The 72,089-nt window shown below is 38.6% G+C and overlaps 2 protein-coding genes, 2 non-coding genes and 1 pseudogene across 4 annotated transcripts; all 5 read right to left on the bottom strand.

The window, feature by feature from the left end:
• Positions 1–26,845: 26,845 nt before the first annotated feature.
• LOC148213157 (small nucleolar RNA R71) lies at positions 26,846–26,952 on the bottom strand. The gene has a single exon (XR_015793064.1). It is a non-coding gene; the product is annotated as a small nucleolar RNA R71 (small nucleolar RNA).
• Positions 26,953–40,080: 13,128 nt separating this feature from the next.
• Positions 40,081–40,617, bottom strand: LOC148213156 (uncharacterized; annotated as a pseudogene).
• Positions 40,618–42,735: 2,118 nt separating this feature from the next.
• LOC148213155 (small nucleolar RNA R71) lies at positions 42,736–42,842 on the bottom strand. The gene has a single exon (XR_015793051.1). It is a non-coding gene; the product is annotated as a small nucleolar RNA R71 (small nucleolar RNA).
• Positions 42,843–48,471: 5,629 nt separating this feature from the next.
• Positions 48,472–49,119, bottom strand: LOC111020109 (uncharacterized). Its single transcript, XM_022296673.1, has one exon. It carries the CDS (start codon positions 49,117–49,119, stop codon positions 48,472–48,474), a length of 648 nt encoding a protein of 215 aa, XP_022152365.1.
• A 14,476-nt stretch (positions 49,120–63,595) lies between these two features.
• Positions 63,596–67,128, bottom strand: LOC148213154 (uncharacterized). The gene is made up of 3 exons (XM_088123333.1): positions 67,115–67,128; positions 64,560–64,806; positions 63,596–64,456 (listed from the first exon to the last, which is right to left on the bottom strand). Exons 1-3 carry the CDS (start codon positions 67,126–67,128, stop codon positions 63,596–63,598), a joined length of 1,122 nt encoding a protein of 373 aa, XP_087979459.1.
• Positions 67,129–72,089: the final 4,961 nt, after the last annotated feature.

Genomic DNA, 72,089 nt, shown 5'->3' with positions numbered 1-72,089 from the left:
GTAATTATGTGTAATTGATAATTACACGTACCATTATTGTATGTTTTGCATTAACCGGTGTAATTCATGTGAAATGTAGAAAGACAAGCTTGGCTTGGAGATCGGTCCCATCCAAATGTTTAAAGCGACGAGATATAATCCTGAAAAAGGATGGGTAAAGCCCCATGCCGAAACAACACATGTAAGTTTTAGTTTGTTAATTATATATTACGAGTATATGAAATTAGAGTATTGTTACACACTGCATGACCCATTTTTGTAGAAAGCGTTAGAGGACATGAGGATGCATCAGTACCAGAAAGGATCAATCCCCCAACAAAAGCAGATTATTGTCGAACTATATTTGATCCTCGATCCGGATTCGTCATAAGCATGGGGTTGGGCCCAACACTAGGAGTGAGAAGAGGAAGTTCATCCAACGATCCAACAGTCATGGAGGAACTAAACCAGACAAAAGAAGAATTAAAGGCGACTAAAGGCAAATTGAGGTTGACTAAAGAACGGTTGGACAATATCGAAGATCGCTTAAGCCGAACTAAAGAAGTTTTAGCCAACAATCTACGAAGTTCAGTAACTTCAAAAACTACTTCGAAAGTTTCATGAGTCAATCCTCAGACGAATCATGCCCTTTTTCTAGATAGGCATAAAACCTCTACTTAGGTTTTTGTAGCTTTTGAAAGATTTTAAACATGTAAATTCAATAACTTTTGAAACATGTGATCCTGGATGATATTTTGGTATTTGACCTTCAAATGAGGTCTCTCAAGAATATCGAGCTTGAAATTAGCCCATTTTATTTAAAAAAAAATTAAATAAATATTGCCAATATTTTTGGTAAAAACGTCAGTAAAACTATAAATATACTGACGTTTGCAAAACGTTGGCAAAATAGTAGATCTGCCAACACTTTTTGAAACCCTGACAAAATAGTAGATATGCCGACATTATTGAAACGTTGGTAGAATAGTACATTTGCCAACGCTTTTCAAAATATTGGCATAATAGTAGATCTGTTAACGCTTTTCGAAACGTCAGCAAATCTTTTCAGAACGTCGGCAAAATAGTAGATCTGCCGACGTTTTGAAAAGTGTCGGAAAATGGAAACTTTTGCCAACATTTTGAAAAATGTTGGCAGATGAAAACTTCTGCCAACGTTTTCAGAACTTCGACAACTCTGCCAACGTTTCTCTAAAACATTGGTAGATATGACGACGTTTAGGAAACGTTGGTAGAAAGTTAGCTCTACCAATGTTTTTTTGAAGGTCGGCAAAAGTATTGTTCTGCCAACGTTGGCAATATGCTTTCCCAACGCACTTTTGCCGACTTTTTTGCCAACGAATATTTATCGTTGGGAGAAACTACTCTCAACATTTTTTTGGTCTTTTCCAAATATTTTATAGCGTTGGGAAAAATTCTCATTTGCATTATGGGTTAGAGGGCCTATGTCTAGGATCATGTTTTATGCGCTTATGTCTAAGTCACATCCCATATTGGTTTCCTATTATTTTACCTAACCCAACCTTCTCAAAGTTGGACTTTAGTGTCTAAATCAAAATCTCATTGGCCAAATGGAAAAAAGACGTAAAGAGAAGTTTTTAGAAACCAACCCAAAAAAGTGCCAAGCGCAATCTGGGCAAATTCCCGAGCGTGTTGAAAATCAAATCATTTTGACTAAGGCATTCCACAAAGAGGTTGATAACTAATTTAGTACATAATTAAAGGAAAGAAAACACAAAAACATAAAAGAAGTAATTTTCATGGAATTAAAACGAATAAGTAAGTCGTACAAGGAGTTCTAGCTTGACCCTCTTCTCTTTCGAGCGTGAGGGGAGTGTAAACTCGCTTAAGAACTAAAGAAGAACAGAATAAATGAAGAACAAAAGGTAGAACTTGAATTAAAAGTAATACGATAAGCAAAAGAATGAAAATGCAAGGAAATAACAACTAAAAGTTAAATCTAAAGCATATGAACGAGTTCTACAACTAAGAAGGAATGAAATGAAGCTGAAAATGAGCTTGAATAGATGATTTGCTTCTAGAGGAGAGGCTTCCTTTTATAGGCCCTTGAGTTGGTTGAACTCCCCATCATTTTAAGTGGAAATGGGTTGAGATTCACCTAACAACCCCTTATTGACTTGGACTCACAGTTGTAGCTTGATTCAAACATGTTGGAAATGTCCCCCTTGCCCTTCATTAAGTGAAACACACGTTTTGGTCAATGTTGACTTGAAAATTGCACCAGGCGCAATTTCCCTGCAAAATGGATTCTGTGATTTTCTTCGAACTTTGACCATATTTTTCTCATTTTTTTCTTAAAGTACCATATATTTCAATTTATCCATAAATGTTCTATGCATGTTCTACTTTAAGAATATATAATTCTTTTTGGCTAATAATGATTGGAAAGGGTTCAAATTTGTGGTCAAACAGGCATACAGACACATATTTATGCAGTAAAAAGTCAACCCTAACAGGTACCTTATCTTGGTAATACTATGGATATAACCTGCTTTGTAATAGTTACAAATGACTATATTCAGATCGTTCATATGATGACACACAAGTGGGGGTATCATATACAATGAGTTTGTATAAGACCGAACCGCAAAATAATTAAGCTTTAGTTATAACATCGTAAACTAACTAGATTAATATCTCATAGGATGACTAAGTAACTCGATCTTAATCCTGAGCGAGTTATGGACTCCTGCCATTAAGGGATCGTTCTTTGATTTATATGGGTGAGAGTAGTTCGGGTTGCCGACTCAATAATCCGACTGATAAGATGAAAAAGATACCCATATTTTATATATTTATTTTACTTTTTATTAAATTATTATGTTTAAATATTTGAATTAAATTATAATTTATCATTTTGTGGCAGATTGAAGATATTCAAGAATAATAATTTAAAAACACAATTTTACAGGATAATGTGGACTTCACCAAATTGGGGAGAGCTCAACGGATAAATACAGACACAATTGTTATGGCGGGACGCTTCAATTATGAATTTTTAGGATATTTTGTAAATAAACAGATATAATCAAAGTAGAAAACATAATCCTAAATTGATTAAGAACTCTTTTATTAAGTTGTTTTATTTTAAAAATGATCTTCCCAATTAGTTAGGAATTCCTTATTAGATATAATTCCTCCTTAAAAGAGGATAAAATTAATCTTTATAAATAGAGAAGTCTTATTGGGAGATCCAAGATCCAAGTTCCAACGAAAAGCTCTCTTCTCCAAAATTTAAGTTCTCTCTCTACCATGAGTAGCTAGGCTTTAATTCTTCCAATTCAAGGGTGATTCAAGTCCGATTGTAAGCTTGGGAGGCTCAAGTTAGATAGAGATTTCTTCTTTTTCAAGTATTCTTTGTTTCTTATTTTTATTATTTATGAATAATTTATATTAATTAAATTGATGCCTTAATTCATATTAATTGTTCTACTGCTATCCATGAGTTTGTGATCTGTAATTGTCATGACTGATTGAAATAAGTAGCAAGGGGTTGGTTTATGTGTGTGTATTTATGGCTTTTCCATGTTTACATAGCTTGCATAATAGACTCTAAGGAAACAAAGGGACAAAATTAATTAACTTGCAGCTATCTCAAATTAATTGATTTTGATTTAGTCATTCTCATCATCCTTAATGCTATTCTTTGATTAATATGGAATGGTATCGTGCCCAGTTGATTAATTAATAAGATTTAATTTTGATGCTTGGTCTAAATTAATTAAATTAGGAGAATTAAAACTTATCACGGCTGTTCCGAGTAAGTAGACTAAGTTCTTGAATCAAGAGTCGATTTTTTTTTTATATAAAGCGTATGATCAAGATTACAATTGGATGAAAATCACACTTTTGGATTGGAAGCTTGATAAGATTAACTTTTGTTTTCCTTTTAGTTTATCTTTTTAAATTTCAAAATTTAAATACAAAACCCCCTATTTTTTTTTTAACTTTGAGAAATTAATTTCACTGGTTCACTTGGGATTCGACCTGGTCTCACTACTTCTACAAGTTAGATTTAGTAAAATCAGTAATTATTTTGGAAGCCCTCGACAACCCTTACCACCTACTATTTTGGGGACGAGACCGAGTGGGGAGCTGGAAACATAACTACGAAAGATTGAATTCACTCCTTCCCGACTTTAGGGTAAGCAGGTGAGTGTTCCCTTAAATGTTGACTCTGGGACTTGAACAAGGAGGCCTCACCCTCTCACTGGCCCGAGATAAACTTCTGTTTAATGGTCGGACCATAAACAAGTTGTTCATTATAGGAGTAGTGGTATTTAAGGTACATACGTAACTTAGAGGTAAAAACGGTAATTTGACTCAACTGTAGTTACAAATACTCGTGAAGGATTGACTTGCCGTCAATGGTCAATTTCTGTGGACACGAAATATTCTGCAGTGAGAACAGTGCAGTTGTGGATCTTTGTTGGAATGATTTGCAGTTAACGAATGTTGGTTCATTTGGTTTATGAGTTTAATCAATTAACCTCATATTGTTGGAGCTTCTGATCTGTAGGTCCATTAGGTCCCCTTCCTAGCTCAAAACGGGTAAAACGAGAATCAAGAATTTGAAATAGCTAAATTATATAAATAAGGGAATATATAAAATGATACACTATATATATATATATATATATATATATTATTTTGAATAAAGATTAAAAAATTAAACTATATATTTTGAGAGAATTATTTGAATATGATTGAAACAATAATTAACATGAATTTGATTCGTATTAAAGCTATAGTTTATAACAAGATAAGTTGTTTTTTAATATGATTCAAATATATAGTTTTTTAATTAAATATGTGATATTTGTTAAAGGTTAAATAATTAATTGTTAATTAAATAATTTAATTAATTATTCTTATTTATTAATGTTATGGGTGAAACCCGAACAGGATATGCGTCCACTTCTCTACAGGCTGGGGACCACTGATGGTCACCTTCCTAAGGCGGACAGTGCCGAGTAGAGCACATGTTCGCCTTAGAGGGAACGGGGGACCATAGTTGGTTAGGCCCCGTACATAGTTGTAGTTGGGAACGTATGCTGTCGGTATCACGGGCACATTTCACAGCCGTGGGTGACATGCCCAGAGCCGCAGGTGGCGGTGCCACTCTGCACCTACTGGAAGCGCGTTCCTTTCTGACCGAATGTACAGCGCGCGACATCCCTGCCACCCCTAACCATCGTCGTTCCTGGTTGGCTTTTGAGGCTATAAAAGAAGGGACCTTCATCTTCACTAAGTAAGTCAAAAATCTGTCACTAATACCTCTAGTGTCTTTTTCCTATTTCTTTTCCGATTACTGACTTGATTATCGGAGTGTTTTAGGTGGGACACCGCATTCGCGTCAAGTATTATTGTTTTAGGTCTGTTGGGTTTCAAGTCGGACTGCTCGTCCATGTACTACGTGGCCCTCTATCAAAATTTGCCGTCAACCGTTGGCGTCGTTTGTGGGGACGACGTTTTCAAGCCAAAAAAATGAAAACTAGTTTTCCGCACTAAGATATAATCGGGATGGTCTCCGATAAGAAGTCGTCCTACAAAAACACCGTTGATAAAGAGCGTCAACATGACAAGACCTTAGACAAGCCTGCTCCGACTCTCCCAACACTGCAAAAGATGATGGGGACTTGAGTCATTGTCAACACACTCCGCTAGGTGGGACACCTCAGTAAGAGGAAGGTGGGACATCCCCACCGGAAGAGTTCTGATTTCGTAGCGAGATGACGGCGGCTCGCGCCCACATGACTTTTTAGGTGGGAAAGCTAATCGAGATTTTGAGTGACCGAACCTGTGAAACTTTCCCCCTTCCAAACGGAAGTGCAATGGAAGGAGGAATTACTGAGGGGGATACCCAGGCCCTGATGCATGGGGGACTTAGAAACAAGGACCGAGACGTCGAGCAGACCAAGTAACTCCCAAATCGAGATCGTTCAGGAAGATATGGATCTGGTCAAGGAGGAGATTTTCAACCGAGTGAAGACTGAGCTGAGGGCTGGGGGCGTCGACCCCACCATCAAGTATGAGCCATCAAAGATCGCTCAAAAACCCTTCACGGCCAACATCCTGGCCGCAGAGCTACCCAAAGAGTTCAAAGGACCCCACTTAGACAAGTACGACGGGTTAGCAGACCCAGTGGACCACGCTAATTGTACCATGACGTGATGCGCCAAGTAGGATATAGCGATACCGAGCAGTGTCGGGGCTTCTCAGGAACCCTCATGAGGCCTGATCGACAATGGTTCCAGGACCTCCCCTGCACTCAGTCAGGAGCTACCAAAATTTGGCCAATAAGTTCGTAGACCAGTTCCATTACTTTTGCATCAACAGGCATACAAAAGCCCATATCTTGTGGGTCAAGCAAAAGCTCGGTGAGGACCTTAAGGGGTATGTCGCCAGCTTTTCCAATGAACGACTTTGGGTGCCTAATTCAATGAAAGCGTGGCCCTATGGGCACTCTCCCAAGGAATCAAAGAGAGGAAGCTCGTCTGCTCGCTCGACGAGTACCCTGCCAAGTCCATGACCGAACTCACGGATAGGATAAACGTACACATAGTGGAGGAGGAAATGCTTGCGGCCCAATCATTGGATAAGAAGCTGACTGATGCCTACTGGGGTAATTGGATCTACTTCGTTGGCAACGGATGAGTATGTCACACCGATGGCCACTCTACCAGGGGTAAGGGATGCTCACACTATTTCTTCTAATGCAGTTAACCCGCTTGGGTGTGATACAAGTAGATCCAAGGTTGGGGAGAATAGTACTCAAGAACCTACCAGCGAAGAAGATCCTGAGGACACACAGACGATAAGGGAAATATTCCAATACAAGAGGCGGGAGAAAAAGAGTTCAAAACGTCGTGCAGTTCAGGCTAAGAAGCCGACAGTGCCCATAAATGAACGTAAAACGAGAGCTGCAAAAGCTAAAGCAGCTGCAGCCAAGAATAAGGTAGTGGCACCTGGGCCAGTTGATACAATCGAACTGGACTTGTCTGAGGGCGAGGAGGTCGAAACGAAATGGAACGTGGCAAATTTTGCCACTCGAACTTCATTAATGAAATCCCGTATGATTATGACAGAATTGGGATTCGATCTCACTCTAGGAGATGTGCCTGATGATTGGAGGGAGACCGCTAGAGACAAAGAATGGAGACCACTCATTCAGCCCATACAATGTGAGGCTTTGAAGTTAGTCAGAGAGTTCTAGGCTTTGAAGTTAGCCATAGTGCGTGGGAATGAAATAAGGTTTGATGCCACTCAGATCAACTACACCTTCAACATTGAGAATATCAGAGATGCTGTGGGAAATAAGATGTTAGTGACTCCGACTCTAGAACAGCATGATGAGGCTCTAGAATGTGTTGGGAAGCCCTCTGCCACTTGGGATTTGACTACTCATGGCAAGGTACGACTAAAACCCGAGGATGTTTCACTAGCTGCTGCAGGATGGTTATACATAGTCAAAAACAGAATTCTGCCAACGGAGCAGGATGAACATGTCACTCAGGATAGGGCCCTGCTGGTTTCTGCCATGCTAAAGGGCATAGATGTGAATTATGGAGAATTGATCAATACCAGTATCCATGAGTGTGCCCACCGGACACGTGGTAAGCTTTATCACCCACGCTTGGTCACTTCTTTATGCTTGCGACAAGGTGTACAGCTCCCCGAGGATCAAATTAAGAGAGATGCCCCAATTGTGGAAGAGAAGAATATTCGGAGAATTATTGCCCATGCGCTATAAAGAAGGGAAGGTACTGGGACGTCTCCTACATCGGAGATCCGTCGTCTTCGAGAGGAGAACCAATAGCTGCGAGATCAGGTTCGCGAAGTCGTGCAACATATCTACAACTTGAGGGCTTCATTGGATTTTGCGGTTTTACCTTCATGGCCTCCAACGCTAGCTGCTATCCTTGGTCATCCATCTTCCAGTACCGACACTGATCCTAGTCCACAACCTCCGACTTCATGAAGGGGAGGTTCCTTCTTTGCTATTTTTTGTGTTTTATTCTTTTGGTTAATGATGTCGTTTACATATTCTAGCCTTACTACACATGTTTTTTGTATTGATTATGTTTCGAGCTCAGTTGAAGGATGTATAAATTAGTATCGTTTATCTTCTGATCACTTAAAAGTACGCCTTCACTAAACCTTAGTTTAGCTTTTCACATGCCTACTTTGAAGCATCTGTGCTGTGCATGTGATTTCATGTCAATGATGATTCTAAGAGATTGTTGAGTTTTCTGTTCTATGCCTGACTAAGCTTTGAGCTATTTCCTTCGTTTATGCGATAAACTCATTTTCTTTTATGTCTTTTTGATCTTTACAAACTTTAAGCTTTTTCTTTGCCCCTATATAGGAAGTCCTTGTCCTTTTACTGTTAAGCCTTTTTCATCAGATGCAAAAGTCTTTTCCCAGTGAGGACACTGTCTCTCTTAAGTTTGGGGGGGACAGTCGTTGTGTCAGTCATTGTTTCAGAAAGATAAAGTGTTATTTATATTTGAAAAATCATGCTATTTACTTTTCAAAAAGAGTCAGTTGGAAAGAAAGAAAGTGTTGAAAAGCACTTAGCTTAAAAAAAAAAAAAAAAAGACAAAAGTTGCAACAGAGTAAAAAGAGTCTTGTTGAGAGAAAATAAGAGTGGGGAAAATACTTGTGTTAGAAAGAAAAGAGTGGTAAAAACAATGAGAGTTAAAGAAAATTTATTTATGATTTATGAGTCCTACTGTAGACACCCATTTAGTTTTAGGTTGGGTGTTGACTTTGAAAATAACAGTAAGGATGGTGATAAGTGACTTCGTGTTTCTCATTGTCGTCGTTTTATGACCTAGCTGTTAGTTCAAAGTCTTTCTACGAGTAGCTGTTGTTGAAACCGATGTTAGTGTGTGGAAACCTCAGGGGCTAGTAGCCGATCTTTCAGATGTAAAAGTCTCAATGTAAATAGGGAGCGTGCAGATTCCTTAGGGGTATTTGAAAACGTTTTATGTTTTTGAATGGAAAAAGGATGTTGAAAGAGAGTTTTTATCATTTCAAACTTGGTTAATAGTGAGTAAGCTTACAAAGGCAATAAAATGGTAGGCTTTGACGTCTTTTCCCTGAGACAATTTATGATTGAACATCTCGGTTGCTTTTGCTTTACCATCCATGTGTTAGGAAGCTGATCAAAGTTGCTAAGTTTTGCTTGAGGACAAGCAAAAAGTTAAGTTTGGGGGTGTGATTACGCTTGTTTACATGCGTAAAAAGAAGGTTTTAGATGTTGTTTTTACTATGTTTTCACTTTGTTTCGGACTTTTTCACGGTCGTTTGAGTTCCAATTCATGCAAAATTCATATATGATGGTTTGTGGTTGGCTTATATTTTATTTATGACATTTTAGGACCATTTGGGAGTGCAAATTAATCAAAAGAAGCAAAAAGTCGGAAACACCATCATTGAAGGCGCCAGGCGCCTGGGAAGGCTGCAGAAAACTGTTTTGGTGGTTCCAACTTTGCCCTTAATGAAACGCGTCTTCCAATGCGTTTTGGTGGTTCCAACCGATGCATACGTGTAGAAGAAGTGTTCCACTATCAGTTTGAGCACGATTCAGTCAGTCAAAGGAGTTGGAAATGGGTGATCCACCATCGTTTTAGGACCTATCTAACCAATTCTGCACAGCTATAAATTCCAGCAGCTTCTCCACCAAGCTCATCAAGCCTTGCTTCCTTCTCTTGATCATTTTTAGTGTTTCTTTGTTGCTTTCTAAGTACTTTTGAGTTGCTTTCATTAGTTGCTTTTAGTTTTTAAATCTCGAGCACTTTACATTCCTTTATTGAGCTTTGTTTTGTTTCCGTTGTTACTTAGTTATTTTCTACTTATTCAAATATATAAAAATCCAGCACTTTGCTTATCTTCCCTTTGCCTTTACTTTATTTTTAATTAAGAGAGTTGTGTTTTTGGAGGAAAGAGCACGTGACACTCCCCCTTGCTTGAAAGAGAAGGGCGAAGCTCTCAATCCCGAGAAAAACTCTCCGTTAGTTAACTTTTGTTTTTCACACATGCATTTCACATTCAACCATTTTACTTGCTGTATTTTCTTCAATATGTATTTCTAAATTCCCGTCTCTAGCCCGGTTATGGATTGTTAGCCTTTTATTTCTAAAAAGGGTTGCTAAGAAGTAGTGTTTTTGCTTTCCATTCATTGCTCAACATGTTTTCCCAAAAAGTTAGGAGTTAGAGAAGGCCACTGTAAGTCTGAACAAGTCAATACTGAAAAGGTTGCTTATTTGCACTGTTGAGTGATTAAACCGAGGAGAGGAGCGTCTTAGACATAAGGGTTCCGGTTAAGTAGCCTAGACATAGGACCTTAACCCGAGGTTGCGACTATTTCCATCCTAAAACTAAGATATCTCTCATAATAGTCATATTAGGGAATGTCTTAGGACTTTGAACTTGCTTAGACATAAGTCAAGTGAAAAGCGTAGTCGTTGGTTCCTAAAGTAAAATGCATATCGTCCTTAGCGAATCCTTGATTCTTTGTTGGCTAACTTGAAGTAATTCGGGCTAGGTTTTACCATTATAAGACCAAATCCCAAATCCAAAACCATTATTTGTGACCACTTCCCATTTTACCAGAATCACTCATTTCAACGTTCACTATTCATTAAAACTTTAGAGTTTGGAAATTATTTAGAAGTCCTTGAGGATCGATACTTGGATACACCATCCATTTTATATTACTCTGATAGGTGTGCGCTTGCATCTATAGAATTGTTACCACGCTTAGTGCGTGCGTTAAGCATAACCACCAGTAAGCCGCCACAACACATGTGGGGATACAAAAAAAGAGACAGAGATGGAGTAGCGTCCGATCAGCGCACAAAGGTGTTTCGCAGCATCCTCCACTCTAGGCGCCTCACCTTGCTGACAAAAGATTGGTAGGCCTGCTCTTTCTCCTCCATCCCTAGGAGGACTTCTCGAACCATCTCGACGGCGAAACAGCTGTTGTTCTCGGCATCAACGAACTCCTCCTGCATTTTGCCGAGGTATCGCTCCAATTCACAGACCCGTGTAATGAGTTCATCCCTACTCAGTTGCAGAAGGTTCGGAGGAGCCCAGGAGGGAGGGACTCCATATTTCAAAAGACCCACAACGACGTTCGAAGGTCCGCCCTCCCCACCTTCGTCGGGCCTGTATTTTGCCCTAACCTCTTATGCATTGTCCTCCTCCTCTATGATATTCGCCATTGGAGAGAACATAATATTCTTCCTCTTAAAAAGCCTCCTCCTCATTAGAGAGAAGGTAATCCTCATTGCCGTCGAAGGATGCCCTGGCGGAACACTTTACGTTCCATGGCTGCCCCCGAGTCCGGATACCCCACGTGGCACCACTAGGCCACGAGAAAGCCTTTGTATAAATGATGTTATAAGGCATTTTCCTAAGTGGAAGATCCGAATAGGGTTCCCACTCGGACGTATTCCTGCCTTTTCAAGACCACTCTATGTTCAAACGCTGCCCCCGAGTCCGAATAGCCCACGTGGCTCCACTCGGCCGCAAGCTGATGTCCTGAGGCATTTTCCCGAGTGGAAGATTCGAACAACGTTTTCATTCGGACGTATTCCTGCCTTTTCAGGAACACTCTAAGTTCCAAGGCTGCTGTTAGGGTTGACTTTTTACTGCAGAAATATGTGTCAGCCTACCGACAGATAAGGCCTGTTTGACTACGATTTTGACCCGTTTCCCATCATTATTTGCCAAAAAAGATTTCATATTCTGAAAGTAGAACATGCATATAACATTTCTGGATAAATTGCAATATATGGTAGTTTATGGAAAAAATGAGAAAAACATGGTCAAAGTTCGAAGAAAATAACAGTTTTATGTTTTTGCAAGAATTGCACCTGGCACATTTTGAAGTCCAATTTTGCCAGAACGTACGTTTTGATTAATGAGGGGCAAGAAGGATATTTCCTATGTGTTTGAATCAAGCTACAACTGTGAGTCTAAGTCAAATGGAGGTGATTAGCTGAATCTCAACTCATTTCCACCTAAAGTGGTGGAAAGTTCAACCAACTCAAGGGCCTATATAAGAAAGTTATTCCTCCAGCAGAAAATCATCCCTTCAAAGCTCGTTTTTAGCTTCATTTACTTCTTCCTTCGTTTTAGAACTCGTTCTTAGGCTTTAGATTTATACTTTAGTTGTTATTTCCTTGTATTTTCATACTTTTGCTTACCATATTTATTTTAATTCATGTTCTACCTTTTGTTCTTCATTTATTCTGTTCTTCTTAAGTTCTTTAGCGAGTCTACACTCCCTTCATGCTCGAAAGAGAAGAGGGTAAAGCTAGATCTCTTTGTATGGCTCATTTATTCGTTTTAATTCAATGAAAAATACTTCCTTTATGTTTTCGTGCATTTTCTTTCCTTTAATAATGTTCTAAATTAGTTATCAGCCTCTTTGTGGAATGCCTTAGTTAAAATGATTTGATTTTCATCACGCTCGAGATTTTGCCCATATTGCACCTGGCACTTTTTTGGGTTGGTTTCTAAAAACTTCTCTTTACATCTTTTTTCGATTTAACCAGTGGGATTTTGATTTATACACTAAAGCCCAACTTTGAGAATGGTGGGTTACGTGAAATAATAGGAAACCAATATGGGATGTGACTTAGACATAAGCGCATAAAATATGGTCCTAAACATAGGCTTTCTGACCCATAATGCAAATGAGTTGATAATTATTCTCTAGGATTGTAATCACACATAGACATATGATTATAGCTTACCCTAGCCTCTACAGAAACCAAAAGCGGTAGTGAAAGAGTATAACTCAGTTTCCAAGAAAAACTAGAATTGCACTTGGCGCAATTTCCCAACAAAGTGTATTTTCCATGTTTGGCATCAAAACTTGGTTTAGAATTATAACAAAGAAGAGACATAAGCATGAGTAAAAGGAAGTTAGTGATACATACCTTTGAAGACACCTCTTCTATGTACACACCAATGCCATCAAAAAGTTTTCCTTGCTATTCTCTAGATTTTGAGAACTCGGTTTGTGTGAACCATCATATAATTGAAAGGGAAACCGAGAGATCGAGAGAAATGATTTCTTGTTGGAGTTTTGGAAACTCAACCAACCGACGTTCAGGCGACCGAAAAGAAATGGGAGAACCTCCCTTTTATAGGGAAGGAGGAGTGAGAGGGAAGTCACTAGTTCCTCACTCACTTCCGCGCTTCCAACCACTAAAGGTGGGAAGTGTGGTGGGAAGCGGGAATTTCCCTTTTTTATTATTTTTATTTTTTCTTTTATTTTAATTAAAACAATTTTAATTAAAATAGTAATTAATTAAATCTAATTTAATTAATTACAAAAAAGAATTATTAATTTAATTAAATTAAATCTAATTTAATATAACCAAATTAATATATCACATTAATCTAATTAAATCATATTTACTCAAATTAAACTTAAATTAATGAACCATATTAGAATCAAATTCTAATATCCATCACTCTCATAATTTTGAATCCAATTCAAAATTAACTTTATATTATAATGTATCAATATACATTAAACTAATTGCATCTCATACAATTAACCTTAATCCCCTTTAACTAATTTGAACAATTCAAATTCTTTTCAAGACTAACAGTTCTTAACTATCCTTTACGAGCTAGCAAGGGGACCTAATGGACCTACAGATCAGAAGCTTCAACGATACGAGATTAATTGATTAAACTCATTAGCCAAATTAATCAACATTTGTTAACTGTCGATCACTCCACTAAAGACCCACAAGTGCACTCTTCTCACTGTAGAATATTTTGCGTCCACTAATTTTTACCATTAACGGTAAGTCAATCCTTTACGAGTGTTTCAAAACCACAACTGGATCAAATTACCGTTTTACCCGTGTGTTAGATCTTGTACCTTAAGTACCCCTGATCATCTAATAAACAATCCAGTTATAGTCCAACCAATAACCGGAAGTCCCTCTCGGGCCAGTGAGAGGGTGGGGCCCCTTGTTCAAGTCCCGAAGTTAGAACTTAAGAGAACACTCATCTACTTCCCCTAAAATCGGGAAGGAGTGAATTCCATATTGTGTAGTTATGTTCCCAGCTCCCTACTCGGTCTCGTCCCCAAAATGGTAGGCATATTGAGTCGGCGACTCGGGCCACTCTCACCCATACAAATCAAACGATGAGCCCTAACAGGCAGAAGTCCATAACTCACTCAGGATTGAGATCAAGTTACCTGGTTATCTATTGAAATATTAATTTATTAGCTAACGGTGTTACAGCTAAAGATTGATTATTTCGTGGTCCGATCTTATACAAACTCATTGTATAGGATACCCTCACTCGCATGTCTCCACACGAACGACCTAGATCAAGTCATTTGTAACTATTACAAAGTGGTCCGTATCCATAGTATTACCGAGATAAGGTACCTAACCTTATCCATATACTATAGACCCTTTAGGTTACTACTGGAACATTATCCACCTGTATATCGAATATATAATGTATAATATATACACTGTATATCAAATATATATGGTGTATATTAAATATATACTATATATTTGTTATATACTGTTCCAGTTACATGACATAACCTCGGATGTTAGATTATTTGATTTGAGTTAATGCAATTATATTAATAACAACTTTATTGAATGAATGTTTGTTTTATGTTTTCAAACCACGAGTTTAGGGCATAAAACCCAACAACTTGTCCTTAGCTTCTTCAATGCATATTTTCTAAACTCCCAACATGTTCATCTTTTTAATGAAATGCTTTCCTTTGTTCTTTGTCTTTGTATCATGTCGATGAGGATAATTAAGGGCATGAATAAGTTAGATTTTCTAGTTTTATGATCAAGGCATAAGTCATTTTCCACTTTTTGTTTTGGTTCTAAAATTGTGTTATGCTTCTTTTTGTTTTGAAACCTCAACTTTTTCACTGCTTTGGAAGTCCTTGTCTTTTTGTGCAAAAAATTTGCATCTCTTAAAATTTCTTTTCCCAGTGAAGACACTATTTCCCTTAAGTTTGGGGGGCACAGTGTGTGTCTTTTTGTTTTAAGAAAGAAAATGTTTTTTACGTTTCGAAAAAGAGTCTTATGCAAAAAAAAGTCATATGAAGATTTTTTTTTTCGAAAAAAAAGAGTTCAAAAGAAGAAAAAAATAAGTAAAAAAGAGTCTTGAGAAAAAATAAGAGTGGGGGAAAGAAAAGAAAAATAAAAGTGAGAGAAAGACAAGAATGGTAAAAAACATGAGCAGTAAGAAAACGCAGTTACTTTTTCGCAAGTCCCCACTATAGACATTTATTTTCTTTAAATGGGTGGCGGTAGCATCTTGAAGAGTAGTAGCCTACATATTAAGGTGACTTCGTGAAACCTTTGTCGACATCATTTTATGTCGAGTTGCTCCCTAAAGAATTTCTATGAGTGGCTGTGGTTGAAAACTGATGTTAGTGTGTGGAAAACCTCAGGGGCTAGTAGCCCATCCAATTGTCTTCTTGATGTAAGACTTTTTGAAGCAAAACGAAAGTGTGCATATTCCATGGTTTAGTAAAAAAGTTTTGTCTTTTAGGAAAGAAGGAAATTTAGAATCATTTTTATTTTCAAACCAAAGGATGGTTTATGGTTCGTTGGCTTGAGACTAAAGTTATGAGGTTTAGCTTGTGCAGTCATTCTTGAGACGTATATGATTCATTTACTTAGAATCTTTGGATTGTTGCTCATTCCTCTTTCTAGCATGTTGATTGTTTTAGATTTGTTGTTGTTGTTTTTGCTTGAGGAATGGCAAATGGCTAAGTTTGAGGGTGTGTTAGGGTTGACTTTTTACTACAGAAATATATGTCGGTAGGCCTGTTTGACCATGATTTTTACCCCGTTCCCATCATTATTTGCAAAAAAGAATTACATATTCTTCAAGTAGAACATGCATAGAACATTTCTAGAAAAATTGCAATATATGGTACTTTAGGAAAAAAAAAAGAGAAAAACATGGTCAAAGTTTGAAGAAAATAATAGTTTTCTATTTTTGCAGGAATTGCAGCCGGCGCAATTTTGAAGTCCAGTTTTGCCAAAACGTGCGTTTTGATTAATGAGATGCAAGGATAACATTTCCTATGTGTTTGAATCAAGCTACTGATGGGATGTGAATCCCGCAGCGGAAGCGATGATCTCCGTTCATAAATTTTGAGAACAAACTTCATACGGTGAAAAGGAAATACAGAGAAAAGAAATGTTTCCCTTACCTTTGAAGAACGTTTCTTCAATGGATTAACCCAGACCCCACCAATAGAACTTTCTCACTACCCTCTGGGTACCGAGATCGTGTTTGTGGGAGGGATCGGTTTGGAACAAGAGGGATCGAAGAAGAGAGAGTACGTAAGAGAATTTCTTCGTTGGGCAATTGTTATCTTGTAGAACTCTTATGCAACAACTACATATGACGTGGGGTTAACTCCCCACGGCATAACTGTCCCCCTACTCCCCTGCAATTAAGCACGGGAGTGTTAATATTAATATTCAATTAATATTAATAATTAATATATATATATAATATATATATATATATAATAATTAATATATATATATATATATAATTAATTAATAATTAATCATATTAATTAATAAATTTTAATTTATTATTAATCTAATTAATATTCAATTAATATATATAAATATATATATATATATATGTGTGTATATATAAATCAAATAAATAATAAATAATTATTTATTTATCACATAAATAGAATCATATTGTATAATAGTTCTCTCGTATAATCTATAGTCGTAATGTACATCTTATGCACATTACTTGACCGAATCTTATTCATATTAATTTTATTTGAATCTTCATTCAAATAATATCTCTCGTAATATATACTTTTAATTTATAATTAACTATATATTATAATGTATCAATATACATATAATCCCATGAGCAATTTGAACATTTCAAATTTTTTCAAAAACTTGATCCTCATTTTACCCTTTAAGACACAGCAAGGGGACCTAATGGACCTACATATCAGAAGCTCCAACGATACGAGATTAATCGGTCAAACTCATTGACCAAGTTAATCAACATTTGTTAACTACGGGTCACTCCACTAAAGACCCCCAGTTGTACTCCTTTCACTACAGAATGTTTTCGTTTCCATGGATATACGACCACTAATGACAAGTTAATCCTTCACGAGTGCTCGTAACTCAAGCTGAGTCAAATTACCGTTTTTCCTCTGAGTTACATCTTACTCCTTAAATACCACTGCTCCTCTAACGAACAACCCGGTTATGGTCCGACCAATAACCGGAAGTCCCTCTCGGGCCAGTGAGAGGGTGGGGCCCCTTGTTCAAGTCCCAGAGTCAGCATTTAAGAGAACACTCATCTACTCCCTCAAGCCAGGGAGGAATGAATTCCATCTTGCGAAGTTATGTTCCCAGCTCCCCACTTGGTCTCGTCCCCAGAATGGTAGGAATATTGAGTCGGCGACTCGGGCCACTCTCACCCATACAGATCAAAGGACGAGCCCTCATGGGCAGGAGTCCATAACTCACTCAAGATTGAGAATGAGTTGTTTAGTCATCCAATGAAATAACAATCTGTTAATCAACGGTGTTACATCTAAAGATTGGCTATCTTGCAGTCCGGTCTTATACAAACTCATTGTATAGGATACCTCTACTCGAATTTTGCACACGAACGACCTGGATCAAGTCGTATTTGTTGAGTGTGTTGCCCTAAACTCATAGTTTGTGTTTTGTAAAAACAAATGTATATTCAATAAAGTTTTATTCAATAAATTTGTTGTTGAATTCATAGCATTGCATTGTCCAAAATCCAATAAACTAAACATCCGAGGTTATTTTAGTGTAACCGGGACAGTATATGTACTGAATATATATTTGATATACCCATTTGATATACCCCTGATATACGAGGTATATATTTGATATACCCTGATATTCAAGTGGATAATGTCCCGTGAATAACCTAAAGGGTTTATAATATATGGATAAGGCTGGGTACCTTATCCTGGCAACACTATGGATACGGCCCACTCTGTAAAGGTTACAGACGACTCGATCCAGGTCGTTCGTGTGGAGACATGCGAGTGGGGGTATCCTATACAATGAGTTTGTATAAGACCGGACCACGAAATAACCAATCTTTAGATGTAACACTGTTAACTAATAGATTGCTGTTTCTTAGGATGACCAGACAACTCATTCTCAATCCTGAGCGAGTTATGGACTCCTGCCCGTGAGGGCTCGTCCTTTGATCTATATGGGTGAGAGTGGCCCGAGATGCCGACTCAATATTGTTGAGTGTGTTGCCATAAACTCGTAGTTTGTATTATGTAAAAATAAATGTATATTCAATAAAGTTTTATTCAATAAATTTGTTGTTGAAACATAGCATTGGATTGTCCAAATCCAATAAACTAAACATCCAAGGTTATTTTAATGTAATCCCGATGGCTGGTGATTTATGCTGAACGCACGCACTAAGCGTGGTAACAATTCTATAGATGCAAGAGCACACCTGTCAGAGTAATATAAAATGGATGGAGTATCCAAGTATCGATCCTCAAGGACTTCTAAATAATTTCCAAACTCTAAAGTTTTAAAGAATAGTGAATGTTGATATGAGTGATTCTTGTAAAATGGGAAGTGGTCACAAATAATGGTTTTGGATTTGGGATTTGGACTTATAATGGTAAAACCTAGCCCGAATTACTTCAAGTTAGCCAACAAAGAATCAAGGATATGCTAAGGACGATATGCATTTTACATTAGGAACCAACGACAACGCTCTTCACTTGACTTATGTCTAAGCAAGTTCAAAGTCCTAAGACATTCTCTAATATGTCTATTACGAGAGATATCTTAGTTTTAGGATGGAAATAGTTGCAACCTCGGGTTAAGGTCCTATGTCTAGGCTACTTAAGCGGAACCCTTATGTCTAAGGCGCTCCTCTTCTCGGTTTAACCACTCAACAATGCAAATAAGCAACCTTTTCAGTATTGACTTGTTAAGACTTACAGTGGCCTTCTCTAAATCCTAACTTTTTGGGAAAACATGTTGAGCAATGAATGGAAAGCAAAAACACTACTTCTTAGCAACTTTTTTTAGAAATAAAAGGCTAACTATCCATAATCGGGCTAGAGACGGGAATTTAGAAAGACATATTGAAGAAAATACAGCAAGTAAAATGGTTGAATGTGGAATGCATGTGTGAAAAACAAAAAGTTAACTAATGGAGTGTTTTTCTCGGGATGGAGAGCTTCGCCCTTCTCTTTCAAGCAAGGGGGAGTATCACGTGCTCTTTCCTCCAAAAACACAACTCTCTTAACTAAAAATAAAGTAAAGGCAAAGGGAAGATAAGCAAAGTGCTGGATTTTTATAAATTTGAATAGGTAGAAAATAACTAAGTATAAATGGAAACAAAACAAAGCTCAATAATGGAATGTAAAGTGCTCGAGATTTAAAAACCAAAAGCAACTAATGAAAGCAACTAAAAATTACTTAGAAAGCAACAAAGAAACACTAAAAGTGATCAAGAGAAGGAAGCAAGGCTTGATGAATTTGGTGGAGAAGCTGCTGGAATTTATAGCTGTGCAGAATTGGTTAGGTAGGTCCTAAAACGATGGTGAATCACCCATTTCCAACTACTTTGACTGACTAAATCGTGCTTAAACTAATAGTGGAACACTTCTTCTACACGTATGCATCGGTTGGAACCACCAAAACGCATTGGAAGACGCGTTTCATTAAGGGCAAAGTTGGAAGAAAACCAGTTTTTCTACAGCCACGTAGGCGCCTGACACCTCCCATGTAGGTTTTTCCGACTTTTTGCTTCTTTTGATTAATTTGCACTCCCAAATGGCCCTAAAATGTCATAAATACAATATAAGCCAACCACAAACCATCATATATGAATTTTGCATGAATTGGAACTCAAACGACCGAGAAAAAGTCCGACACAAAGTTAAAACATAGTAAAAACAGTATCTAAAACCTTCTTTTTACGCATGTAAACAAGCGTAATCACATGACAGTATATATACTGGGTATATATTTGATATACGGGGTATATATTTGATATACCCCTGATATATGAATGGATAATGTCCCGTAAATAACCTAAAGGGTCTATAGTATATGGATAAGGCTGGGTACCTTATCCTGGCAACACTATGCATACGGCCCACTTTGTAAATGTTACAGACGACTTGATCCAGGTCGTTCATGTGGAGACATGCTAGTGGGGGTATCTTGTACAATGAGTTTGTATAAGACCAGACCACGAAATAGGCAATCTTTAGATGTAACACCGTTAACTAATAGGTTGCTATTTCTTAGGATAACCACACAACTCATTCTCAATCCTAAGTGAGTTATGGACTCCTGCCCGTGAGGGCTCGTCCTTTGATCTGTATGGGTGAGAGTGGCACAAGTCGTCGACTCAACATTCCTACCATTTTGGGGACGAGACCGAGTGGGGAGCTGGGAACATAACTTCACAAGATGAAATTCACTCCTCCCCGACTTTAGGGAAGTAGATGAGTGTTCCCTTAAATGCTAACTCCGGGACTTGAACAAGAGGCCTCACCCTCTCATTGGCCGAGAGGGACTTCTTGTTATTGGTTGGACCATAGCCGGGTTGTTCATTAGAGGAGCAGTGGTGTTTAAGGAGTAAGATGTAACTCAGGGGTAAAACGGTAATTTGACCCAACTTGAGTCACGAACACTTGTGAAGAATTGACTCGTCATTAATGGTCGTATATCCATGGACACGAAAACATTCTGCAGTGAGAAGAGTAGAACTGCGGGTCTTTAGTGAAATGACTCGTAGTTAACGAATCTAGATTAACTCGGTCAATGAGTTTGACCGATTAATCTTGCATCGTTGGAGCTTTGGATTTGTAGGTCCATTAGGTCCCCTTGCTGGCTCATAACGGGTAAAACGAGGATCAAGTTTTTGGAAGAATTTGAATTGTTCAACTTACTTAAGGGATTATATGTATATTGATACATTATAATATATATAGTTAATTGTAAATTAAAAGTATATATTATGAGAGATATTATTTGAATGAGATTCAAATAAAATTAATATGAATAAGATTCATATTAAAACTATAGGTTAAAAATAATGTGCATAAGATGTACATTAAAACTATAGGTTATACGAGAGAAATGTTTTAGAATATGATTCTAATTTTATAATCAATAATTAAGTGTTAATTATTTATTTATGTATATATATATTTATTAATTATTAACTGGATTAATAATTAATTATATTTATTAATTTGATTAATAATTAATTATATTTATTACTTAATTTGATTAATTAATTATATATTTTTATTAATTAAAATTATTATTTATTAATAATAATAATAATAATAATAATATTAACTCCCCTGCAATATTGCAGGTGAGTGGGAGGTTTCGTGACGTGGGGAGTTACCCCACGTCACCCTTCTTCTTCTTCAAGTGTTGGAGAATGGGAAGTGCAGGGGTTATAGAACAGAGAAAAAAAAACTCCTACCAATTCTCTCAAGAGCTCTCTCGATCTCTCCCTCTCGTTCCAAAGAAATTCTCCCACAAGAACGATCTCGTTCCCAGAGGATAGCAAGGAAGGCTCGGTGGTGGTGTTCGCCGAAAATTTGTTGAAGAAACGTTCTTCAAAGGTATTGAGTTTCCTCTGTATTTTCCTTCTTTCAATTTCGATTTTGTATACCGAAAATCAGCAACGAAGATCCGCTTCCGCTCCGGGATTCACATCCCTTCAAATATTCCTACCATTTTGGGGACGAGATCGAGTGGGGAGCTGGGAACATAACTTCACAAGATGAAATTCACTCCTCTCCGACTTTAGGGGAGTAGATGAATGTTCCCTAAAATGCTGACTCCGGGACTTGAACAAGGGGCCCCACCCTCTCATTAGCCCGAGAGGGACTTCTGGTTATTGGTCGGACCATAACCGGGTTGTTGATTAGAGGAGCAGTGGTATTTAAGGAGTAAGATGTAACTCAGGGGTAAAACGGTAAGTTGACCCAACTTGAGTTACGAGCAGTCGTGAAGGATTGACTCGTCATTAATGGTCGTATATCCATGAACACGAAAACATTCTGCAGTGAGAAGAGTGCAACTGCGGGTCTTTAGTGAAATGACCCGTAGTTAACGAATCTTGATTAACTCGGTCAATGAGTTTGACCGATTAATCTTGCATCGTTGGAGCTTCTGATCTGTAGGTCCATCAGGTCCCCTTGCTAGCTTATAATGGGTAAAACGAGGATCGAGTTTTTGGAAGAATTTGAACTGTTCAAATTACTTAAGGGATTATATGTATATTGATGCATTATAATATATAGTTAATTCTAAATTAAAACTATATATTATGAGAGAAATTATTTGAATCAGATTCAAATAAAATTAATATGATTAAGATTCATATTAAGACCATCCGTTAAAAAATAATGTGCATAAGATGTACATTAGAACTATAGGTTATACGAGACAAATGCAATAGAATATGATTCTATTTATGCGATAAATAATTAACGGTTAATTATTTATTTGATATATATACAGATTAATTAATATAATTAATTAATTATATATATTAGTTATTATATATATATTAGTTATTATATATATATATTAATTGTTAATATTAATATTAATAATAATATTAATATTAACACTCCATTGCTTAATTGCAGGAGAGTGGGGGCAGTTATGACGTGGGGAGTTATCCCCACGTCATATGAGGTTATTTTGCAGAAGTGTTCTGCAACAAAAAACGGCCCCAACGAAGAACTTCCTGCAATTCTCTCAATCAAGCTCTCTCCCTCAACTCTCCCTCACATTCCAAATCAGTGCTTCTACAAGCACGCTCTCGAGACCCAAGAGGGTAGCAAGGAAGACACGGTGGTGGTGTTCGGGTGGAAACCGTTGAAGAAAAGTTCTTCAAAGGTATGGTTTTCCTCTGTTTTTCCATCTTTAACAGTTTTGATTTTGTTTCCCAAATGTCACGAACAACGGTCCGCTTCCGCTCTGGGATTCACATCCCTTCAGTCTGTAACATTTATAGAGTGGGCCGTATCCATAGTGTTGCCAGGATAAGGTACCCATACTTATCCATATACTATTGACCCTTTAGGTTATTCACGGAACATTATCTACTTGTATATCAGGGGTATATCAAATATATACCCAATAGATATTTTGTCCCGGTTACATGATAATAACCTTGGATGTTTAGTTTATTGGATTTTGGACAATGCAATACTATGAATTCAACAGCAAATTGATTGAATAAAACTTTATTGAATATACATTTGTTTTTACAATTAATACAAAATACGAGTTTAGGGCAACACACCCAACAAACTAACACTTGAACTAAACTCGAGTGGGGTGTACATTATCATAAAGCAAAGGAAAAATACAATAAACTAGGGCATACACTATACCCATTACATTTCTCCCACTTGCCCTAGACTAATCGTACAATGCTCGTAGACCCAGATTTTCTTGATGGCTCTCAAATACTTTAGTCGTGAGCGCCTTCGTAAAAGGATAAAAAATATTTGTTCTCCGAAGCGATCTTTGTGACGATCACATCTCCTTGTTGCACTATCTCCTGTATAAGGTGGTACTTCCTTTCGATGTGTTTGCCTCTTTTGTGGGTTCGAGGTTCTTTAGAATTTGTCATAGACCACTGTTATCACAATAAAGTGTGATGGGCAAGTTAATTTTTGGAACGACTTCCAAATCTGTTAGGAACTTCCTTAGCGAAACCGCTTCTTTTACTATTTCACAAGCTGCAACATACTCAGCCTCCATGGTGGAGTCTGCGATGCATCCTTGTTTGATGCTTCTCCAAACTACCGATCCTCCGTTGAGAGTGAATACTGACCCCGATGTGGATTTCCTTGAATCCTTGTCTGTTTGGAAGTCAGAGTCAGTGTATCCTATAATGATCAAATCCTTAGCGCCAGACACGAGCTTGTAGTCCCTCGTTCTCCTTAGATAGGTGAGGATTCCCTTAACAACAACCCAGTGATCATATCATTGGTTGGATTGATACCTACTGACCATCCCTACTGCATAGCAAATGTCAGGCCTAGTACATAGCATAGTGAACATCAGGCTGCCCACTGTTGAAGCATAGGGTATACGTCTCATATCATCAAACTTCTTGAGGTGTTTTAGGACATTGGTCCTGAGACAGATGCATTCCATGCCTGAAGGGCAATAGGCCTTTCTTGGAATTCTGCATCGAATATCGAACAAGCTTCTTGTCGATATAAGTTGCTTGAGACAAGGCTAGTGTTTTGTTCTTGCGATCCCTTAGAATTTGGATGCCAGAACATACTGAGCTTCTCCCAAATCCTTCATTTGGAACTCAGTAGCTAACCATTTTCTTTATGTGAGTGAGGTGATTACGCTTGTTTACATGCGTAAAAAGAAGGTTTTAGATGCTGTTTTTACTATGTTTCAGCTTTGTTTCGGATTTTTCTCAGTCGTTTGAGTTCCAATTCATGCAAAATTCATATATTATGGTTTGTGGTTGGCTTATATTGTATTTATGACATTTTAGGACCATTTGGGAGTGCAAATTAATCAAAAGAAACAAAAAGTCGGAAATACCTATATGGGAGGCGTCAGGCGCCTGGGAAGGCTGTAGAAAACAGTTTTTCTTCCAACTTTGCCCTTAATGAAACGCGTCTTCCCATGCGTTTTGGTGGTTCCAACCGATGCATACGTGTAGAAGAAGTGTTCCACTATCAGTTTGAGCACGATTTGGTCAGTCAAAAGAGTTGGAAATGGGTGATTCACCATCGTTTTAGGACCTACCTAACCAATTCTGCACAGCTATAAATTCCAGCAGCTTCTCCACCAAATTCATCAAGCCTTGCTTCCTTCTCTTGATCATTTTTAGTGTTTCTTTGTTGCTTTCTAAGTACTTTTGAGTTGCTTTCATTAGTTGCTTTTGATTTTTAAATCCCGAGAACTTTACATTCCTTTATTGAGCTTTGTTTTGTTTCCATTTGTACTTAGTTATTTTCTACTTATTCAAATTTATAAAAATCCAGCACTTTGCTTATCTTCCCTTTGCCTTTACTTTATTTTTAGTTAAGAGAGTTGTGTTTTTGGAGGAAAGAGCACGTGACACTCCCCCTTGCTTGAAAGAGAAGGGCGAAGCTCTCAATCCCGATAAAAACTCTCCGTTAGTTAACTTTTGTTTTTCACACATGCATTCCACATTCAACCATTTTACTTGCTGTATTTTCTTCAATATGTCTTTCTAAATTCCCGTCTCTAGCCCGGTTATGGATAGTTAGCCTTTTATTTCTAATAAGGGTTGCTAAGAAGTAGTGTTTTTGCTTCCCATTCATGGCTCAACATGTTTTCCCAAAAAGTTAGGATTTAGAGAAGACCACTGTACGTCTTAACAAGTCAATACTGAAAAGGTTGCTTATTGCATTGTTGAGTGGTTAAACCGAGGAGAGGAGCGCCTTAGACATAAGGGTTCCGCTTAAGTAGCCTAGACATAGGACCTTAACCTGAGGTTGCGACTATTTCCATCCTAAAACTAAGATATCTCTCATAATAGACATATTAGGGAATGTCTTAGGACTTTGAACTTGCTTAGACATAAGTCAAGTGAGAAGCGTAGTCGTTGGATTCTAAAGTAAAATGCATATTGTCCTTAGCATGTCATTGATTCTTTGTTGGCTAACTTGAAGTAATTCGGGCTAGGTTTTATCATTATAAGTCCAAATCCCAAATCCAAAACCATTATTTGTGACCACTTCCCATTTTACAAGAATCACTCATTTCAACATTCACTATTCTTTAAAACTTTAGAGTTTGGAAATTATTTAGAAGACCTTGAGGATCGATACTGGGATACTCCATCCATTTTATATTACTCTGACAGGTGTGCGCTTGCATCTATATAATTGTTACCACGCTTAGTGCGTGCGTTCAGCATAACCACCAGTCAAGTTTTTGGCGCCGTTGCTGGGGAGTTTAATTTTAAAATTATTTTCAAATTCTTTTAGTTTTTATTTTTGTGAATTGTTGTTGGGTGTAATTTCCATCCACCGTTTTTGTTCTATATTTTTGGTCGTTTATCTCACAGGGGTAAGTTAAAGTGCATGTGCACAAGATATTTTCTTCTACCCCTTGACCCTGAGATACAGCGGACCCTTCGAAAAACTCGAAAAGAGCAAAGACTTCGAAAACAACTAGAAAAGCAAAAAGAGAGAGAAGGTGAAATCAGTCCTGAAAGTGAGGTAGAGAGTACGAGCACATCAATGGCAGATATTCCACCTCGTGATCCGGTTGATCCACCTGCTGTTAACGGTAATATGAGGGATCATGCGAGAAATGATGAATTCAACCATATTCAGATGGCGGACAACAGAGACGTGGCAATGCAAGAATATGCTGCCACGGCTTTTCAGAACTTTGATTCAGGGATAGTCAACCCTATTCCAGCCCACGCAAACTTTGAGCTTAAACCAATGATGTTCCAAATGTTGCAGACAATTGGACATTTTGGAGGGCAGGAACATGAGGATCCACATGATCATCTGAAATCATTCATTCAAATTGCAAATGCATTTCGATTACCTGGTATAACAGACGATGCTCTGAGACTAACACTTTTTCCATTTTCTTTGAAGGACCAAACTAGACCATGGCTCAATGCATTTCCACCGGGATCCATCACCACATGGGGGTCGTTAGTGGAGAAGTTCTTAACAAAATTCTTCCCACCTACTCGCCACGCTGATATCAGAGAGGAGATCATCTCCTTTAGATAGTATGATCGTGAACCTGTTCACGAGGCGTGGGAAAGATTTAAAGAACTAATCAGGAAATGTCCGAACCATGGCTTGCCGGCATGCATCCAGATAGAACATTTCTTTAGAGGTTTAGATCATCCTACTAAGATGATGCTAAACAGTGCTGCCAACGGAGCCTTTACAAAGAAGACATTCAACAAGATAGTTGACATCCTAAATGACTTAGCTTCACACAACGAACTATGGTGTTCGCAAAGATCTAGGGCAGCACCAAAGAAGCAAGATCCAGCTGGAGTTTTGGCTCTGGACATTGCGACCTCGATGCAAAATGAGATGGTTACAATGAACCAGAGGCTGAAAGAGATGACATTGGGAATAAAAAATTCATTAGCTACACCGATACAACCTGTGCAGTCGGATTTTTGCACTCCTGCCCCGTTTGCCAAGTCAACGATCTCATTTGTTCATTTTGCAGTGAAAACCATATTTAGGATAATTGTCCACATAACACTGCTTCTGTTTTTTATGTACGACATGGGAACAATAGGAACTCTAACCCATATTCGAACACCTACAACCCAGGTTGGAGGCACCACCCTAATTTCTCATGGGGAGGTCAAGGAGGTTCGAGCGGTTTTAATCAAGGGCAGAGCCAGCAGAATAAGCAGCCCTATGTTCCACCTACACAGCAATTCATCCCGCCGCCGCAACAGCAGTACAATAAGAGAACACAGACTCCACCAGTTCAAAATAACAGCTCAAATCTTGAGAATATGATGAAGGAGTACATGGCCCGAACCGACGCAGTGATACAATCCCAAGCGGCATCAATGAGGAATTTCGAGACCCAATTGGTACAGCTCGCCAATGAATTGAAGAATAGACCACAAGGTTCTTTTCCAGGCCATACTGAATTACCAAAACGAGAAGGGAAAGAACAGTGCAAAGCTGTCACCCTTAGGAGTGGACTAGCATATGATGGACCAACAATGCCAACAACAGATGTACAGATTCCATCCACTGAACCAACTGTAAAGATACTAGAAAATTCAACAACACCAGAAAAAGAAAATACTAGAAAAGGTAATGAGGACACCCCGAGTGTTCCTCCACAGGTACAGCCTTCTTTTACCCCTACTCCCCCGTTTTCACAAAGATTAGTTAAGAAAAATAATGATTCCCAGTTTAGAAAATTTTTAGATATTTTAAACAATTGCATATAAATATACCATTAGTGGATGCTCTAGAACAGATGCCAAATTATGCTAAGTTTTTGAAAGATATAGTTTCTAGGAAGAAAAAAATAGGAGAGCATGAACTGGTAGCCATGACAAAATGTAGTAGTGAAGCTGTAGGCAGCCCGCTACCCATGAAGTGTAATGATCCTGGCAATTTTACCATTCCATGTTCCATAGGAGGAAAAAACTTAGGCAGGGCATTATGTGATCTAGGCGCTAGCATTAATCTTATGCCATTATCAGTTTTTAAATCCTTAGGCATAGGCGAAGCTAGACCTACTACGGTTACCCTCCAACTAGCAGATAGATCTATCATAAGACCTGAGGGAAAGATAGAAGATGTTTTAGTCCAGGTGGACAAATTCATTTTCCCTGCAGACTTTATCATTCTAGATTGCGAGGCAGACTTAGACGTTCCCATTATTTTAGGAAGACCATTCTAGCCACTGGGGATACAGTTTTTAATGTGAGGAAGAGAGAAATTACAATGAGGGTAAATAATGAAGAAGTTAAATTTAACGTTCTAGACGCCATGAAATTACCAGGAGATTTTGAAGAATGCTCTGCTATAACTAACTTGAATCCTGTTATGTTTGATGAGTTTTATGACTTGTTAGTTACAAAGATTGAAGAAGAGCTTGATAAGATGGCAGAAGGACCATAGGATGTGACTAATCCTATTGAAAAAATACAAAAAGAAGAATGCAAGTTGTTAGTTCCGTCCATAGTGGAACCACCCACGTTGGAGCAGAAGCCATTGCCGTCGCATTTGAAATATGCGTATCTAGGGGATAACGACACTTTACCAGTTATTATAGCCTCCAATTTATCACCTACTAATGAATATTCTTTATTGCAGATTTTGGAGAAACACAAAAAGGCCATTGGATGGACGATAGCAGATATCCGAGGGATAAGCCCGACCTTTTGCATGCACAAAATTTTATTGGAAGAAGATGCTAAGAACTCTGTTGAGAGTCAAAGGCGGTTGAACTCGAAGATGAAAGAGTTTGTAAGGAAAGAAATTCTTAAATGGCTTGACGCCAGTGTTATATACCCAATATCCGACAGCAGCTGGGTAAGCCCAGTACAGTGTGTACCAAAGAAAGGGGGTATAACCGTGGTGGCCAACGAGGAGAATGAGCTCATCTCAACCCGAACTGTGAGCGGGTGGAGAGTTTGCATTGACTATCGCAAACTCAACAAGGTAACAAAGAAAGACCATTTTCCTCTCCCATTTATTGACCAGATGCTCGACCGTCTGGCAGGTAAGGATTTCTATTGTTTTTAAGATGGATATTCGGGTTATAATCAAATTACTATTGCTCCAGAAAACCAGGAGAAGACAACATTTACGTGTCTGTATGGTACGTTCGCTTTCAGGCGAATGCCCTTTGGACTATGCAATGCACCCGCGACTTTTCAGAGGTGTATGATGGCCATCTTCTCTGACATGGTAGAAAATATTCTAGAAGTTTTTATGGATGACTTTTCTGTTTTTGGGAATTCTTTTGACGCATGTTTATTTAATTTGGAGAGAGTATTAGAGAGATGTGAAAAAACAAACCTAGTCCTAAATTGGGAGAAGTGTCATTTCATGGTAGAAGAGGGTATTGTTTTGGGTCATAAAATTTCAAAGCAAGGAATAGAGGTAGACCACGCTAAGATAGACATCATTTCAAAGCTACCTCCTCCTACAAATGTCAAAGGGATTAGAAGTTTTTTAAGGAATGGGGGATTTTACCGCCGCTTTATAAAAGACTTTGCTAAAATTTCTAAACCCTTGTGTCAATTGTTAGAACATGATAGACCATTTGTTTTTTATGATGACTGTTTAAAATCATTTGAAATGTTGAATGTTGCTCTAAGTTCAGCCCCTATAATTATCGAACCTAATTGGGATTTACCTTTTGAGCTCATGTGTGATGCCAGTGATAATGCAATAGGAGCTGTGTTAGGACAACGTAAAAACAAGATCTTGCATCCTGTGTATTATGCTAGTAAGACTCTGACCAGTGCACAACTCAATTACACTACTACTGAAAAGGAACTGTTAGCAGTTGTGTTCGCCTTTCATAAGTTTAGGTCTTACTTGGTAGGCACAAAAGTCATTGTTTTTACTGACCATTCTGCTTTAAAATATTTATTTGCTAAAAAAGATGCTAAACCACGTTTGATACGGTGGATTTTGTTACTTCAAGAGTTTGATATTGAAGTTAGGGACAGGAAGGGTACTGAAAACCAAGTTGCTGATCACCTGTCTTGATTGGAATCCCCGCTCTGTGATGATGAAACTGTTATACGTGAACAGTTTATTGACGAGCAACTCTTGCGAGTTGATTCAGTTCCGTGGTATGCCGATATAGCAAATTATTTGGTTAGTCGAATAGTTCCTTATGAGCTCAACAAGCAACAGGTAAAGAAATTTCTAAATGACGTTCGATTTTATCGTTGGGATGAGCCTTTTTTATATAAGCTAGGACCTGACAATATCTTACGCAGGTGTGTCGCAGAAGAAGAGCACGAGGCGATATTAGACGCTTGTCATATGTCTCCATATGGAGGACATTTTGCAGGACACAAAACCGCAGCCAATGTTTTGCAAAGTGGGTTCTTTTGGCCCACTCTGTTCAAAGATGCACATAAGTTTGCGCATGTTTGTGATAAATGCCAACGGACAGGTAATATATCTAAACGCCACGAAATGCCTCAAACCCCGATCCTAGAGATTGAAACATTTGATGTGTGGGGTATAGATTTTATGGGTCCATTTCCATCTTCTAATGGTAAGCTATATATATTGTTAGCAGTAGATTATGTTTCGAAATGGATAGAAGCCATTGCAACTGCTACTAATGATTCTAAAGTTGTCATTCGTTTTCTGCAAAAGCACATTTTTACGCGTTATGGAACCCCACGTTGTCTGATAAGTGATGGGGGGGCTCATTTTGTGAATAGGTCTATGCAAAAGTTGCTGGCTAAATACAATGTGCGTCATAGGGTTGCAACAACATATCATCCTCAGTCGAATGGGTTAGCCGAAATATCTAATAGGGAGATAAAAAACATTTTAGAAAAAACTGTAAATCTTAACCGTAGGGATTGGTCTTTTAAGCTTGATGATTCACTTTGGGCATATAGGACAGCATTTAAGACTCCCCTCGGCATGTCCCCCTATAGGCTAGTCTTTGGAAAAGCGTGTCATTTGCCTCTTGAGCTAGAATGTAAAGCATTTTGAGCTACTAAGAAATTAAATTTTGATTTGTCGGCTGCAGGTGAAGCGAGGAAGTTACAATTGTTGGAATTAGAAGAACACAGACACTTTTCTTATGAGAATGCTAAGTTGTTTGGGAAAAAACTAAACAGTGGCATGATAGGCGTCTTCGGCCGAACAATCTTCAAGAAGGTGATCTGGTTCTGTTATTCAATTCTAGGTTGAAACTTTTTCCTGGGAAACTTAAGTCTAGATGGTCTGGTCCCTTTAAAGTTTTTAAAGTCTACCCATATGGGGCAGTGGATCTAGTTGACTCTAAGGGAAGTATTTTTAAAGTAAATGGGCAGAGACTTAAGCCATATTTTGGAGAACCAGTGGATAGAGGAAAAACCTCTATTCAACTTTCAGGTCAATAAATGTTTGCGAAAAATGTTTTTCCTTCTTATCTGTTTTGAAAGAACAAAAGTAAAGGATGGAAGTTTTTGTATCTTACATTCTTTTTGTTCAATTATAAAAAGTTTTTCTTATTAAGAGAATGTTTTTGAAAACATTGAAGAAAAAAAACCGTTGAAAAAACTTTTTTTTTTACGCAGGCGCCTGGCGCCTGCCCTGTTTTTCCAGCAGTTCGAATTTCGTTTTCCTTCGTGATTTGGGTTTCATTTTTCAACTTTTATGGGTTTTATTTCAGGTCAAACATTAATCCTTTGTGATTTAAGTTTCAAATCTCTCCTTAAACTCAAAATACTTCAATTTTGTTTCCCTAATCCTATTTGGAATTCAATCTTATTTTCTTCTTTTAGGTTTAGGAAACTTAGTTGAACATAAATCTCAATCCCTTTCCATTTAGGATTTAGTTTGGGGAAAGCTTTAAATAGACCCATTGCCTAAGCTTTACAATTCCACCAAAACCCACACAACTCTCTTCTTCCCCTTGTTTTTTTGGAAAAACTCACTCCCTTCATCACCCTTGTTTTCGATTTTCAGCACCACCAAAAAGAAGAAGAAATTTCCAGCATTTGCTTACATCTATGGCTTCTTCTTCTCAACATACTTCACTTCCTACCTCTTCTACTCAAGCTCCAAATGCCACAAGCATTCCTTTTCCACCATTGGAGAATTTCCAACACCACATGGTTTCAGATTCTAGGCTAGCTGCTTTTAGGGGAGGAAACCCGCTTCAAACATTTGAATGTCCTCCATCCCAAGCTCATACACAACATCCTATAATGAGCCCACATGGTGATGTTAATTTTCAGCAACTACCCACCTTTAATATACCTCAAAACAGTGAGTTTAGGGCTGAAAATCCTCAACAACTTCCTCCAATGATCAATCCGGGTATGTACCAACCGTTTATGTTTAACCCGGTTCCTTCCTATCATTTTCCCTTGTCCCAAATGCAAATTTCAGCTAGTGTTCATCCTTATGGAATGCCAACCCCATCTACTCTATTTCCTAGCCTTCCACCTTATTATCGAATGGGTCATTGGGTACCTCCAACCAATTATGGGATGATTTCACCTAGGGTTCCCCCACCAGCTCAACTTCCATTCCTAGAAAGAGGACCTCAAGCACCACAATTGAACCCTAACATATTGAGTACCTTCAACATAGGACAACTAAAACCCTTAGAGCCTCCTAGAATGCCAACCCAAACCAATAGGCCAATGGATGCAGGAGATGAGCATGGAGGAGAGCAAGAGAAGAGCCATAGCCATAGGCTAGAGCCCGGGGTTTCGATAGGGCAAAAGAGGAAGGGCAAGGAGGTGATGACAGACCCAGAAATTGAGGAAGATGGGAGTAGTAGGCGTCTGACGCCTAAGGATTCATCTATGGAGAACAGGGACGAGGAGCAGTTTTATTCATTTCCATTGATTATTACACCGGAAGATGGTAATGATGATTTTCTACTGGTTTCACGAGGCCATTGTTCAAATATGCCGGAAACAGAAGATACCGACAACGAAGTGGTGAGAACAGATACTCAGGAACGTTCCCCATTGGATACACCTACAGAAGGAGCATTTTGTAGTCACCAAGAGTTGCCTACTGGGACAAATGGATCTACTCCGTTGGCAACGGATGAGTATGTCACACCGATGGCCACTCTACTAGGGGTAAGGGATGCTCACACTATTCCTTCTAATGCAGTTAACCTGCTTGGGTGTGATACAGGTAGATCCAAGGTTGGGGAGAATAGTACTCAAGAACCTACCAGCGAAGAAGATCTTGAGGACACGCAGACGATATGGGAAATGTTCCAATACAAGAGGCGGGAGAAAAAGAGTTCAAAACGTCGTGCAATTCAGGCTAAGAAGCCGACAGTGCCCATGAATGAACCTAAAACGAGAGCTGCGAAAGCTAAAGCAGCTGAAGCTAAGAAGAAGGTAGTGGCACCTGGGCCAGTTGATACAATTGAACTGGACTTGTCTGAGGGAAAGGAGGTCGAGACGACATGGAACGCGGCAAATTTAGCCACTCGAACTTCATTAATGAAATCCCGTAAGATTATGACAGAATTGGGATTCGATCTCACTCTCGGAGATGTGCCTGATGATTGAAGGGAGACCGCTAGAGACAAAGAATGGAGACCACTCATTCAGCCCATACAATGTGAGGCTTTGGAGTTAGTCAGAGAGTTCTATGCTGTTGTCCATCCCCAGTCACATATAGCCATAGTGCGCGGGAAGGAAATACGGTTTGATGCCACTCAGATCAACTACACCTTCAACATTAAGAATATCAGAGATGCTGTGGGCAATAAGATTTTAGTGACTCCGACTCTGGAACAGCTTGAGCTGAGGCTAGAATGTTTGGGAAGCCCTCTGCCACTTGGGATTTGACTACTCATGGCAAGGTACGACTAAAACCCGAGGATGTTTCCCTAGCTGCTGCAGGATGGTTATACATAGTCAAAAACAGAATTCTGCCAACGGAGCATGATGAGGATGTCACACGGGATAGGGCACTGCTGGTTTATGCCATGCTAAAGGGCATAGATGTGAATTATGGAGAATTGATCAATACCAGTATCCATGAGTGTGCCCACCGAACACGTGGTAAGCTTTATCATCCACGATTGGTCACTTCTTTATGCTTGCGACAAGGTGTATAGCTCCCTGAGGATCAAATTAAGAGAGATGCCCCAATTGTGAAAGAGAAGAATATTCGGCGTATTATCGCCCATGCGTTACAAAGAAGGGAAGGTACTGGGATGTCTCGTACATCGGAGATCCGTCGTCTTCGAGAGGAGAACCAACAGCTGCGAGATCAGGTTCGAGAAGTCGTGCAACATATCTATAACTTGAGGGCTTCATTGGATTTTGCAGTTTTACCTTCATGGCCTCCAGCGCTAGCTGCTATCCTTGGTCATCCATCTTCCAGTACCGACACTGATCCTAGTCCCCAACCTCCAACTTCATGAAGGGGAGGTTCCTTCTTTGCTATCTTTTGTGTTTTATTCTTTTGTTTAATGACGTAGTTTGCATATTCTAGCATTACTACGCATGTTTTTGTATTGATTATGTTTCGAGCTCAGTTGAAGCATGTATTAATTAGTATCGTTTATCTTCTGATCACTTAAAGTATGCCTTCACTTAGCCTTAGTTTAGCTTTTCACATGCCTATTTTGAAGCATCTGTGCTGTGCATGTGATTTCATGTCGATGATGATTATAAGAGATTGTTGAGTTTTCTGTTCTATGCCTGATTAAGCTTTGAGCTATTTCCTTTGTTTATGTGATAAACTCATTTTCTTTTATGTCTTTTTGATCTTTACAAACTTTAAACTTTTTCTTTGCCCTATATAGGAAGTCCTTGTCCTTTTTACTGTTAGTTAAGCCTTTTCATCCGATGCAAAAGTCTTTTCCCAGTGAGGACACTGTCTCTCTTAAGTTTGGGGGGGACAGTCGTTGTATGAGTCGTTGTTTCAGAAAGATAAAGTGTTATTTATATTTGAAAAATCATGCTATTTTCTTTTGAAAAAGAGTCAGTTGGAAAGAAATAAAGTGTTGAAAAGCACTTAGCTTAAAAACCAAGAAAGAAAAAAAAAAAAAAAAATAGAAGACAAAAGTTGCAAAAGAGTAAAAAAGAGTCTTTGTCAGAGAAAATAAGAGTGGGGAAAAGACTTGTGTTAGAAAGAAAAGAATGGTAAAAACAATGAGAGTTAAAGAAAATGTAGTTATGATTTCCGAGTCCTACTGTAGACACCCATTTAGATTTAGGTTGGGTGTTGACTTTGAAAATAGCAGTAAGGATGGTGATAAGTGACTTCGTGTTTCTCATTGTCGTCGTCTTATGACCTAGCTGTTAGTTTCAAAGTCTTTCTACGAGTAGCTGTGGTTGAAACCGATGTTAGTGTGAGGAAACCTCAGGGGCTAGTAGCCGGTCTTTTAGATGTAAAAGTCTTAGTGTAAGGAGGGAGTGTGCAGATTCCTTAGGGGTATTTGAAAACGTTTTCTGTTTTTGAAAAGAAAAAGGATTTTGAAAGAGGAAATTTTTATCATTTCAAACTTGGTTTATAGTGACTAAGCTTACGAAGGCAATAGAATGGTAGGCTTTGACATCTTTTCCTTGAGACAATTTATGATTGAACATCTCGGTTGTTTTTGCTTTTCCTTGTCCATGTGTTAGAAAGTTCATTAAAGTTGCTAAGTTTTGCTTGAGGACAAGCAAGAAGTTAAGTTTGGGGGTGTGATTACGCTTGTTTACATGCGTAAAAAGAAGATTTTAGATGCTGTTTTTACTATGTTTCAGCTTTGTTTCGGATTTTTCTCGGTCGTTTGAGTTCCAATTCATGCAAAATTCATATATTATGGTTTGTGGTTGGCTTATATTGTATTTATGACATTTTAGGACCATTTGGGAGTGCAAATTAATCAAAAGAAGCAAAAAGTTGGAAATACCTACATGGGAGGCGCCAGGCGCCTGGGAAGGGCTGCAGAAAACAGTTTTTCTTCCAACTTTGCCCTTAATGAAACGCGTCTTCCCATGCGTTTTGGTGGTTCCAACCGATGCATACGTGTAGAAGAAGTGTTCCACTATCAGTTTGAGCACGATTTGGTCAGTCAAAAGAGTTGGAAATGGGTGATTCACCATCGTTTTAGGACCTACCTAACCAATTCTGCACAGCTATAAATTCCAACAGCTTCTCCACCAAATTCATCAAGCCTTGCTTCCTTCTCTTGATCATTTTTAGTGTTTCTTTGTTGCTTTCTAAGTACTTTTGAGTTGCTTTCATTAGTTGCTTTTGATTTTTAAATCCCGAGAACTTTACATTCCTTTATTGAGCTTTGTTTTGTTTCCATTTGTACTTAGTTATTTTCTACTTATTCAAATTTATAAAAATCCAGCACTTTGCTTATCTTCCCTTTGCCTTTACTTTATTTTTAGTTAAGAGAGTTGTGTTTTTGGAGGAAAGAGCACGTGACACTCCCCCTTGCTTGAAAGAGAACGGCGAAGCTCTCAATCCCGATAAAAACTCTCCGTTAGTTAACTTTTATTTTTCACACATGCATTCCACATTCAACCATTTTACTTGCTGTATTTTCTTCAATATGTCTTTCTAAATTCCCGTCTCTAGCCCGGTTATGGATAGTTAGCCTTTTATTTCTAATAAGGGTTGCTAAGAAGTAGTGTTTTTGCTTCCCATTCATGGCTCAACATGTTTTCCCAAAAAGTTAGGATTTAGAGAAGACCACTGTACGTTTGAACAAGTCAATACTGAAAAGTTGCTTATTTGCATTGTTGAGTGGTTAAACCGAGGAGAGGAGCGCCTTAGACATAAGGGTTCCGCTTAAGTTGCCTAGACATAGGACCTTAACCCGAGGTTGCGACTATTTCCATCCTAAAACTAAGATATCTCTCATAATAGACATATTAGGGAATGTCTTAGGACTTTGAACTTGCTTAGACATAAGTCAAGTGAGAAGCGTAGTCGTTGGTTTCTAAAGTAAAATGCATATTGTCCTTAGGATGTCCTTGATTCTTTTTTGGCTAACTTGAAGTAATTCGGGCTAGATTTTATCATTATAAGTCCAAATCCCAAATCCAAGACCATTATTTGTGACCACTTCCCATTTTACAAAAATCACTCATTTCAACATTCACTATTCTTTAAAACTTTAGAGTTTGGAAATTATTTAGAAGTCCTTGAGGATCGATACTTGGATACTTCATCCATTTTATATTACTCTGACAGGTGTGCGCTTGCATCTATATAATTGTTACCATGCTTAGTGCATGCGTTCAACATAACCACCAGTCATGAGGTATCCTATGTCATTATCAATGAATAGGATATCATCAACAAACAACACTAAGAAGGCTACAGTGTTGTTGACGATCTTCTGTATACATAAGGCTCATCAACATTTTGGTCAAAATCATAAGATTTGATCGCAATATCAAACCTTATGTTCCAAGATTGAGATGCTTGTTTCAATCCGTATATGGACTGTTTAAGCTTGCAAACCTTGAGCTATGAATTCCTCGGGTTCAAACATATAAATACTTTCTTCAAGATTGCCATTCAGAAAGGCAGTTTGACGTCCATTTGCCAAATCTCATAGTCATAATATGTGGCAATAGACAAAAGTATTCTTATGGACTTGAGCATAGCTATAGGGGAGAAGGTTTTTTTTCATAGTCCACCACCCCTTCCTTTTGTGTGTAGCCTTTTGCCACAAGCCTCGCCTTGTAGGTCTGTACCTTTCCTTCGGCGTCTCTTTTTCTCTTCTAGATCCATTTGCACCCTATGGTTCTTACCCCGTCAGGTTGGTCTACAAGTTTCCAAACGGAAGTGAAGTACACAGACTCCTTTTCCAGGTCCATGCCTTTGACCCATTTGTCATTGTCGATATCTTCCATTGCCTATTTGTAGGTCAATGGATCCTCGACGCCGTCATCAGGTATGACAACTTGGGTTTCAATTAAACCCACATAGCGGTCAGGTTGTGATACAATCCTCCCACTACGTCGAGGCACCACCAATTTTTGAGGTGGATGTGATTGACGTGATGTGCTGGCTTCGTCAACAACTCTTGTTGACGTATTTGTAGCCTCTTCAGAAATCTCGTTTATCACTACCTTATTTCGTAGTTTATGATCTCGAACGTGGTCTTCTTCTAAGAAAGCGTTTGTCGATACAAACACTCTGTTTTCTTGTGGATCGAAAAAACCACGTCTTTTCTCTTTAGGGTAACCTACGAATGACATACTTTTGAACGAGGTTCTAGTTTCTTTGGGTTAGTCATGAGCACGTGTGCCAAGCATCCCCAAATGCGGAACTGACGTAAATTAGCTTTACGACACTTCCATAGCTCAAATGGTGTTTTAGAAACACTATTTGATGGAAATATGTTCAAAATGTAAACCGCAGTCTCCACTGCGTAACCCCAAAATGAGTTAGGCAACTGAGCATAGCTCATAATTGATCGAACCATGTCCAACAGGGTTCTGTTTCTCCTTTCTGATACACCGTTTTGTTGTGGTGTACCAAGGGCTGAGAGTTGGGATGTGATTCCATGTTCTATTATATAGTCCTAGAGTCTCAAATCCATATATTCTCCATCTCGATCATATCAAAGTGTTTAATGGTTTTACCTAATTGATTTTGAACTCGGTCTTGTACTTCTTGAACTCTTCAAGAGCTTCGAACTTGTGTTGCATCAAGTATAGATAATCATCTATAAAAGAGATGAAGTATTCATACCCTCCTCGAACTTTAATATTCATCGTACCAGAAAGGTCTGAATGTATAAGTCCTAAGGGTTCTTTGACTTTATAACATTTTCCAGTAAAAGGTCTTTCAATCATCTTGCCTTTAAGACAAGATTCACATTATGGTAAAGAATCGTCTTCTAACTCACTTACAATGTCATTCTTAACCAACCTCCTAATCCTATGTAGATTAATGTGACCTAATCTCAAGTGCCAAAGATAGATATTTTCTTTGTGAGCAACTTTTTGCCTTTTATTTTGAGTTTTAGCATTTTTAAACAACTCAATATTTAAAACTGCTTTAGTTATGGTTGGTCGTCTTAGCACATACAAGTTGTTTTCAAGCAAAGTAGAACAAATATTGATATCATTTCTTGAAATGAACGCTTCATTTAAATTAAAAGAAATGGAATGCAAATGTTCTAACAAATAAGAAACTAAAAATAAGTTCCTTTTCATTTTAGGAACTATGTACACATTATCCAATAATATAGACATATTCTTGTTTGAAAACAACTTGAGCTCTCCTACCACCACAGTTGAGACGACCTCTCCCGTTCCGACCTTGAGAGTCCTCTCTTCGGCATCAAGCTGCCTCCAGGAACTAATTCCTTGAAACGAAGAACAAACGTGATTAATAGCTCCTGAATCCAATATCCAGGCGGAGTCATCGTTCTCCACTAAACATGTTTCCAAAACAAGTAAATCGTATTCACCTTCGTTGTCTTTCTTCTTTTCGTCCAGGTATTTCGGGCAGTTGCGCTTCCAATGTTCATCCACGTTGCAGTGGAAACACTTTCCTTTCTCTGCAACCTTGGCCTTGCCTTTCTTGGCAGTGGCAGCAGTGGGGTCAGGTCTAGGCCCCTTACCAGTGGCATTCTTCTTTTTGAAAGTCTTACTTCCAGAAGAAGATGGCACAGACTTGGCTCCAGAGGTCGAACCTCGGTGGAACTTTTCCGATGTGGCAATGTTTGCCTCCCCTTCCTGTCCTTTATTTTTCATAAGAGACTGGTAAGTCTGTAGCTCATTTAAGAGTGTGGTAAGAGTGTATTACAGCTTATTCATAACTGCATTGCTACGGAATTGCAGGAAACTCTTCAGAAGAGATTCCAGAATAAAGCTGACCTGAGTCTGCTCGTCTATAACGGCCCCATTCGACTCTGCCACATTGATGTGTACCAATAGGTTGAGAACGTGTTCTCGCATTCTTAAGCCTTCCTTCATACAGGAGTTGTAAATGAACTTAAGGGCTTTATGTCGAGCATGTGAGGGCAGTTGTCCAAACATGCTCTACAGCGAGTCTATGATCTCCTTAGCGGTGACCGTGTCCTCGTGCTTCTTAGCAAGCACATCAGATATGCTTGCCAAGATATAGACCTTAGCCTTGTCATTAAACTTGATCCATCTATCATAGACATTGCCCACCGCCACAGTGGCGTTAGGCGTAGGAGCTTGAGGACAATCCTCTTGCAAGACGAACCTAAGATCATCTATCACGAGTATAGTGTTTAGATTCAATTTCCGTTGTTTGTAATTCTTGTCGTTAAGTTTTTCCGCGGCTAGGAGTGCAATAATAGAAGTAGACATGCTGAAAGTAAAAACAAACCTATATTAGTTTCATTGGAGGCGCCAGGCGCCTGGTAGGCTGTATAAAACCTGGTTTTCTTCCAACTTTGCCCTTAATGAAACTCGTCTTCCAATGCGTTGTGGTGGTTCCAACCGATGCATACGTGTAGAAGAAGTGTTCCACTATCAATTTGAGCACGATTTAGTCAGTCAAAGAAGTTGGAAACGGGTGATCCACCAGCGTTTTAGGACCTACCTAACCAATTATGCACAGCTATAAATTCCAGCAGCTTCTCCACCAAATTCATCAAGCTTTGCTTCCTTCTCTTGGTCATTCTTAGTGTTTCTTTGTTGCTTTCTAAGTACTTTTGAGTTGCTTTCATTAGTTGCTTTTAGTTTTTAAATCCCGAGCACTTTACATTCCTTTATTGAGCTTTGTTTTGTTTTCGTTGTTACTTAGTTATTTTCTACCTATTAAAATTTATAAAAATCCAGCACTCAGCTTATCTTTACTTTGCCTTTTCTTTCTTTTAAGTTAAGAGAATTGTGTTTTTGGAGGAAAGAGGACATGACACTCCCCCTTGCTTGAAAGAGAAGGGCGAAGCTCTCAATCCTGAGCAAAACTCTCCGTTAGTTAACTTTTGTTTTTCACAATGCATTTCAATTTCAACCATTTTACTTGCTGTATTTTCTTCAATATGTCTTTCTAAATTCCCGTCTCTAGCCCGGTTATGGATAGTTAGCCTTTTATTTCTAAAAAGGGTTGCTAAGAAGTAGTGTTTTTGCTTTCCACTCATTGCTCAACATGTTATCCCAAAAAGTTAGGATTTAGAGAAGGCCACTGTAAGTCATAACAAGTCAATACTGAAAAGGTTGATTATTTGCATTGTTGAGTGGTTAAACCGAGGAGAGGAGCGCCTTAGACGTAAGGGTTCAGGTTAAGTAGCCTAGACATGGGACCTTAACCCGAGGTTGCGACTATTTCCATCCTAAAACTAAGATATCTCTCATAATAGACATATTAGGGAATGTCTTAGGACTTTGAACTTGCTTAGACATAAGTCAAGTGAAAAGCGTAGTCGTTGGTTCCTAAAGTAAAATGCATATCGTCCTTAGCGTATCCTTGATTCTTTGTTGGCTAACTTGAAGTAATTCGGGCTAGGTTTTACCATTATAAGACCAAATTCCAAATCCAAAACCATTATTTGTGACCACTTCCCATTTTACAAGAATCACTCATTTCAACGTTCACTATTCATTAAAACTTTAGAGTTTGGAAATTATTTAGAAGTCCTACAAGATCGATACTTGGATACTCCATCCATTTTATATTACTCTGACAGGTGTGCACTTGCATCTATAGAATTGTTACCACGCTTAGTGCGTGCGTTCAACATAACCTTCGTCAAGTTTTTGGCGCCGTTGCCGGGGACTTTAGTTTTAAAATTATTTTCAAATTCTTTTAGTTTTTATTTTTGTGAATTGTTGTTGGGTGTAATTTCCATCCACCGTTTATGTTCTATATTTTTGGTCATTTATCTCACAAGGGTAAGTTAAAGTGCATGAGCACAAGATCTTTTCTTCTACCCCTTGAGCCTGAGATTGGGCGGATCCTTCGAAAAACTCAAAAGGAGCAAAGACTTCGAAACAACTAGAAAAGCAAAAAGAGGGAGAAGGCGAAATCAGTCCTGAAAGTGAGGTAGAGAGTACGAGCACATCAATGGCAGATATTCCACCTCGTGATCCGGTTGATCCACCTGCTGTTAACGGTAATATGAGGGATCGCACAACATAGACGTGGTAATGCTAGAATATGCTGCCACGGCCTTTAGAACTTTGATTCAGGGATAGTCAACCCTATTCCAGCCCACGCAAACTTTGAGCTTAAACCAATGATGTTCCAAATGTTGCAGACAATTGGACATTTTGGAGGGCAGGAACATGAGGATCCACATGATCATCTGAAATCATTCATTCAAATTGCAAATGCATTTCGATTACCTGATATAACAGACGATCCTCTTAGACTTACACTTTTTCCATTTTCTTTGAAGGACCAAGCTAGAGGGATCCATTACCACATGGGGGTCGTTAGTGGAGAAGTTCTTAACAAAATTCTTCCCACCTACTCGCCAGGCTAATATCAGAGAGGAGATCATCTCCTTTAGACAGTATGATCATGAACCTGTTCACGAGGCGTGGGAAAGATTTAAAGAACTAATCAGGAAATTTCCGAACCATGGCTTACCGGCATGCATCCAGATAGAACATTTCTTTACAGGTTTAGATCATCCTACTAAGATGATGCTAAACAATGCTGCCAACAGAGCCTTTACAAAGAAGACATTCAACGAGATAGTCGACATCCTAAATGACTTAGCTTTACACAACGAACTATGGTGTTCGCAAAGATTAGGGCAGCACTAAAAAAGCAAGATCCAGCTGGAGTTTTGGCTCTGGACATTGCGACCTCGATACAAAAGGAGATGGTTACAATGAACCAGAGGTTGAGAGATGACGTTGGGAATAAAAAATCCATTAGCCACGCCGATACAACCTGTGCAGTCAGATTATTGCACTCCTGCCCTTGTTTGCCAAGTCAACGATCTCATTTGTTCATTTTGCAGTGAAAACCATATTTATGATAATTGTCCACATAACCCTGCTTCCATTTTTTATGTAGGACATGGGAACAATAGGAACTTCAACCCATATTCGAACACCTACAACCCAGGTTGGAGGCACCACCCTAATTTCTCATGGGGAGGTCAAGGACGTTTGTGCGGTTTTAATCAAGGGCAGAGCATGCGAAACAAGCAGCCCTATGTTGCACCTACACAGCAATACATCCCGCCACCGCAACAGCAGTACAATCAGAGAACATAGACTCCACCAGTTCAAAATAACAACTCAAATCTGGAGAATATGATGAAGGAGTACATGGCCCGAACCGACGCAGTGATACAATCCCAAGCAGCATCAATGAGGAATTTCGAGACCCAATTGGGACAGCTCGCCAATGAATTGAAGAATATACCACAAGGTTCTTTTCCAGGCCATACTGAATTACCAAAACGAGAAGGGAAATAACAATGCAAAGCTGTCACCCTTAGGAGTGGACTGGTATATGATGGACCAACAATGCCAACAACAGATGTACAGATTCCGTCCACTGAACCAACTGTAAAGATACCAGAGAATCCAACAACACCAGAAAAAGAAAATATTAGAAAAGGTAATGAGGACACCCCGAGGGTTCCTCGACAGGTACAACCTTCTTTTACCCCTACTCCCCCGTTTTCACAAAGATTAGTTAAGAAAAATAATGATTCACTGTTTAGAAAATTTTTAGATATTTTAAAACAATTGCATATAAATATACCATTAGTAGATGCTCTAGAACAGATGCCAAATTATGCTAAGTTTTTTAAAGATATAGTTTCTAGGAAGAAAAATATAGGAGAGCATGAATTGGTAGCCATGAAAAATGCGTATTGAAGCTTGTAGGCAGCCCGCTACCCCATGAAATGTAACGATCCTGGCAGTTTTACCATTCCATGTTCCATAGGAGGGAAAAACTTAGGCAGGGCATTATGTGATCTAGGCGCTAGCATTAATCTTATGCCATTATCAGTTTTCAAATCTTTAGGCATAGAGAAGCTAGACCTACTACGGTTACCCTCCAACTAGCAGATAGATCTATCATAAGACCTGAGGGAAATATAGAAGATGTTTTAGTCCAAGTGGACAAATTCATTTTCCCTACGGACTTTATCATTCTAGATTGCGAGGCGGACTTAGACGTTCCCATTATTTTAGGAAGACCATTTCTAGCCACTTGGGATACAGTTTTTAATGTGAGGAAGGTAGAAATTACAATGAGGGTAAATATGAAGAAGTTAAATTTAACGTTCTAAACGCCATGAAATTACCAGGAGACTTTGAAGAGTGCTCTACTATAACTAGCTTGAATTCTGTTATGTTTGATGAGTTTTATGACTTGTTAGTTACAGAGATTGAAGAAGAGCTTGATAAGATAGCAGAAAGACCGGAATATGTGACTAATCCTGTTGAAAAAATGCAAAAAGAAGAATGCAAGTCGTTACTTCCATCCATAGTGGAACCACCCACTTTGGAGCAGAAGCCATTGCCGTCGCATTTGAAATATGCGTATCTAGGGGATAACGACACTTTACCAGTTATTATAGCTTCCAATTTATCACCTACTAATGAATATTCTTTATTGCAGATTTTGGAGAAGCACAAAAAGGCCATTGGATGGACGATAGCAGATATCCGAGGGATAAGCCCGGCCTTTTGCATGCACAAAATCTTATTGGAAGAAGATGCTAAGAACTTGTTGATGTACTTATTGAGAGAGAAATAAGAAAGTGGGGTAAGTGATGATTTCATTCATTAGTGCTCCATATAAATACATACTATGATACTAAAAATAAACATAACTATCTCCACATAATTAGCTACTCAACTAACCCATAAGCATAGCAACTTAGACTTGACTACAACTAAAAAAGGAATATCAACAACTTCCTAAGAACTAGGTCTTTGACCAAACCAATTCAAAACTAACATTCAAACTTTGTATTTGTAGCTTTGAGTTAACTAACATTCTCCTCCTGACTCAAATACTACAAACACTCAACTTGCTTCTAAGAGCTTGAAAACGACCCACACTAAAGGACTTAGTGAAGATATCTGATATTTGCTCCTCTGAGCTGCAATGCACCAAACTGAACTTCTCCTTCCTTCTGCATCTCTATAAGAACATAATACTTGATCTTAAAGTGCTTGGTCCTTCCATGAAAAACCGGATTCAATGAAATAGCTAGAGTGGCTTGATTATCCACAAACACCTTCACACTCTCTTCTTGCTTTAGATGCAAGTCACGCATCAACTTTTTCAGCCAAACAGCTTGGTTGACTATTGCTGTTGCTGCAATAAACTCAGCTTCTACAGTTGACTGAGCCATTATATCTTGTTTTTTTTAACACCATGAGAAACACCCTGAGCCAAAAGTGAAACAGTAGCCAGAGGTGCTCTTCATATCATCTAATGACCCAGCTCAATCATTATGTGAGTAACCCTGCAACTCAAAATTTTCAACTTTACTGTATTTGATCCCAAAAGACAGTGTGCCTTTAAGATATCTCAAAACCCTCTTTCCAACAACCATATGATTCTTGCTTCCACAGTGAAGAAATCTAGATAAGACACTTACAGTGTACATGATGTCAGGCCTAGTGGATGTGAGATACATAAGACATCCCACTAGACTTCTGTACACATTTCCTCTCCATCATCCTTCTGCAACTTCTCTTTCTGAATCATCGAAGTGTTCACACTCTTACACTTCTCCATATTGAACCTCTTCAATATCTCTCTCATGTACTTCTTCTCACACAAAAACACTTCATTCTACCCTTGCTGAATCTCCATGCCAAGGAAGTAATGCATCAGACCTAGATCGGTCATCTCAAACACCCTCATCATTTCTTGCTTGGACACCTCTATCCGATTATTATCACTTCCTGTCACCAGCAAAACATCTACATAAAGAGATACAATCACAATAGCAGTACCTGATTTCTTCACATAGAGTGTGGATTCACTCAGACTCTTCATAAAACCCAAGCTCAGCAAGTGATCATCTATCTTGCTGTACCATGCCCTAGGAGCTTGCTTCAACCCATAGAGAGCCTTCTTCAGTAAATAAACCTTCTGCTATTGCCTTGGTGTGATGAACCCGTCTGGTTGCTCAACATAGATCTCTTCTTCTAACACTCCATTTAGGAATGCTGACTTCACATCTAGTTGATACACCTTCCATCCATGCTGAGCTGACACAGCCAGTAGCATCCTGATTGTGTCCATTCTTGCAGCCGGTGCAAAAGTCTCAGAGAAATCAACTCCCCAGACTTGTGCATACCCTTTCACCACTAACCTGGCCTTGAGCTTGTTCACAGAGCCATCTGGATTTAATTTAGTCTTGAAAACCCATTTGACTCCAATCACCTTTCTGTTAGTAGGCTTCTCCACTAGCTCCCATGTCTTGTTCTTTTCTATCATTCTCAACTCCTCCTTCATTGCCTCCATCCAATTTTGATCTTTTTGAGCTTCATCAAACCCTGCAGGCTCCAACACAGCTACGCTGCTTCTTTCATACACCTCAGTCAGTAGTCTAGTTCCTCTCACTGGTGCATCATCAACTAGTTCATCAGGCTCCAGAGAGACTTCTTGTTGCTTCACCTCTACTTCTTCTGTCCAGTCCGACTCCTCATCCTCCAAAAATTGAATGTCTCTACTAATCACCATTTTCTTTGTGTGAGGTTGATAGATCTTGTAGGCTTTGGAAACCATGATATAGCCTACAAAGATTCCTGGTTCTACCTTCTCACTCAACTTGTCTCTCTTCACCTGTGGAACATAAAAAAAACATAAACAACCGAACACCTTCAAATTTGTCAGTTTTGGTTTAGTATCAAACCAAGCTTCATAGGGGGTCTTCTTCTCCAAGACCCTTGTAGGTAGTCTATTCAATAGAAAGACTGTTGTGTTTGCTGCTTCAGCCCAAAACTCCTTTGGCAAAGTCTTCTCATGCAACAAACATCTTGTCATCTCCATAATACACTTGTTCTTCCTTTCACTAACTCCATTTTGTTGTGGAGAATATGGAGCAGTGAGTTGATGTTCTATCCTTGCTTCTTCACAGAAGGAATTAAACCTTTGTGATGTATATTCAATCCCATTGTCTGACCTCACCACTTGAATCTTACAGCCACTTTGATTCTCAACCCATCTTTTAAACTTTAGAAACACTCCAGCTGCTTCAGATTTCTGCTTCATGAAATATATCCAACACATCCGAGTATAATCATCAATAAAGATAATGAAATACCCCTGCTACCATTTAGTGAGAGAGTTGGTTGAGGTCCACACAAATCAATGTGGATGAGCTGTAGCCTTCTCGGTTGCTTTCCAAACTGACTTCTTGAATGACAATCTTGTTTGCTTCCCTGTCAGACAAGTTCTGCAGTTTGTTTTCACAGCTCCTCTCCTCCAAACCGTACTCCTATTGCCATCTCATTTTTCTTTCTGCAGATACTGCAACCCCCTTCTGATGAAAATGCCCCAACCTCTTGTGCCATAACTCAGTGTCATTCACTTGACACTTGAAAGCTATTTGCTCCTTCTCTCGAATGATCTAATGAAAACTCTTGTGCTGCATCTTTATTTTGAACAACTCATTTCCACTGGAATTAGAAATGAGGCACTTCCCGTCTTCAACAACACTTTAAATCTCTTATCTACAAGTTGACCAACACTTAACAGGTTTTGATCAATCTCAGGAACAAACAACACTTCACTTATCAACTTGGTTCCAGCACAACTCTCTATTGACATTGTGTCCTTCCCTTTCGCTTCTAGATACTCACCATTTTCTATCTTCACCCTTGACTTGAATGATTTGTCAAGGTCCTTGAACAACTATTTGTCACTTGTCATATGATTGGTACACCCACTATCAACCTACCAACCATCACATTGATTGGCCGATGAGAAACAGGTAGCCACAAAGAGTTGATATTCTTCTTACTGTACTGCAGCATGTGCTCCTCCTTGTTGTTGAGTCTTGGCACCTTTACAAAATCGTTCAATGTGTCCCAATAAATTACACCTTCTACACTTCACACATGGCCTTCTCCAGCATCTGAAGTGTGGATGGTTGTGTTTCCTGCAGTGCTTGCATGCACTACCAACATCCTTTGCAGCAGATTCTGAGCTACTGCTGCCACTCGCCATCTTCCCTTTCCACTTCTTCTCTCTTCTACCTTCTCCCTGCTGCATTATAGCTTTCAGTGCCCCTCAATGCTTCTTTCTTGCCTCATCAACCTCCTCTGCTCCTGTGCTTGCAAAGCACTAACAACTTCTATCACATTGAGCTTGGAGAGGTCTTTAGTATTCTCTAAGGAAGCAATGGTTGCTTCATATCTCTTAGGTACTGAAACCAGAATCTTATGAACCAATCTATTGTCAGATACATCAGTTCCTAATGCTCTTGCCTTGTTAGCAATCCCGATCAACTTGTCTGAGTACTCTTTGATGGAGTCAGAATCCTTCATCTGCATTCTCTCGAATTCCCTCACCAAGTTCAACACCTTCATGCCTTTAATCCTCTCATCACCTTCATACTCACTTTTGAGGAACTCCCAGATCTCCTTTGCTGACTTCAATGCCATAATTCTGTTGAATATTGCGGGAGACACAGCTGCATATAGGCAAGCTCGAGCCTTTGCCTTCCTGGTGACCCTCTCCTTGTGAGTCTTGATCTGATGCATTGTTGGATTATCAGGAAGTGGAGCAATTTCATAATCTTGCTCAATTGCTTCCCAATAATTACAACCCTCCATGTAAGCTTGTATTCTGATTGCCCATGCTTGATAGTTTTCACCATCAAACACAGGTGGAGCCAGTGAAGAAAGATTGTTTGATCCTAACTCCATTGGACAAAACTCTCACCGGTGTATCACTTAGTTTCTCTCGAAAATATCTCACTAGTCCTTACTCACAGATCCTTTAAGAATTTAAGGCTCTGATACCACTTTTGATGTACTTATTGAGAGAGAAATAAGAAAGTGGGGGAAGTGATGATTTCATTCATTAGTCCTCCATATAAATACATACTATGATACTAAAAATAAACATAATTATCTTCACATAATTAGCTACTCAACTAACCCATAAGAATAGCAACTTAGACTTGACTACAACTAAAAAAGGAATAACAACAACTTCCTAAAAACTAGGTCTTTGACCAAACCAATTCAAAACCAACATTCAAACTTTGTATTTGTAGCTTTGAGTTAACTAACAGAACTCTATTGAATGTCAAAGGCGGTTGAACCCGAAGATGAAAGAGGTTGTAAGGAAAAAAATTCTTAAATGGCTTGACGCCGGTGCTACATACCCAATATCCGACAGCTGCTGGGTAAGCCGAGTACAGTGTGTACCAAAGAAAGGAGGTATAACCGTGGTGGCCAACGAGGAGAATCAACTCATCTCAACCCGAACTGTGAGTGGGTGGAGAGTTTGCATTGACTATCGCAAACTCAACAAGGTAATGAAGAAATACCATTTTCCTGTACAATTTATTGACCAGATGCTCGACCGTCTGACAGGTAAGGATTTCTATTGTTTCTTAGATGGATATTCGGGTTATAATCAAATTACTATTGCTCCAGAAGACCAGGGGAAGACAACATTTACGTGTATGTATGGTACGTTCGCTTTCAGGCGAATGCCCTTTGGATTATGCAATGCACCCGCGACTTTTCAGAGGTGTATGACGGCCATCTTCTCTGACATGGTAGAAAATATTCTAGAAGTTTTTATGGATGACTTTTCAGTTTTTGGAAATTCTTTTGACGCATGTTTAGTTAATTTGGAGAGAGTATTGGAGAGATGTGAACAAACAAACCTAGTACTAAATTGGGAGAAGTGTCATTTCATGGTACAAGAGGGTATTGTTTTGGGTCACAAAATTTCCAAGCAAGGAATAGAGGTAGACCACGCTAAGATAGACATCATTTTAAAGCTACCTCCCCCCACGAATGTTAAACGGATTAGAAGTTTTTTAGGGCATGGGGGATTTTACTGCCGCTTTATAAAAGACTTTGCTAAAATTTCTAAACCCTTGTGTCAATTGTTAGAACATGATAGACCATTTGTTTTTTATGATGACTGTTTAAAATCATTTGAAATGTTGAAAGTTACTTTAAGTTCAGCCCCTATAATTATCGAACCTAATTGGGATTTACCTTTCGAGCTCATGTGTGATGCTAGTGATTATGCAATAGGAGCTATGTTAGGACAACGTAAAAACAAGATCTTGCATCCTGTATATTATGCTAGTAAGACTCTGACCGGTGCACAACTCAATTACACTACTACTGAAAAGGAACTGTTAGCAGTTGTGTTCACCTTTGATAAGTTTAGGTCTTACTTGATAGGCACAAAAGTCATTGTTTTTACTGACCATTCTGCTTTAAAATATTTATTTGCTAAAAAAGATGCGAAACCACATTAGATACGGTGGATTTTGTTACTTCAAGAGTTTGATATTGAAGTTAGGGACAGGAAGGGTACTGAAAACCAAGTTGCTGATCACCTGTCTAGATTGGAATCCCGTCTCTGTGATGATGGAACTGATATACATGAACAGTTTATTGACGAGCAACTTTTGCGAGTTGATTCAGTTTCGTGGTATGCCGATATAGCAAATTATTTAGTAAGTCGAATAGTTCCTTATGAAGCTAGGACCTGACAATATCTTACGCAGGTGTGTAGCAGAAGAAGAGCACGAGGCGATATTAGACGCTTGTCACATGTCTCCATATGGAGGACATTTTGCAGGACACAAAACCGCAGCCAAAGTTTTGCAAAGTGGGTTCTTTTGGCCCACTCAGTTCAAAGATGCACATAAGTTTGGCTAGGTTTGTGACAAATGCCAACGAACAGGTAATATATCTAAACGCCACGAAATGCCTCAAACCCCGATCCTTGAGATTGAAATATTTGATGTGTGGGGTATAGATTTTATGGCTCCATTTCCATCTTCTAATGGTAAGCTTTATATATTGTTAGCAGTAGATTATGTTTCGAAATGGATAGAAGGCATTGCAACTGCTACCAATGATTCTAAAGTTGTCATTTGTTTTCCGCAAAAGCACATTTTTACGCGTTATGGAACCCCGCGTTGTCTGATAAGCGATGGGGGGGCTCATTTTGTGAATAGGTCTATGCAAAAGTTGCTGGCTAAATACAATGTGCGTTATAGGGTTGCAACAGCATATCATCCTCAGTCGAATGGGTTAGCCGAAATATCTAATAGGGAGATAAAAAACATTTTAGAAAAAACTGTAAATCTTAACCGTATGGATTGGTCTTTGAAGCTTGATGATTCACTTTGGGCATATAGAACAGCATTTAAGACTCCCCTCGGCATGTCCCCCTATAGGCTAGTCTTTGGAAAAGCATGTCATTTGCCTGTTGAGCTAGAATATAAAGCATTTTGGGCTACTAAGAAATTAAATTTTGATTTGTCGGTTGCAGGTGAAGCGAGGACGTTACAATTGTTGGAATTAGAAGAACACAGGCAATTTTCTTATGAGAATGCTAAGCTGTTTAAGGAAAAAACTAAATAGTGGCATGATAGGCGTCTTCGGCCGAACAATCTTCAAGAAGGTGATATGGTTCTGTTATTCAATTCTAGGTCGAAACTTTTTCCTGGGAAACTTAAGTCTAGATGGTCTGGTCCCTTTAAAATTTTTAAAGTCTACCCATATGGGGCAGTGGATCTAGTTGACTCTAAGGGAAGCATTTTTAAAGTAAATGGGTAGAGACTTAAGCCATATTTTGGAGAACCAATGGATAGAGGAAAAACCTCTATTCAATTTTCAGGACAATAAATTTTTGCGAAAAATGTTTTTCCTTCTTATCCGTTTTGAAAGAACAAAAGTAAAGGAAGGAAGTTTTTGTATCTTACATTCTTTTTGTTTAATCATAAAAAAGTTTTCCTTATTAAGAGAATGTTCTTGAAAACATTGAAAAACATAATAATAATAATAATTACGCAGCCGCCTGGCGCCTGCCCTTTGCGAAAAAATCACGCAAGCGCCTGGCGCCTGCCTTGTTTTTTCTAGCATTTCAAAAAATCTTTTTCCTTCGTGGTTTGGGTTTCATTTTCGAATTTTATGGGTTTTATTTTGGGTCAAACATTAATCCTTTGTGATTTAAGTTTCACATCTCTCCTTAAACTCAAAAATACTTCAAATTTTGTTTCCCTAATCCTATTTGGAATTAAAACTTATTTTTTCCTTTTAGGTTTAGGAAACTTAGTTTGAACTTAAAACTCCATCTCTTTCCATTTAGGATTTAGTTTGGGGAAGGCTTTAAATAGACCCATTGCCTAAGCCTTACACCTCAACAAAAACCCACACAACTCTCTTCCTCCCCTTTGTTTTTCGAAAAAAAATATACTCCATCACCACCCTTGTTTTCGATTTTCAACCACAACCAAGAAGAAGAAGACATTTCCAGCCTTTGTTTATTCTATGGCTTCTTCTTCTTAACACACTTCACTCCCTACTTCTTCTTCCCAAGCTCCTACACAACCTCATATGATGGGCCCACATGGTTATGTAAATTTTCAGCAGCTACCCACCCTTAATATACCTCAAAACAATGAGTTAGGGCTGCAAATCCCAACAACTTCCTCCTCCATGATCAATCCGGGTATGTACCAAACGTTTATGTTTAACCCGGTTCCTTCCTATCATTTTCCCTTGTCCCAAATGCAAATTCCAGCTAGTGTTCATCCTTATGGAATGCCCAACCCATCTACTCTATTTCCTAGCCTTCCACCTTATTATGGAATGGGTAATTGAGTACCTCCACAAAATTATGGGATGATTTCACCTAGGGTTCCCCCACCACCTCCACTTCCATTCCTAGAAAGAGGATCTCAAGCACCCCAATTGAACCCTAACATATTGAGTACCTTCAACATGGGACAACTAAAACCCTTAGAGCCTCCTAGGATGCCAATCCCAACCAATATGCCAATGGATACAGGAGTTGAGCATGAAGGAGAGCAAGAGAAGAGCCATAGCCAGAGGCTAGAGCCCGAGGTCTCGATAGGGCAAAAGAGGAAGGGCAAGGAGGTGCTGACGGACCCAGAAATTGAGGAAGATGGGAGTAGTAGGCGTCTGACGCCTAAGGGTTCATCTATGGAGAACAGGGATAAGGAGCAGTTTTATTCATCTCCGTTGATTATTACACCGGGAGATGGTAATGATGATTTTTCTACTTGTTTCACGAGGCAATTGTTCAAATATGCCGGAAACGGAGGATACCGAAAACGAAGTGGTAAGAAAAGATACTCAGGAACCTTCCCCATTAGATACACCTACAGAATGAGCATTTTTTAGTCACCAAGCGTTGCCTACTGGGGCAACTGGATCTACTCCGTTGGCAACGGATGAGTATGTCACACCGATGGCCACTCTACCAGGGGTAAGGGATGCTCACGCTATTTCTTCTAATGCAGTTAACCTGCCTAGGTGTGATACAGGTAGATCCAAGGTTGGGGAGAATAGTACTCAAGCACCTACCAGAGAAGAAGATCCTGAGGACACGCAGACGTTAAGGGAAATGTTCCAATACAAGAGGCGGGAGAAAAAAAGTTCAAAACGTCGTGCAGTTCAGACTAAGAAGCCGACAGTGCCCATGAATGAACCTTAAACGAGAGCTGTGAAAGCTAAAGCAGCTGAAGCTAAGAAGAAGGTAGTGGCACCTGGGCCAGCTGATACAATCGAACTAGACTTGTCTGAGGGAGAGGAGGTCGAGACGCAATGGAACGCGGCGAATTTAGCCACTCGAACTTCATTAATGAAATCCCGTAAGATTATGACAGAATTGGGATTCGACCTCAATCTAGGAGATGTGCCTGACGATTGGAGGGAGACCGCTAAAGATAATGAATGGAGACCACTCATTCAGCCCATAAAATATAAGGCTTTGGAGTTAGTCAGAGAGTTTTACGCTGTCGTCCATCCCCAGTCACATATAGCCATAGTGCGTGGGAAGGAAATAAGGTTTGATGCCACCCAGATCAACTACACCTTCAACATTAAGAATATCAGAGATGCTGTGAGAAATAAGATGTTAGTGACTCCGACTCTCTAACAGCTCGATGAGGCTCTAGAATGTGTTGGGAAGCCCTCTGCCACTTGGGATTTGACTACTCATGGCAAGGTACGACTAAAACCCGAGGATGTTTCACTACCTGCTGCAGGATGGTTATATATAGTCAAAAACAGAATTCTGCCAACGGAGCATGATGAGCATGTCACTCAGAATAGGGCACTGCTGGTTTATGCCATGCTAAAGGGCATAGATGTGAATTATGGAGAATTGATCAATACCAGTATCCATGAGTGTGCTAACCGGACACGTGGTAAGCTTTATCACCCACGCTTGGTCACTTCTTTATGCTTGCAACAAGGGTGTGCAGCTCCCTGCGGATCAAATTAAGAGAGATGCCCCAGTTGTGGAAGAGAATAATATTCGGAGAATTATCGCCCATGCGCTACAAAGAAGGGAAGGTACTGGGACGTCTCCTACATCGGAGATCCGTCGTCTCCGATAGGAGAACCAACAGCTGCGAGATCAGGTTCGAGAAGTCGTGCAACATATCTACAACTTGAGGGCTTCATTGGATTTTGCGGTTTTACCTTCATGGCCTCCAACGCTAGCTGCTATCCTTGGTCATCCATCTTCCAGTACCGACACTGATCCTAGTCCACAACCTCCAACTTCATGAAGGGGAGGTTCCTTCTTTGCTATTTTTTGTGTTTTATTCTTTTGGTTAATGACGTCGTTTGCATATTCTAGCCTTACTACGCATGTTTTTTGTATTGATTATGTTTCGAGCTCAGTTGAAGCATGCATAAATTAGTATCGTTTATCTTCTGATCACTTAAAGTATGCCTTCACTTAACCTTAGTTTAGCTTTTCACATGCCTACTTTGAAGCATCTGTGCTGTACATGTGATTTCATGTCAATGATGATTCTAAGAGATTGTTGAGTTTTCTGTTCTATGCCTGACTAAGCTTTGAGCTATTTCCTTCGTTTATGTGATAAACTCATTTTCTTTTATGTCTTTTTGATCTTTACAAACTTTAAGCTTTTTCTTTGCCCCTATATAGGAAGTCCTTGTCCTTTTTACTGTTAAGCCTTTTTCATCAGATGCAAAAGTCTTTTCCCAGTGAGGACACTATCTCTCTTAAGTTTGGGGGGGACAGTCGTTGTGTCAGCCATTGTTTCAGAAAGATAAAGTGTTATTTATATTTGAAAAATCATGCTATTTACTTTTCAAAAAGAGTCAGTTGGAAAGAAAGAAAGTGTTGAAAAGCACTTAGCTTAAAAAAAAAAAAAAAGACAAAAGTTGCAAAAGAGTAAAAAGAGTCTTGTTGAAAGAAAATAAGAGTGGGGAAAATACTTGTGTTAGAAAGAAAAGAGTGGTAAAAACAATGAGAGTTAAAGAAGATGTATTTATGATTTATGAGTCCTACTGTAGACACCCATTTAGTTTTAGGTTGGGTGTTGACTTTGAAAATAGCAGTAAGGACGGTGATAAGTGACTTCGTGTTTCACATTGTCGTCGTTTTATGACCTATCTGTTAGTTCAAAGTCTTTCTACGAGTAGCTGTGGTTGAAACCGATGTTAGTGTATGGAAACCTCAGGGGCTAGTAGCCGGTCTTTCAGATGTAAAAGTCTCAATGTAAAAAGGAAGTGTGCAGATTCCTCAGGGGTATTTGAAAACGTTTTCTGTTTTTGAAAGGAAAAAGGATTCTGAAAGAGAGTTTTTATCATTTCAAACTTGGTTTATAGTGACTAAGCTTACAAAGGCAATAGAATGGTAGGCTTTGACATCTTTTCGTTGAGACAATTTATGATTGAACATCTCGGTTGCTTTTGCTTTACCTTGTCCATGTTTTAGAAAGCTGATTAAAGTTGCTAAGTTTTTCTTGAGAACAAGCAAAAAGTTAAGTTTGGGGGTGTGAATACGCTTGTTTACATGCGTAAAAAGAAGATTTTAGATGTGGTTTTTATTATGTTTTAACTTTGTTTCGGACTTTTTCTCGGTCGTTTGAGTTCCAATTCATGCAAAATTCATATATGATGGTTTGTGGTTGGCTTATATTGTATTTATGACATTTTAGGACCATTTGGGAGTGCAAATTAATCAAAAGAAGCAAAAAGACGGAAAAACTATCATTGGAGGCGCTAGGCGCCTGGTAGGCTGCAGAAAACCTGGTTTTCTTCCAACTTTGCCCTTAATGAAACGCGTCTTCCAATGCATTTTGGTGGTTCCAACCGATGCATACATGTAGAAGAAGTGTTCCACTATCAGTTTGAGCATGATTTAGTCAGTCAAAGGAGTTGGAAATGGGTGATCCACCATCGTTTTAGGACCTACCTAACAAATTCTGTACAGCTATAAATTTCTAGCAGCTTCTCCACCAAATTCATCAAGCTTTGCTTCCTTCTCTTGATCATTCTTAGTGTTTCTTTGTTGCTTTCTAAGTACTTTTGAGTTGCTTCCATTAGTTGCTTTTAGTTTTTAAATCCCGAGCACTTTACATTCCTTTATTGAGCTTTGTTTTGTTTCCGTTGTTACTTAGTTATTTTCTACCTATTCAAATTTATAAAATCTAGCACTTAGCTTATCTTTACTTTGCCTTTACTTTATTTTTAGTTAAGAGAATTGTGTTTTTGGAGGAAATAGCACGTGACACTCCCCCTTGCTTTAAAGAGAAGGGCGAAGCTCTCAATCCCGAGCAAAACTCTCCGTTAGTTAACTTTTGTTTTTCACACATGCATTTCAATTTCAACCATTTTACTTGTTGTAGTTTCTTCAATATGTCTTTCTAAATTTCCGTCTCTAGCCCGGTTATGGATAGTTAGCCTTTTATTTCTAAAAAGGGTTGCTAAGAAGTAGTGTTTTCGCTTTCCACTCATTGCTCAACATGTTTTCCCAAAAAATTAGGATTTAGGGAAGGCCACTGTAAGTCTTAACAAGTCAATACTGAAAAGGTTGCTTATTTGCATTGTTGAGTGGTTAAACCGAGGAGAGGAGCGCCTTAGACGTAAGGGTTCAGGTTAAGTAGCCTAGACATAGGACCTTAACCCGAGGTTGCAACTATTTCCATCCTAAAACTAAGATATCTCTCATAATAGACATATTAGGGAATGTCTTAGGACTTTGAACTTGCTTAGACATAAGTCAAGTGAAAAGCGTAGTCGTTGGTTCCTAAAGTAAAATGCATATCGTCCTTAGCGTATCTTTGATTCTTTGTTGGCTAACTTGAAGTAATTCAGGCAAGGTTTTACCATTATAAGACCAAATCCCAAATCCAAAACCATTATTTGTGACCACTCCCCATTTTACAAGAATCACTCATTTCAATGTTCACTATTCACTAAAACTTTAGAGTTTGGAAATTATTTAGAAGTCCTTGAGGATCGATACTTGGATACTCCATCCATTTTATATTACTCTGACAGGTGTGCGCTTGCATCTATAGAATTGTTACCACGCTTAGTGCGTGCATTCAACATAACCTCAGTCAATATTGAACTATGCAAACACCTTCCGTAGGGAGGCTGCGCCCAAGGCGACACGAGGCCGAGCATGGAACTCAAAGTGTGAATATAAAGAAGAACGTGAGAATGAGAGAAAATTATGTTATATATACCTTGTATATCAAACATATATATGGTATATTACATGTTCCCTTTTCCTCCCACTTAGTATTCGAAAACTATGGTATATTACTTAGATAAATTCCGGCTAAGTGAAATTAACTAAGTGAATTTTTAGTCGACCAAATATAACTATTTATATTGGTAGTTGTACATTAATGTTTTAGTTGTTAAACATTTTAATAAACTAACGACATTATTGCATGTATATAAAATATTGACTAATTCAACCCCGAGGTCGGTTCTTAGGTAGAGGTGTTCCCTTACGGTCAGCTTAACTATCTCAACCTTAGACAGAACCTTGCTTAGACAGGGTTCCCTTATAGGCAATATTTTATATTTAGTCTTTTATTATTTCATTTGAAACCTAGTTAAAAAAAAATAAAAGACTATCCCCTAATCATATTAGAAGATATAACCTAAAGTCTAATTAATTTTAAACCTCTTTAAAATTAATTAACTTAGACCTTATGTTTGCATGCAACCTTTATTATAGATTTTAATTTCTATCTACTAAATTTTATAACTCTTATAAAATTTAAGAAATTCAAACTATAAACGTGGATTGACAACATACATTAATATACGATTATATAAAGTAATGTCATACTCAATGCACCTTTATTTTCAACTAATTAATACAATAGTTATATTGATCATGAAAATGCATTCATACATTATAACATTTATAACTATATGATGCATGATTATACATACATACTATATATCAAACATACATATTATGCATGTAACCTATGGTGGGATTTTAAAACTATATGGCATACAATATGCGATAGTCATTTAATTAAAATACACATTCATAATGCATAAAATAATTAAATAGCAAAGTTGGATAAGATTTTGGCACCCTAAGAAAGCAAAATGAAACAAAAACAATAAGAAAACGCCCGCAACCGTCATCGAACCGCGAACCGGAGCAACGAAATCACGTCGAAAAACATTTGGGACAGCACCTCGGCGCCTAAGGGCAGCTCCACGGAGCTGCTGCAACAGCGCCACGGCGCCATGGCACTGCAGAACGCTGCGACGCTACAATGCACCGCCGTGGCACTGTGTGCTGTCCCTGCAGCGCCATGGCGCTGTCTGCGCGGCCTACTTCGTCTTCTTCGCTGTTTTCTACAACTTTTCACCCAATACGACGCCACGAACAGCTTTCGAGTGACCCGAACTTACAGGCTCGATACAGAAACTCAATGCCCAAAACACCGAGCTCTTACATGATCAAATCAAGAATTAAATTGCTATCTACATGTCAAAAAGCCCGAAAATTTCCATCTCGCAAACCCATATTTCAAAAATAAAAAAACACCCACTAGGAACACCGATTTTGTTCCAAAAAAATTAGAACTAAAACACTGCTCTGATACCAATTGATGAGATGTGAATCCCATAGTGGAAGCGATGATCATTGTTCATCAATTTTGAGAAACAAAATTCATATGGTGAAAAGGAAATACAGAGAAAAGAAATGTTTCCCTTACCTTCGAAGAACGTTTCTTCAATGGATTAACCCGAACCCCACCAATAAAACTTCCTTACTATCCTCTGGGTACCGGGATCGTGCTTGTGGGAGCGATCGGTTTGAAACAAGTGGGATTGGAGGAGAGAGAGTACGTAAGAGAATTTCTTCGTTGGGCAATTGTTATCTTGCGGAACTCTTCTGCAACAACTACATATAACGTGGGGTCATAACTGTCCCCCCACTCCCCTGCTTGCAAAGGAGTGTTAATATTAATAATTAATATATATAAGTAATTGATTAATCATGTTAATTAATTATTAATCTAATTAATAATCAATTAAAATACATCTACGTACATATATAAATCAAATAAATAATTAACACTTAATTATTTATCACATAAATAGAATCATATTTCATAGCATCTTTCTCGTATAACCTATAGTCGTAATGTACATCTCATACACATTAGTTTTAATATGAATCTTATTCATATTAATTTTATTTGAATCTCATTCAAATAATATCTCTTATAATATATAGTTTTAATTTAGAATTAACTATATATTATAATGTATCAATATACATATAATCCCTTCAGCAATTTGAACATTTCAAATTTTTCCAAAAACTTGATCATCATTTTACCCATTGTGAGCTAGCATGGGGACTTAATGTACTTACAGATCAGAAGCTCCAACGATATCAGATTAATCGGTCAATGAGTTTGACCGAGTTAATCAACATTCGTTAACTACGGGTCACTCCACTAAAGACCCAGTTGCACTCTTCTCACTACATAATGTTTTCGTGTGGATATATGACCACTAATGACATGTCAATCCTTCACGAGTGCTCGTAACTCAAGCTAGGTCAAATTATCGTTTTAGCCCTGAGTTACATCTTACTCCTTAAATACCACTACTCATCTAATGAACAACCCGGTTATGGTCTGACCAATAACCGGAAGTCCCTCTCGGGCCAGTGAGAGGGTGGGACCCATTGTTCAAGTCCCAGAGTCAGGCCACTCTCACCCATACAGATGAAAGGACGAGCCCTCACGGGCAGGAGTCCATAACTCACTCAAGATTGAAAATGAGTTGTTTGGTCATCCTATGAAATAACAATTTGTTAGTCAATGGTGATACATCTAAAGATTGGCTATCTCACGGTCCGGTCTTGTACAAACTTATTGTATAGGATACCCCCACTCGCATGTCTACACACAAAAGACCTGGATCGAGTCGTCTGTAACATTTACAGAGTGGGCTGTATCCATAGTGTTGCCAGGATAAGGTACCCAGCCTTATCTATATGCTATAGACCCTTGAGGTTATTCACGGAATATTATCCACTTGTATATGAGGGATATATCAAAATATACCTAGTATATCAGGGGTATATCAAATATGTAAGAATTGCAAGTGCCTCACCTCTCCTGTTGCAGCATAATCTAGATTCAACTTCTTTATGGCCCAGAATGCCTTATGCTCCAGCTCTAATGGCAGGTGACATGATTTCCCAAAAACCAATTTGTATGGAGAAGTTCCAAAGGGTGTTTTGAATGCAGTGCGATAAGCCTATAAAGCATCATGCAGCTTCATTGACCAGTCTTTTCTATTTGTGCTTACAACCTTTTCTAAAATGCTTTTGACCTCCTTGTTGGCTATCTCAGCTTGCCCATTCAATTAGAGATGGTAAGCTATAGACACTTTATGTCTGATATTGTTCTTAGCAAGGAGAGAAACTATAGCTTTGTTAATGAAGTGGGAGCCTTCGTCACTGATCACAGCTCTGGAGGTGCCAAATCTCGTAAATATATGCTTGTGCAAAAAATTTGGCGACCACTTTGGCATCACTGTTGGCGCATGTCACTGCCTCGACCCATTTGGATACATAGTCAACTGCTAACAAAATGAACAAATGTCCATTTCATGGGGGGAAGGACCCCATGAAATACATGCCCCAGACATCGAAGAGCTCCACCTCTAAGATGTATGTGACAGGCATTTCCGACCTCTTGGACATGTTTCCAACCCTCTGGCATTTGTTACAGTGTTGTACCAATTCATAGGCATCCTTGAAAATAGTAGGCCAGAAGTACCCATTCTGGAATACTTTTGCTCATGTCCGCTACACTCCAAAGTGCCCACCATATGGTGCATAATGGCATTTGGTCAGCACCTGATGTGCTTCAGTGTTGGCTATGCATCTTCTGATCATTTTGTCTTGACATACTTTGTAGAGAAATGGGTCGTCCCACAGATAGAATTTACTCTCATGCAAAAATTTCTTCAGTTGTTGCTTATTCATATTAGCTGGCAGTATTCCATTGGCGATGTAGTTAGCTAGATCCACGAACCATGGCTCGTCATCCTCATTTAGGGCATCAATTGCCAAAACTTGCTCATTTGGGAATGTTCCTCTAATCTTTGATTCATCCCTTGAGGTTCCTAGGCCAGTCAATCTAGACAAGTGGTTAGCAACCAAATTTTTTGTTGCCTTATTGTTCTTGATTTCTATGTCGAACTATTGTAACAACAAAATTCAGCGAATTAACCTCGGCTTAGCGTCCTTATTGGAGAGCAGATATTCAGCGCTGCATGATCTTTATAGACAGTCACCTTGGATCCTACTAGATACACTCTGAACTTCTCAAAGGCGAACACCACTGCTAATAATTATTTTTCCGTGATCGTGTAGTTGATCTATGCCTCTATCAAAGTTTTGCTGGCGTAATATATCGGGTGCATCAACTTTTCTTTGCATTGAGCAAGGACTACTCCCACAGAATAGTCGCTGGCATCACACATGATTTCGAAAGGCTATGTCAAATCTGGTGCTGTTATTATTAGAGCATGGGTGAGAGCATGTTTCAGTGTTTCGAACGCCTGCAAACAGTCAGATGTGAAGTTAAATTCTTTGTCATTCTTAAGAAACGAACAAAGAGGTTTAGAGATTTTCGAAAAATCCTTTATAAATGTGCGATAAAAACTGGCATGTCCCAGGAAGCTACGAATGCCTTTGACATTCACAGGTGGGGGTAATTTCTCTATTACCTCTATCTTCACCTTGTCTACATCTATGTCCTTGCTGGAGACTTTCTGCCCTAGCACAATTCCCTCCTACACCATGAAATGACATTTCTCCCAATTCAGTACTAGGTTTGTTTCTTCATCTTCGCAGCACCTTCTTTAGATTATCCAATCACTCTGCAAATGACTTTCCAAAGGTTGAAAAATCATCCATAAACACCTCAACTACTAATTCTACCAAGTCAGAAAAGATGGCCATCATGCACCTTTGGAACGTTGCTGGAGCATTACAGAGCCCAAAGGGCATTCATCTAAAAGCGAATGTTCCGTAGGGACAATTAAATGTCGTCTTTTGCTGATCTTGCAGGGCTATCGTAATCTGATTATACCCAATGTACTTCTCTAGAAAATAGTAGTACTCCTGACTTGCAAGTATGTCTGGCATCTGATCGATGAAGGGAAGAGGAAAATGATCTTTCTTTGTGGCTTTATTCAGCTTGCGGTAGTCCATACATATACGCCATCCTGTTACCGTCCTTGTGGGTATCAACTTATTCTTTGCATTCTCCACCATAGTCATGCCTTCTTTCTTAGGCATACACTACATTGGGCTTACCCACTCACTGTCTGAAATGGGGTATATGCTGCCTGCGTCTAGCCATTTAATAATCTCCTTCTTCACTATTTCCTTCGTTGCTGGATTAAGTCTGTGCTGGGGCTCTATGGAGTTCTTACACGCTTCTTCTAGTACGATCTTGTGCATGCAAAAGCTAGGGCTTATTCCCCTAATATCAGCAATAGTCCATCAAATAGGCTTCTGATGGGCTTTTAGCACGCTCAGCAACATCTGCTCTTTCTCCATGGGTAGGTCTGCTGCTATTATGATTGGCAAAGTTTCTGACGAACCAAAGTAAGCATACTTGAGGTGCTGGGGTAATGCCTTAAGCTCCAGAACTTGTGGTACTTCTACAGACGGCTTTAGTCATTTATACTCACGATTTGCCAGGTCTAGAGACTTACGTATGCTCTTGGCTGATTTTTCGCTGTTATCTAAGTAAATGACCTTTGGGTCTTCCTCTATGTTGTCAAGGTTGCTTCCAGCGTCGACGACTTTCAGATTCTCTAGCATGGCTTATGTTCCCAACTCTTTCATTAATGCCTCATCTATGATCTTTAGCACGAAATACTTTTCTGATTCAGTTGGGAATTTCATTGAGTCGTATACTGAGAATTTCACTTCTTGATCTTGAACTCGCATCGTCAGCTCTCCTTTGTAAACGTCTACCAGTGCTCTCCCTATCGCCAGAAATGGCCTCCCAATGATGATAGGGACCTCTTTATCTACATCACAATCCAAAACAATAAAGTCAGTAGGGAAAATGAATTTATCAAGTTGTATCAAGACGTCTTCAATTTTCCCTTCTGGATGCACGATGGACTGGTCCGCAAGTTGTAATGTCACTGTCGTAAGCATTGCTTCTCCTATACCCAACTTGTTATAGATGGACAAGGACATGAGATTGATGTTGTCTCCTAGATCACATAATTGAAGCCCTATTTTCTGTCCTGCAATGGAAACGGGTATCGTGAAAATTTCAGGGTCCTTCATCTTTGTTGGAATTTTACTCGTGAAGATATTGCTGCAAGTCTTGGTCATCACCATAGTCTCACACTCTCCTAGCTTTCTCTTCTTGGTGAGTATCTCCTTTAGGAACCTTACGTAATTTGGCATCTGTTCTAGAGCTTCCACCAAAAGTATGTTTACATGAAGTTGCTTCAATACATCTAGGAACTTCTTGAACTGAACGTTCTTCTCTTTCTTCTGCAACCACTTAGGATATGGTAGTGTCGGTCTGTATTCTGCTGGAGCATCGGCGTGCTCTGTCTGCTTTCTTTTCTCGGGCACTCTAGTATGTGTTGATTCTGCCTTGGATGCATAGATCTCTACTGGGGTGACCTCCTCACTAGTGTTGTCCTGAACTTCCCTAGGTTGCTCCAAGATTTACATTGGCGGAGTGGGTAAAACTGTCCTTGCCGCCTCACTATTCTTCGATGTTTGAAATTCTTCCTGATTCTTTATGAGTAGGCTCACTCACTGCCCCTGGAGCATTCAGGTGTGCCGGAGGTAATGCTTTGCCACTTCGCAGTGTGAGAGCTTTACATTGCTCCTTACCATTCCTCTTTGGAACTTCAGTGGCGATCCACAGCAGCGGAGGCGCGATTTCCTCCGGCGACGTGTTCTCCGGCGAACGACCCAGATCTGCCAGCACCGTTCGTACAACGTTCCTCTCGGCGGCGCACGACGGACAGGACAGATCCGCGGCGAACCTCGACGACCTGCTGCTACGAAAACCAGCGGCGGGATTAGTGCGTTACAGTAGCATTTTAGGACGTTTGGCGGTGACCCACATCCGTTCGAAGCTCGATTTAGACTACCCACACCTTGACGAGCAAGATCTAGGTGACCCACACCTATACGAAGTCGATTTTGGTAGTAATGAGTCATTTACACCCTTTTAGAATTGATTTCGAAGGCCGAATAATGTACGTAACTTGCTGTATTTTTCTGTTTTAGTGCTTACGTGGGAGATCGACGCAAAAATTAAGGGCGCGGTTGTGTGTAAGTAGACAACGGGCATGTGCGTGCATTAATGTGTGTCAGATGGCCTCTATTGTGCTGTTTTTGTGATGTTCCATATTATTTTTGAAACGCTGATGTGTTAGGTAGCTCTCGGTTGTGGTAATCTGTATACTTGGAGTGTTGTTGAATATTTGTCGAGGATAATGGTGTAATTTATGCCTTGCTAAACTGCTGAGAATTGTTGTGGGGGTGTTTGTTGTCTAAATATGCATGAATTGTTCGGCGCGTTTCGTGTGTTTTATTATATGTAGCAATGCTATTTAAATATTGATGTTGGATAATAAGCGTTTTGGGTGAACTGTGTTGGGCTCTAATCGTTTAATAATTTGCTTGGTTATGCTTTGTTGTGACAAACTCATTGTGGAGCTGTTGTTAAGAAATGTTATATCGTGGAAGCATGATTGGTTTATTATTTCATTATTAGAATGTTGTTTATGTTGTGGAAGCATGCTGAATTGGTTGTGAGCTGAAGGATACATGGGTCATGGCTTAAGAAAGTATATAGTAAGACTTTGGGAGAGTTGGATTGTTGGAGAAAGTGAATGGGTAGGTGTCAGGGCCTCAGGTATAAATGGTCGGGGGCTGATACGTCACTAATTGAGTATCGAGGCCTCGGGTAAAAATGGTCGAGGGCCGATGCGAGGAGTCTTTTGGAAGGAAAGCTATTGGGGCTTTGGGTAAAAATGGTCAAGGGCTAATAGATGGTGAAGTCATCGGGGCCTTGGGTAAAAATGGTCGAGGGCCGATGCGGTAGTGTCGGGGCTCTGGGTAAAAATGGTCAGGGGTCGACTCTACTCGAAGAAGTTGACTGTGGAGGGCTAGGATAGCTGTGATAAGCCTAGAGGTACTTGAGATGTTAGGGAGACTCGAGGTTGGTAACTAATTGGTTCATGGTTGTGGTTGTTGCCAAAACTTATAGAATGTGTTTATGTTTGATTGCATATTGTGATGAAGAGCATGACTATGAATGATTCATGATTTTGTTGAGCATGATATGTGTGAGTGTTGGTGAGGGCTACTTATGGAGTATATTTATATACTCACCCCCTCCGCTGCAATTATTGTTTCAGGTGAAGGATTTTTTGGTGACCATGGTGATGGGACGGAGGAGATATGACGAGCGAGGACCATAGGCTGCGTAGTTACTTTTGCTTAGCTTAAGTTTTGGATGGTTAAGACCCTATGTATTGGTCGACAAACTATTTGTTCTTATTTGAATAATTGGGAGGTTCCCACTTGTCGTTAATTTTATTTCGGGATAGGTGTCTATTTTAGTTTTCTTCCATTCATTGAGTTTTGCCTAGTTTGAATAATAAAATTGCCTCATGAGGTTGTCCACGGATGATTTTGATCGATATTCTATAGAATTGATTCATTGTCAAATTGATGAGAGGTGAAGCTTGATTTTATATGTAATTATTGCACAGGGAGTTGACATCTCGAGGTTGGGGTTAAGTTTAAACAGTTGGGTAGTTAACGTGACCTAGAAGTGTGTGGGAAGTCCTGGGGCGTTACAAAGCTAGTCAAATCTAATTAGCTTTATGCCAATAAACTTTAATCAATCTTAGTTAATAATTGTAGGCTTCTAATACTCTAATTAATTAAGCTAAGTTAATTTTATTTACTTATTAAAAGAAATTTACAACAAAATTTAGTCATTCATCTTATCAATGTTTAATTAATTATGTATGATAATAAAAAATAAATATGCATAAGAGATTAATAAGATTACAAAGATTATAATTGTATTTAAGTAACAAAATTAACAATACTACTTAAGTAATTAGATAAATGTTGTGAATTATGGTAATTGTAATGGTAGCATTATTTGAGTATTTATAAAGTTTCATACATTTTACCCAAAGTTTTATTATAAGGTAATTAACCAAATAAAGCCCCACATTACCTTTATTTTACTCTTTATTTTTCTACATTCATTAAATTAACTTAAGTGGGGCAATATAGAGAGTTTTACTTAACTCATAACCATGATTAGGCAATATAACTCACCTTCCACTAACCATGATTAGACAATATAACCCACCTTCCACCCAAGAGACACATGTACTAAATAAGTTAGTTAGGAAGACCAAAAATCTCTAATAATCCCATTAAGTAATCGGCCATGCATGAGGAGTGAGAAGAAGTTTGTTTCATCTTCCAAGATTCATGTTTGTTTCATCTTCCAAGCCATCCTCCTTAAGTTACCTATATTTGTTTCATTCATTTTCCCAAGAACAACTCAAACCAAAATCTCTCTCCATCCTTCATTGTAGTACTGTAAATCACACCTTAGAGGGAGAAATAGTTGTTTTTCCAAGTTCGTTCAAGGTCGTTCATCTGTTTCACCTTTTCGGTAAGAAACGGTTTCTTTTAGTCTAGTTTTGGCAATGAATTTCCCTAATATTTTTTTATAGAACCTAAGCATGTTTATATCCATTTTTTAAGGTTTCCATCATCATTTCAAGCTCTCTTAGTTGCTGGAAAATTTTCTCATTCTATTCTTTACGGTAGATAGGAAAATGCACCAACGGTAAGCATCATTCTTCCTTGTGTAAACTATTTTTAGGGTTCATTAGGGTAAAATAGGTACTGTTTAGACCTTATTGTTATTAATTTGGGGTCTGAAAATCAGAATTAAGAAGATCCTAAAAATGTTCATAAAATTTCTTCATAATAGTTTTTAACGGTTTATGTTATTTTCATAGTTTTAGCCTGTTTAGTATGAAAAATTGGATTGTAAATTCTGAATTTTTTAGACCATGATCAGCACCTTTAAACTAGCCTAAAATGTATTTTAATGTATTAAAATTGATTTTTATGTTTTGTTTTATGTAGGGCTTAAAATTGTGAAAACTAGTACTATGTGTTTTCTCTAGTTTTTTTGTAAATTTGAAAAACCAGTAAATTATTTTTATAGATATAATAGTATAAAAATCAGAGGCTAATATGAATATTTAAAATTACTTCTCAAAAATTTAAATATTAATTTTATTATTATTATGGACTAGGTTAATTATTATGGGATTTATACTAGTAGAATAATGAACCTATCTAGCTATGAGTACTTATTGGAGAAAGCTTAGTTTATGTAATTGAGTCCTAATTTTAGGTGTGTTAATTGTTATTAGGAAGCTTTAAGAAATTACCTTTAGCTTACGAAGTTCAGCTAAGTGGATTCTATCATAAGTTACCGCCTTGTTTGTTTTGTTGTATTATTGATTGATTTTAAGTAAATTATGTGATATGTTACCTTGGTTTGTTAATGAATTGTGTTATTCATGTTGCTTAAATATATTTTATTATTGAATGATGATTGTTGTTAAATTTGATGTATTGCAAAGCATGTTAAGATTATTTGGTTTTATCATGTCATTTTAAGTAGGTTTAATAGCAAAGCATGTTTAGGTAAAGCATGACATAATGTGTGATGCATTGCATTCGTAGTTAAGTTAGTATTCTTATGTGTTATGGATTTAGATAAGATTAATGTTATGCATGAAATACACAAATTAAGTAGTTATGTTATGCAGCTAGTGTATGATATGACATGTATGATTTCTGCTAAAGGCTGGGCCTTAGGAAACAAATTAGTTCATGTTAATGGTATTTATGGGGGGTAATTACCCTATAAATATTACATGCGGAATTGACGGTTATGGTATGGTTATTTCTGCATAGCATGGCGCCAAGTTAAGAATTTAGATATGTATGTTTATGATAGCAAGCACAAGTATGCTAAGTTAAGTTGTTCGTTGGTTTATATGTTAGGTTGAGGTAGGAATGCATATAGTTATGTAGTTGACGAGAACAACGTCGAGGATGACCTTGGCATTAACGAGGAGGAGATATGAAACACACTGGAATTTTATTTATAATCTATACTAGTTTTATTTAAAGATAATATTTTGTGATTTCCACTGCTAGAGATTTAAAAGTTAAGTTTTATTAAGTTATCGTTTCCATTTTTAGATGAAAGAACAAGTTTTTATCTTATTTTATTTTAATGAAATTATGTTTTATGTGTAATTATCTCAATATTATATTATTAATTACATATAAAAATTGATGTCATTACATTAGCAAATCCTGGAGGATAATTCCGTTTCTGCTGGTATGCTGGACCATTGGAGGTTCCAACATTATTTCCTCCATGATTTCCCAAGATATTGAATGTTTCAACATAAGGTTTTGCTAGCAATGTGCCATTTGCTGAGGCATTAATAACCAGACGCGTAGCGTCATCCAATCCATTGTAATACATTTCAATCTGGATGCGTATTATGATTCCATGGTGAGGACATTTTTGAAGCAGTCGCTTGAAACACTCCCATGACTCGCTCACTTACTCCCCAGCAAATATGCATCTGAAACATTACTCGTTTCTATACATAGCGTTCTTGTTGGGTGGGAAGTACTTCATTAAGAATTTTTCGGCCAAGTCATCCCAACTTGTAATGGATTATGAAGGTAGCGACTCCAACCAAGTCCTGACTTCATTTCTAAGTAGTAGGGGAACAACTTTAGCCGCAACACTTCTTTGTTGCATTATTCATCCTTAAACGAATTGCATACACCCATAAAAAACTTCAGATGTGTATGCGGGTCTTTAGTAGGATGTCCGTGAAGTTGACCCGCTGTCTGAAGCATCTGAAACATTACTGGTTTTAGTTCAAACTTTGGGGCTGCAATTTCAGGCTTCGTGATTACTCGGTTGAAAATATAAAATGCTGGAGCTGCATACGCCCTGATTTCACTGTCGATCTCATTTGCTAGTAATACATCATTGAGAAGGGGCACTGCTACCTCAGGGTCAGTAGCAACAGGAACCCCATCTACTATTTCCTCGATCCTCACATTCGGTGGAATAGGTTGGCGCATATTTAGGTTGGGTGGATTCATATTTGCTTCAGCTTGGGTTCTTATTTGTTCTCGTCGATTCCTATGAAATGTGCATTCTATCTCGTGGTTGATAATATATTCCAACCTCTCAAAATTGTTCATGCACCTACAACCACACAAAACTGTGAGAAAAAGAAAACTCCATTCAGCACCGTATCTACAAACACTATTTGTTTAAAATAAAATCACTAAGTCCCCGACAACGACGCCAAAAACTTGTTGCGTTCACACGACCGTGTTGACAACACGTGCAAGTATACACGAAATGTCGATTGCATTACATAACGAGGTCGAATCAACAAGGAATTTGGATGATATTTTAAACAGTGTTCACGGATACCAAAAGCGTAAAATAAAGAAGAATAAATATTGTTTCGTGACTTTAACAAATAAACAAGCAGTAAACAAATCATAGCAGCAGACACACTTCGTAAAGCTGATAACAAGCAGAAGAACCAGCACAGAATATGAAAATGGGGAGAATACAGATATGGAAAGGTGGGTGAGACTCACATGCATTCAAAAACCTATCAACCTACCCTCTAACTAATAAACATTCGTCAATGCGCAGCTCGACTTGGTTACCTTCCGAGACACCAAAAAATGAAAACCCACAACTCCGTTGCTAAGTTTCCAAGCAACAAAAACAAGCTTTAGGCAAGATTAGGGGACCCCATTCTTGAGAATCCACAAAATACTATAGAAAAGTACTAATTCCCAAATGAAGCATGTCAGCAACCATAAACCCTCCCGGGTCAATATAGAAGCTAGCAGACAGAACAAAGTGACCAACAATGCTCAATAAGATATCAGAAATTAATACAGCTTCATTTAAAAACAAATATCGTAGTTAGAGGTTCAGTTTAGATCAGTTACAACATGAGAATCTCCCCCGAAATGGGTTTATCTCATAAATGAAGAAGAAAGTAAAATGGGTAGAAGAATAAGACAACCCATCTTAGGGAGACAACAGAAAATTGAAAAAGAAGAAGTTGTCAACTTGAATTTGCAGATGAATATCTCATTCTGTTGTCAGCTTTTCTCCCCCAAAAATGGAGAGAATCATTCTTCTTGTCTTTTTAGCTCTAAAAAGCATGCTTCTCTAGGGATCTGTGTGTGGCAGCTGGGTCAACATTCCCCTTTTATATCGGTTACAAATTTAGGGTACCCAGTTGAAAATTGTACGGACACGGTAAATCCTCTGTCTAGGCTGTTACTGCACAGTGAAAATCCATGCTCTAGCTCTGCTTTGCTCCATCATTTATCTACTCTGCCTTGAGATTGTCATGCTCACTCTTCTTTGGATTTTTCCACTTCCTTTATGCTTAGTATTTTGCTTCTAAACCTGTGCATTTACACCATAAATACGAGCAATTAGTACACTATTTAGCTAAAATATTTAAGACCTGAGGTTTTTAGCTTGGATTTCACTTTCTAATCTCAACTAGGCTAATTAAAAACCAAAAATCAACACACTTTAACAATTCTTTGGATGAAATCACCCAAATAAACACTAGAATGACTCTCTTTTGGAGAGTTATTACACCCCCAAATTTAAAATCTTGCTCGTCCCTAAGCAAGAACATGCACTTTTTTCTTTCACCAACAAAATGTGTTAGAAATTTTTACTTCAAGCAACCTGCCATATGCCTCAACCTTTCGTTTTTAGAAGAAATGCTAGATCATACATACTCTGCTATAGTGCTTCAGCGGGAGCAATGAAATGTAAGCAGCCTAAGTTTGTTCACACTCTGAAAGACGCTATTTTCTGCCCAACTCTGGCTTCCTTCTACTTCCTAACCTCAAGCTTAACTTCTCCTAGAGATTTCTTTCTCACGCCTCTTTCATTAGCCTTAACCTTTCAGCTTTGCACTACCAACTTGGGCTTCTTAACCATAGGCTACTAGCCCTTCCTAATCCTACAGCCTCTTTATATTCTGGATATGGGCTACTAGCCCTTCCCTTATTTGATGATGATCATCATTTTCTTTTCTATTAGGTTGAATTACAGGATTAGAAAGATTCATGGTTCTATACAATTGCTGCTAAAGATGTAAGAACTGATGGTTCACTCCCCCAAACT

This window comes from Momordica charantia (genome assembly GCF_013281855.1).
Source record: "Momordica charantia cultivar OHB3-1 chromosome 1 unlocalized genomic scaffold, Mcharantia_2.0 BLBB01000001.1, whole genome shotgun sequence".
Classification (NCBI taxonomy): domain Eukaryota; kingdom Viridiplantae; phylum Streptophyta; class Magnoliopsida; order Cucurbitales; family Cucurbitaceae; genus Momordica; species Momordica charantia.
The sequence above is the reverse complement of the archived record's forward strand: the minus strand, read 5'-3'. Positions and strand labels throughout refer to the sequence as shown.

Coding starts and splice junctions, on each gene's coding strand:
- LOC111020109 (XM_022296673.1), bottom strand. CDS start 49,119: ATGGAGTTAGGATCAAACAATCTTTCTTCACTGGCTCCACCTGTGTTT.
- LOC148213154 (XM_088123333.1), bottom strand. Junction 64,457..64,559: donor ACCTGAATGCTCCAGGGGCA/GTGAGTGAGCCT, acceptor TAAATCTTGGAG/CAACCTAGGGAAGTTCAGGA.